Genomic DNA, 72,089 nt, shown 5'->3' with positions numbered 1-72,089 from the left:
CGGAAGTAAATATGATTAGGAAAACCACTTGAAAATTTATTTCATCATCTTTTTATCTCTTTAATTCCATTTTTTAAAAGCATCTATGTTGGGGGGGCTAGAATTAGAGGAATTACCTTATGTCAACGATCCCCACAGTACAGCTACAATGGAAATCATAGGGTGTATATACAGGGAATTATCAACATCCAGGACAATCAGGCCAAAAAAATCAGTATTGAAGGCAATCAAGTTTGGTGAATGGGATGTTGCTTTCTGGGTTCTGGCAATAGTACCTGAATCAGGCTGGTGGCTGTATCTTGGTTCCAGGTGGTTCATTTATATAAAGTAGGACCCTAGCCAACAGCTATAGATTGGGAGTCAGGATTTAGCCTCCCAGGTCATGGCTAGGTCAGGGCTAACATTCAGAATGAATTTTAGTCCTAGTGGGGAAAAGGAGGGGTACAGGTTAGAAAACCATACTGTCCAATATGCATCTCCAATTTATGACTTCCAAAACAAAATTTGTAACATTCTCTCCTAATCTGTTCTTTTTGCAGTCATTCACACCTCAATAAATGGCAATCTATTCTTCCAATTGCTCTATCCAAAACTCTTGGTAGCAATTCCTGACTCCTTTCTCTTACACCCCACATCCAGTTTATTAGCAGTCCTCTTGGCTTTACCCTCAAAACATCCTGAATTTGACACTTTTTAGCAAATCCGCTACTACCACCCTGATCCAAGCCACTGTTTATTACTCCCACCTAGATAATTGCAATGACTTCCAAACTTATTGCCCACTTATGCCCTTTTCCTCCTTCAGGATATTAAAATATAAGCTAAAACTTCCATCAACTTCCTGTCTTACTCAAAGAAAAGTCAAAGTTCTTGCCCTAACCTAAAAGGCCCCAACTGATCTTCTATCTCCTTCTCTCACTCTTACTGGTCTGACTTCTGCTATTATTCTTCCCCTTGTATACTCCATACTGACCACACTGGCTTCATTACTGTTTTTCAAACAAGCCGTACACATACCTGCCTCTCCTGCCTGGAATGCTTACTCCAGATAATCATATGACTTGTTCTCAATACCATGTAGGATGTGTTTATGGCTTTCCTTCTGAGAAAAATAAGTCTTCTGTTTTGACAACTGAGGGGTAGTTCATCACAAAGTTAAGTGTTTTTTTTTTTGTTTTTTGTTTTTGTGTGTGTGTTGGAGTCTCACTCTGTCGCCCAGACTGGAGTGCAGTGGCATGCTCCCGGCCACCGCAGCCTCGATCTCTTGGGCTCAGGCGATCCTTCCGCCTCAGCTTTCCAAGTAGCTGGAACTACAGGCGCGTGCTACCACACCCGGCTAATATTTGATTTATTGTAGAGGCGAGGTCTTGCCAAGTTCCCCGGATGGGTCTTGAACCCATGGGCTCAGGCAATCCACTTGCCTCGGCCTTCCAAAGTGCTGGGATTACAGGCTGAGCCACTGAACCCGGCCAAGATTTTTAAAATATAATATGACTTGGTGGACAGATGTTACAGACTTTATACATGGTTGTTAGAACTAGCTTTTATTGCTAAAATTGGACCTAAATTCCATAGTTATACTTTATTATGTTCAGCTAATGAGACTAGAAAGAAAATAGGTAGAATAGTGGCAGGATTTTACTGTTAGGACAAGATCATCTCAGTTCTTTCTTTCTATGATGTCTGCCTCTATAACGAATGACCATTGGGTCCATAGAGATCCCGATTTATGTCTAAGTCCTATGAGTGTTAAGTGTAGGGGATTCATCTAAGACATGAAGGTAAGCATTGTAGGCCTAGGTAGGTAGGCAGCATCGAGGACATCAGAGATGTGTGGCACAATACACACTTAACTCCCATGCCAGGCTAGACGTGGTTTGAAAGAAGCAAGGGCAGAAACACTAGCAAAACTTACTTTTGGATGTAGAGCGAGATAATGGATTAGGTCTCAGTGTCTGACTTCCACAAGACCTTTTTTTCCCCCTCACCATCACTTTTTCCCTTGTTCTTACAACAGTAATAATGAATATTTAGTGAGGACATTGTGCCAGGAATTGATCTGGGAACCAGGGATAAACTGAGAAAACCTGGTCACATTCAAATTGGGACCTCAAACTCTTGCATTAGGAAGAAAATACTGAGAGAAAGGAAGACAGTAAAGACATTATATGAAGGAGAATGATGTGGGAGAGCCTTCCACATATAACTTAAATTGTTTGAATTGTGATAATTACTATCTGAATGAGTGATTGAAATTTAAAAATGCATTTAATTCTACTTCTCTCAAGTTTTCTGTTCAGCATTTTGTTGAAATAATGTGTGGGCCGGGCTTAATGGCTCAGCCTGTAATCCCAGCACTTTGGGAGGCCGAGGCGAGTGGATTGCCAGAGCCCTTGGGTTCGAGACCAGCCTGGGCAATTTGGCGAGACCTCATCTCTACAATAAATCTAAAATCAGTCGGGTGTGGTAGCGCGCACCTGTAGTTCTGGCTACTTGGAAGGCTGAGGGGGAAGGGTCACCGGAGACCAGCAGGTGGACGCTGGGGTGGCGGTGAGTGTGCCACTGCACTCCAGCCTGGGCAAGGGAGTGAGACTCCAACTCAAAACAAACAAACAAAAATAATGTGTGTTAGATATCATGTAGCACATTGACACAAACTTGTGGCACAACAAGAAACATGTGTATGACTTGTTCACCTAATTACTTAATTAGGTATAAGTTATTATTCTTGAGACTTACTACATAATTCAAGCGTCAACAGAGATATGCTTTCCATGATCATCTTCTCTGGAAGCTCATCAAATCATTAGATTTTAGTTATAGCTCATTAATAGAACATTAGAGAATATCAGTAACTTCCGAGAGTTTTTTTTTAATTTTCAGAGAAGTTTTTTGAGCTTTCTTTTAAGGTTATGCCTGCAGCACTGAGAGATTTCTCTAACGAGATCTGGAGATTAAATATCAGCCAGTCTCATGTGTAGGAGGTGAGTTCTTAGAATGATTTGAGTTCTGGAGGAGGAGTAAAGATTCACTTCCCTCAAGGTTGTTTTTATCAATAGAGTGAAAAACAATTGCTTGAAATAGTCTAAGTTTTTCTCATTTGTAATTGCGTATTTGACTCTCTGCCACACTAATGCTATTAAAATACTTTAGAACATTCTTTACCGTATTTAATTTGTGTTTTTATATTAGAAAACAAGCTTAGAGGTTTTTGTTGTTGTTGGAAAAAAGCATAGATTTTGCTGCTCTGACTGATTAACTCATTAACATTTTAATTCTTGTTACATACTAGGGAAGGTTATTTTGGTGGGCATTTTTACTTTGTCATATATCTCTGATTTATGAATGGAATACTCTCTGGCATCGTGAAGAGACGAGGCAACATTCCATGGGCAGATATATTGATATGTATTCATACTTTTAACTTATTCACAAGTAGAGTATATCAGGTGTCCCCAAGACCAGCTCCCCAATTTGATGATCTATTAGGAGTCAGAGGACTCAGCAAAATTTACCATAGTAAATGGATACAATGTAAAATTGGTAAAGGGAAAAGGCACACAAGATGAAGTCTGGAGGAAAACAGGCACAAACTTCTAAGAATGCTTTCCCAATGAAGCCACTTAATTCTGGATGTACTTAATTCTGGATGTGATTAATTCTGACAGCAATGGGTCGTAACAACACGTGAAATATTGTCTACTGGGATAGCTCACCTTAGCCTAGGAGTCTAGGGTTTTCACTGAGGACTGATTATGTAGGCACTTAGTGCCTGTGTGACTGACCACAGGCACTGAAATTCTAGATTCTGAACATGAAGGCAGGTGATTAGTATAAACCACATTGTTTCTTTTTATTTATTTATTTTTTTGAGTTGGAGTCTCACTCTGTCACCCAGACTGGAGTGCAGTGGCCTCTCCCAGCCACCGCAGCCTCGACCTGCTGGGCTCCGGCGATCCTTCCGCCTCAGCCTTCTGAGTAGCTGGAACTATAGGCGCGCGCTACCATGCCCAGCTAATTTTTTAATTTATTGTAGAGATGAGGTCTCGCCAAGTTGCCCAGGCAAGTCTCGAACCTGCGGGCTCAGGCAATCCACTCACCTCAGCCTCCCAAAGGCGCGAGATTACAGGCTGAGCCACCCAGCCTGGCTAACCACATTGTTTCTACAAGCAGTTTGGATACAGTGAGCCATTGCTCATTCAGGGAAAGTTGTCTATCTGTGTCGGGAACTGTTTACCAGTCAAGTTCTCAAATGTTAGCTTAGGGCCAAGCTCATAAAAAAGATTTCCGAAGGATAGTACAGGCCTGCTATGTTAACTCTTTTCTGCATAGTTTAAAATGTAAAAATGTTTAAAAAGAGACATTTCTCATCCGCAATTGTTGTGAGTGTGTATTCAAAGTGTGACAATTAAGTTCACAAACTTGCCACCATGTGTTTACATTGGCAGCACTGTTCAAACAACTCAGAGGTTTTATAATCGTGGTCTATCAGTGTTTCACAACTGTGTTTGTGTCGATGTGTGGCAGCATCTTGCTGAGTGGTATTTATTATTGTTGTATGTTTTTGTGTGCTGTCATAAGAATGTCAGAGCTTGAATTAGAGCCACAAACATTGCATTTCTTGTTAAACTTGGCAAGAGTGGAAATGAAATCAGGGACATGTTAGTCCAAGTTCAAGAAGATAATGCCATGGAGAAAACGGCAGTGTACAAATGGGCTAAACATTTTTCTGAGGAGAGAGAAAGCATCACTGATGAAGAGAGGTCATGACAGCCAGTAACAAGCAGAACTGACAAAAACATTGCAAAAATTTGTTGAATTGTGCATCAAAATCATTGGCTGACTGTGAGAAGCATAGCAGACCAAATAAACATCGATAGAGAAACAGGAAAATCTTAACAGAAAATCTTGGTATAGGAATGGTGTGTTCAAAAATGGTCCTGAAGGAGCTCTTGCATCACGACAATGCACCAGCTCACACAGCACAGTCTTTGAGGAAGTTTTTAGCCAGTAAACAAATAACTGTACAGGTACCCTCCCTACTCACTTGATATGGTCCCCAGTGGCTTTTTTCTTTATTTAAATATAAAGGAAATATTGAATTGACATCTTGATGACATTCAGGACATCAAGGATAATACAATGACAGCTTTGATGGCCATTCCAGAAAATGAGTTCCAAAATTGCTTTGACGGGTGGACTAGGCACTGGCATTAGTTCATAGCTTCCTAAGGGGAGTACTTCAAAGGTGACTGTAGTGACATTCAGTAATGAAGTATGTAACACCTTTTCTAGGATGAGTTCACAATCTTAATTCCCAGACCTCGTAGGAAAGATGTATTCCAGAACCTGCCCTAAATATAAGTGATTTCTCTGAGGTTTTTAAGAAAAGTTGGACTGACCTGCTGTTGTCATTTTAGTATAACATGGCAAAATTGAAATCCTTTAAGTTGGAAAGGTATTCAAGCTGCTGCCTCAGCTACCTGTAGTAAGGGTGAGAGACCCAAGAGATTCAAAAAAACTCAAAGAGAACTATTACTATATGAATTCCTACCCCACGTTCACTGTATTTGTTTGCAGTGTTTGTACTTAGAACTTTGTTAAGTTTAATTTTTGTTTGTCCCATAAAATAACCAATTGCTTCTGCAACTGCTGCTAGCAGTGTGTGAATGTTAAGCAATAGGCCCCTCCTGGACATTCCTTTGCTTAGATAATGGTACACTGGTGGCGCCAGCCACCCCCCTGGTGGGTTCTGCCTTGTTTCAAACCTCCTGCCTGCTTGCTAAACATAGCTTATCTGGCATTACATTCTGCCCGTTTGGCAGTTACTTGTCCATCACAAGTAACTAAGCCTGAGCCCATGCAAATCGAACTTGAATCAACCAAAGTCTTTGTAACTGTGTCATATAGTCTTTATCCAATCCTGTGTGCACAAGTTTGTAAAGCCACCCCACCCCTTCAGAATTATGTATAAAAGTTGCGTGTTAGCCTGGGTCGGGGCTCTCGTCCCTGAAGCTGCTGCTTCGGCTTCAAATGTGAGCCCAGACTCAAACCTGAATAAAGACCCTCATGTATTTGCATCGGAGCTGGCTCCTTGGTGGTCTCTTGGATTTTGAATTTTGGGTTTAACAAGGGATGCGGCCTCTAGAGAGCAGTGCAATAAACTGCTGGTTGAACTGATAGGAACAGAAGTTCCTAAATTGACTGAATGAGCCCTGGGCTACTTAGCTGGTTTTGAGTGCAGCAGTGTCCTTGAACAATCCCTCCAACCTCTTTACCCAACCTTTTCTGGGGGCTGGACAATCACTACAAAATATTTTTTGTGACACTCTCAAGAAAAGAATAATGGTTGGTGTAGAGGTACTAGGTGGCTGGCTACCTGAGAAAAATAGGCAGGATCATGGTGGGCACATGAGTGGTTGAACCCAGAATGCAATGCCAGATGGTCTTCAAACTGTGATGTACTCCTCTACTGCCTAGATTAATAAAAGCACTAGCCTAGACTTTCACCCTTTTCTCCAAGTATCTGTTATTTATCAAGGTAACTGATTTTACCCTAATTATATGATCTCACAAATTCACATTATGAATCCACAAACACTATAAGGAAAAGTTAAAAAAAAAAAATCATTCTAGAAGTAATCAGAATGAATGGACCTGGTGGACAAAGAATTTAAAATAAAAACTGAAAACATCCTCAGATATAAGGGAATATATGGCAAACATGAAACAGTTCAACATATTGGGTATAAAATGTATTATTGTTGAAGTAAAGATCTCAATGGATGGGTTTACAGTTGACTAGGAAAATGGATTCAGCCAAAGAACAAAATAGTGTGCTGAATTATTAAGTTGGAGAATATACTAAGAAAAAAATAGGAGTAAAAAAGATAGAAGTGGAAAAAAAAAAGAAATTTGAATATCATTATTATAGGAGTCCCTTTGCAATAAATGGAAAGAAGAAAATATTTTAAAAAATAATTGCTATAAAATTTCCAGCATTAAAGATGCTTGGGTTTAGAAGCAGAGCACCACTTCTTGGAGGTTAAATTGCTTTAACATATTTATGCAAGTAAAAATAGAAACACTAAATCAAAAAAAAAAATCTTATCTACTTCCTTTTCTTGATACAGAACATTTAACATCTAAACATTTTCAACAGTTTCCTATTTCTTACTTTTTCCAAGGTGATATAATCATAACAGTATTCTTTAGGAAATTCCCCTAGATACATTTTAAAATCATATTAAACGACTTCAAATTATTGGTAGCATATTAAATAAGTAAAAATAATTAAAGCATACAAGAAAGATCACTAGTAGGGAAATAGTCACACAATGTTAATGCAGCATAAGTTATTTTAAGAAAAAAATCTCAATGTAGGACTTCAGACTTTTAAAATTCTTAAATTTCATGTATGGAGTATCTGAGCTTTTATGTTTGAGTAACATAATCAGTGCTACACATGACCAAAATAAACAACGATTTTGATAAAACACATTGAAGAAAGTTGTGATAAAAGGGAGCAGGTATCAAACACAAGGATTCCTCAGCTTTTGGTATTTGTTGATCTTTTTACTGCTGCCCATAAGTTAAATGACACCCGTGGTTTGTTTTTAAAAACCATGCTTTTGAATTCATACCTTCACCTCCTTTTTTCCTAATACAATACAGTGGAGATTATGTTAAATGGTTAAATTCAGGAAACGTTTTATTTTTAGCTGAATCAAGAAAATCAGATATTCTGATGAGAGACATGCATAATTCATTGTAACCCCAAAAGTAGAATTAAATTATCACAGGCTATTTTAACACAAATTTCAATATAGTTGTATTCGTTTCCTAGAGCTGCCATAGCAAAGAACCACAAACTGGGTAGCTTAAGAGAGCAGAAGTTTCTTGTCTTACAGTTCTGAAGGCTAGAAGTTCAAAGTCAAGGTGTGAGCAGGGCCATGCTCTCTCTGGAACCTGTAGGAGACTCCTACCTTGCATCTTCCTGGCTTCTAGTGGTTTGCTGCCCATGCTTGGCATTCCTTGACTTGCACTTGCACCACCTCAATTCTGACTCCATAGTCATATGGCATTCTCCTCTCATGCATCCTTCTCTTCTACTTTTCTTATAAGGATATCAGTCATATTGGATGACTCCATCCAAATTGGAGTACAACCTCATCTTAACTTAATTACTTATGGAAAGACCCTATTTATAACTAAGATCACATTCCCAGGATCTAGAAGTTACAAGATCAACATGTCTTTTGAGGGAACAGAGTTCAACCAATATTAACAGTATAATGTAATCATGTCTGCCAAGTGGTAATGAGTCTTCATTATAAATGCCTACCACACAGTGGTAAACCTAAGATGCAGGTATTAGTCCTACTCTATTCCAAGTTAATAAATGAGGAACATTGTGATGGTGATAACAATTAAGATTATTATTGGTAATGCTGCTATTTCTCTCATTTCTATTGATGTGTGGATAATGGGAGTCTACAACAATAGGAAAAACCAATTCCCCTTACCTGGCAGAAATATCCAGTGATAGATCTTCTTTTATAGACATAAGCTCAGGAAACATTTTATTTATTTATTTTTTGATTTTTTTTTTTTTTTTTGAGTCAGAGTGTCACACTGTTGCCCAGGCTGGAGTGCAGTGGCATGCTCATGGCCACTGCAGCCTTGACCTGCTGGACTCAGGCAATCCTTCACCTCAGTCTTCCAAGTAGCTGGAACTACAGATGCGCAGCACCACATCTGGCTAACTTTTTGATTTATTGTAGAGATGAGGTCTCGTCAAGTTGCCCAGGCTGGTTTCAAACCCGTGGGCACAGGCAATTCTCTCACCTTGGCCTCCCAAAGTGCTGGGACTATATGTGTGAGCCACCACATCCAGCCAGGAAACATTTTAAAGGAGAAACCAAAAAGACTTACTGATGGATAATGTGAGATGACGAAAGGTAAAGAATCAAGGGATGAGACTAATACGTCAGACTATGAAATTTAGTCTGATGGCAGACTAAGAAATTTAGACCTGTCATCTCACTGAAGGCAAGTAGAAAATTTAAACATAATAATAATTGGATTACTTGGTCAAGATTCAGGAAAAAAAAGAAATGAAGATTGATGAGACTGGCACATGGAACTACTTTTTTTTTGAGTTGGAGTCTCATTCTGTCGCCCAGACTGGAGTGCAGTGGCCGCTCCTGGCCACCGCAGCCTTGACCTGCTGGGCTCCGGCGATTCTTCTACCTCAGCCTTCCGAATAGCTGGAACTACAGGCACATGCTACCATGCCCGGCTGTTTTTTTTAATTTATTGTAGAGACGAGGTCTCACTGCCCAGGCGGGTCTCGAACCGCGGGCTCAGGCAATCCACTCACTTCAGCCTCCCAAAGGCGCGGATTACAGGCTGAACCACCCTGAGGTTGTTTGTGATTGATATGGAAGAGCTATTTGAAAAATTAGCAGTGCTTTTGATAACCTCATGGAATTGGGAAGAATGGGATGAGATGGGATGGAATGGACAATAAAATCACCCTTCACGTAGCATCTTAGTCTGTTTTGTGTTACTATAATGGAATGCCACCGACTGGGTAATTTAAAAAGAGACAACATTTATTTCTTATAGTTCTAGAGGCTGGGAAATCTAAGATCGAGGGGCTGGCGTCTGCTGAGGGCCTTCTTGCTGTATCATACCATGGTGAAAGGCTTCATGTGGTCAGTGAGCAAGAGTGTGCATGTCGGCTCAGAATTCTTTTCCTCTTATAAAACCACCAATCCCACCTATCACTGGGGTCCCACCCTGATCTTATCTAATCCTACTTACCTCCTAAATGCACTACCTCCAATGACTTTGGGGATTCAGTTTCCAACACATGAAATATTCAAACCATAGGCTGCAACCTACATTTGAGTCACCTCATTACACAGAAAATCCACCCTTAAAACTGTATTATGGTGATTCTAGATTCCTAATGTTTACAGATTCCTGGACAAAGGAAATGAAAATCCTCTCCAGAGGAAGAAAAAATCATATAGGACCTCAAATTATTTCTAAATGTTCTACAATTTGAGAAACAAAACACAAAATCTGGCCTATGAGGAGACCAGACTTCACAGAGAGAATCAACAGAAATTTAACCACAGCCACTTCAAATATTATCAGACAGAGACTCTAAAAACTTTTTTTGTAAGTTCCAGGAGTTAGAAGACAAAAAAGTTATGGCGGAGAACTGGAAAATATGAAAATGACAGATTTGAAAAAAGAATCAAATAGACATTCTAGGATAGAAAAAAAAATACAATAACCCCAAACTAAGAGACAGAACCTAAGTTTGAACCCAGGAAGTTCAACTTTAGGGGCCATAGTCTTAACAGCAACTCTCAAAGCTAGGAAAAAATATAGTGACATTCTTAAATTTCATATTTAAATAGAGTTCAGTCAACTTAAGTTATTTTCACTATTTTCAGTTGTTCACTAAAAACATTGCATCATCTTATAAAAGATAGCATGGTCAAATATGTAATTTGGGTACAAAATTTTTCAAGCCACAGTTCTAATAAAACCATGATGGATCAACATAACATTTGTCATTTCCCTGAGAAAAGCCCAATGAAATTTGGATGAAATTTCAGGCAAATATCAGCTTCAATGTCATGATTTTTATGTTTCTTTTCGTCTTACTATAAATTTGTAAAGAACCCATTTATTTATTTAATTAATAGTGTCTGAGATACTTAAGGCAGTCTCACCCCGATCAGTCTGAAATATTCCTTTTAAAAATGTTCTGCTCTTTGTGACTTTAGTAATTAGGGTATTTCGGAGATAAGATGATACTTGTCCTTGTTTAGAATGCTTTTCTTGATGCTAAGATATATGACTGAGCTTTTCCTCTTTTTAAATTATTTTTGTATTCTTCTGGACTTCCCAGTTGCCACTCATAGGTGAAAATTACACTGCCTTAAGTAGGAAACCTCAACGCAGAACTTCTTCAAGATTATATTTTCTTTTTGTTTTGGGGTTTTTTTTTTTTTTTGAGTTGGAGTCTCACTCCCTCGCCCAAACTGGAGTGCAGTGGCATGCTTCCGGCCACCGCAGCCTCTACCCGCTAGGCTCCAGCGATCTTTCCTCCTCAGCATTCCAAGTAGCCGGAACTACAGGGGCGTGCTACCACACCCGGCTAATTTTTTATTTTTTTATTTTTATTGTAGAGACGAGGGCTCGCCAAGTTGCCCGGGCGGGTCTCGAACCCGCGGGCTCAGGCAATCCACTCGCCTCGGCCTCCCAAAGTGCTGGGATTACAGGATGAGCCACCGAACCCGGCCTCAAGATTATATTTTCAACAAATTTCCCATTAATTTCGCATCTTGCTAGTGGAAGACCATTGATCGAATGGAATATCACTGTAGTTGGGAGCAGAATTAGAGTAGATTATTTTCCAGCATGTACCCACGTGGCAGACAGACACTGTAAGGTACCATCTAATCCCCTTCAGCAAGGGTTTTTTTTTTTTTTGTTCCAGTGTTAATGATGCTGTCCATAGTTCAGAGATCAGCCCCTTTATGGATTGGCTCACCCAAGATCTCAGTCCTTCACACAGCTACATCCAATGACTGATAGATGCAGCAGTATAAAGACCTGGTCATTTCAGGCCAACAAAGGACAACTCTAATGGGCAGTTTAAGCTCCAGAGCTCCCCTCAGAGTTAGCTGAGTCTAGTGTGGGCCTGCCTTGTAGTTTGACTTCTCCCTCCACCCACACCAGTTTCTTTATTTCCCAAAGTGATGACCTGAAGTTACTCCTTAATAACCAACTGTCACGCTAAACTCCATTCTAGAGTTTGCATCCCAAGGTACCCAGTGGTAACAATCTTCTTCAGATTTCCCTGCACTGATGTATGGACTCCATCTTCCCTCCACTCATTCATCCACCTTTTTTACACTACTGTTTTTATTAAACCATCCTGGCAACTGAAAAGATTCATTATTGTTCTTTTCAACATTTCTTCAGGTTATAACATCATACTATTCATCAAGAGGTCATTTGTTATGTTTAACTTATTTCCAAAAGATGTAAATTAAATGTGTAATGTTTAGGTATGTTAGCATACTTTGTGGTAAAAAAAACAAAAAAAAAACCCCAAAGTGCTGCTATTATTGAATTTGCTAAATAAGTTTACAGAAACATTAGTATTGGTTTCACCAAGTTGTCTCTAGGGGGCAGCAGAGAGTAACATGAATTCAAGTAGACAATTGAAAGTGGAACACAGGATTTGTCTATGTATTCAAACAATACAGTCCAGTTCTGAAGTTGTAAGGGTTTCTAGCTGGAAGAAAGAGTAAGTGAATAGATGAATTGATTAAGGAGGGGTTACACATGTGGGAGATGTATTGAAGACAAAGCAGTCTAAAGACCTACTGAGACTAGCCACTGGCTAAGAAATAGATGTTCGAGTGAGATTTCTTGACTTGAATCCTGTCTCCATCACTTATCAGCTGTGTGACTTTGTACAATTTACTTAACCTCTCTGGCTTCAGTTTCCTTATCTGTAAAATGGGGAATAATAATGGCATTTTCTATATAGGGTTGTTGAGAGAATTAAATGAGACAATATTTATAAACTGCTTAGAATAGGACCAGAGTGTTAAGCTTAGAGCTTGACAAATGTCATTTACTATGGATTTTTAGTGAGATTTAGAAGTGATACTTAGCTAAATATAAAATGTGGTTACTAACTTCTCTGTTTTGGTTTCATTTGTTTATTTGATATCACACACATTTTATTTTCAAGCATTTATTTCTGAATTTTTCCTTTTGCATAATCTGTAAAATTATACTGCAAGTCCCCTACATAACGAAACTTCAAGCTGCAAAGTTTCAAAGAGGCGAATGTGCATTCACATGTCCAATCATGTAAGTTAGTTCACATGTCTGGCATGCTTTTCAAGGTACTGTACTGTAAGATAAAAAAAGTTTTCTTTATTTCTTGTGTTTTTTAAAAAATGTATTATTTGTGCAAAAAGTATTATAAACCTATTACAGTACAGTACTATATAGCCACTTGTTTTAGTTGGGGACTTAAGCTAAGTTTGTTGGACTTACGAACAAATTGGACTTAATGTGCTCTTGGAATGGAATTCATTTGTATGCAGGGGACACTGTAATGAAAAATAATATTCAACTCTTATATTTAACTTTTTAAGAATAATATTTATGGAGGTGACATAGATAAACTATATATTAGAGTGAAAAATTTCAAGATAAATGAACATAATGGTAGGTATAAAAATAGAAATGTGCATTTTTGTGAGACTCTTTTAAGTTACTTGTCAGTACATTTAATGATTGTGCATGGCGAAAATCCAGGACAAACCTTGAGAGCTTGGGTCAGTGAAAACTGCAGAGAGGTGAACTGGAAGATAGAAAATGAAATATGGCCAGGAGAGACCATTTTTCATTTACAGAATCCATTTATATTCCATCTATGGAATCATACATTGAATTATAGAACTTTTGTGGTAATTGGTTAGATTCAAATCTCTAATCATTGTGCCATGGCATGGGAGCAGGGAAGAAGTACAGTGAAAAGTGCAGTGTTGTATAGCTTTGAGTTCTTTTAAATTCTTCATACTATTAGGCATTGTTCTTTTACCTCTGTGAAATTGGTACACTAGTACTTTGGTAGCAGTAGGACAGGGGAGATTGAGGGAATTGGGACTGTGTTTAGCCAGCATATTTGCAGGAATGCACACGTGCGCACACATGTATCTATGAAAGGGTAAGTCAGGCCAGATGTCTAAGCCAGAGAGCTCACCAAAAGTAAAGATGACAAGGTAAGTAGGTGTTGGCCCATTTTTGCAAGGCTATGTATCCAGAAAATTCAGCTGTAGTAGGAAGGGCAGGCAGGTGCTGGAGTTCTAGGCAATCAAGACTCAAATCTAGGAGGTGACTGAGCAGGCAATGGTACTGGGGAACAAGGGATCCAGGGAACAAGGGGTCAGGAATAAAAAGCCATAGAGTCTGTGCAGTAAGTATTCAAAGGGCATGCAAGGCTTCTATTTAATGGGGAGGGATCCCAAGGGCAGGACTGCAACATCTTCATCTTCAATGGTTTTAGCTCTGGCTGAGTCTGAATCTGACATTAGAGGCAAAGAAATACATCTGATTGAAAGAAGTTTACTTCAATAGCATTTATAGGCAGATAAGTCACATTTTGATTGATCAAAATTGATAATTGAGTAAGCCAACAGTGCAAGCTTGGGGGCATTTTGGCTTAAAGTAGCTCTAACTTACTAAAGCTCATGTGTCTTTTTGTTTTGGCTGCCATATTACTCAGCAGAACATTGTTCTGTTTGTTTCTTGTATGTCCTCATTCTTTTTTTAAAATCTTTTTTTATTTTAAAGATGTGGGGTACGATTCAGGGTTAGATCTACAAATGTTCATTATGCAAGTACCCTTGTTGATGAGGTGTGCCCTGTCCTCATTCTTAATTGGTATTACTGAAGGAGAATTGGAAGACCAGTGGAGTAAAAGGTTTAGATTTCTGGGTTGAACACCACCTGTTTCTCTGATCCTTTCTCACTCTTCTGCTCTACTTTCTGGGTCACTGTGCCCAAGGGGCATAGCCAAGGAGAATTTGAAAACTTTAGTTTTTTTTTAGAGAAGTGAATTTATCAGACACTTATTTTTCTCTTATACTGACTTTAATCACATATCTTTGTTGGATACTTATGCCAACAAACTCTTGCTCCCTTTCACAAAAAGTTTTAAAAATGCAGGTTTGTATTTCTTTTTATTGTCACTGGAAATATCTAAGGTTTTCTTTCAACTTCCTTCAAAGGCAATTTTGCAATCCCCTTTTTTAGTAAATGAAAAAAGAGTGTGGGGTTAGACTCGGCAGGTTGTGCTGCAAACTGAAGAATGGAAGGAATCATCTGTTGTTTTAAACACTTGCTCTCCATAAGAGATATAAGGTAGGAGTTGAGAGATTGGGGGAGTGGGGTTTTGGCGTGGAGAGGATAAGGGTGTGAGGTGAGAACCTCTCATCCTGCCAAAGTTATTTTGTGAATTCTATGGTTTTTCATACCACTCACTTGACTCTCATACTGCTGACTGCAGATTGTGGTCTGAACTCAGGCGAGTACATGGGAGTGTATCTATGAAAGTTGTTGCCTGCAATTTCAAACCATAAAAGTTAGGTGAAAAGAACACAGGCCTAGCAAACATTGCTTCCACCGTGCCACCATATCACTTGAGACCTTCACAGGCAGGCCATTTAGCCCTTCTGTGCTCCAGTTTTGGCTGTATCACTGGGCAGATGTTAAAATAAGCCGGGTTTGGTGGCTCAGCCTGTAATCCTGCGCTTTGGGAGGCTGAGGTGAGTGGATTGCCTGAGCCTGCGGGTTTGCGACCCGCCTGAGCAACTTGGCCAGACCTCATCTCTACAATAAAAATCAAATAAATAAATAAATGATCACCAAGAATTTTTGATTACATAAGAAAAAGTTCATGTCAATATAATATTAAGTGGAAAAAACAGGTTACAGATGTGATTAAGAAACTTGCCCAGTATCATTGGACTATTCATTGCATGTGAAAGACTAAACTCTATGTCAGTCTGTTACCAAAACCCCTAGTCTTAACCACTATATACTTTAACCTCTATGTGTAAAAAACAGAGCACTATACTGTATTTTAAACAATGTTTCCTCACTAATTTTTCTGACACCTGGTTAAACATTCAACAGAAGAGATGTTTTGCTCCGTCTACCCATTGTCATCTTTCATAGCTTCAAGTATTCCATGCCCTCAGGGATCCGACTTCACTGTCTTGATCAAGTTGATTCACTGAAATAAAAAGCTTGAGAAGGGGGAGGGGAAATGTTTGGCAAGAAGGAAGATAGAGTTGCTAGCTTAGGAAAAAAAATGCATGTTGTTTAATCTTTTTCCTGTTGGCAGTGTTTTCTTCCCCTTCCTGGAGAGTTTTGTCTTAGGGTAGAAAATTCTTAGCACGTAGAGGGTTCCCCTGCAATATAATTTGAATGCATATTAATTAGTAACATTAAGGAAGAGTTTTTGGGAAAGCCAGAATTTCAGATGTGTGGCAACTAAAAGGTGGGTATTTATTTGTAATCTGGTTAAAATGATCTAACTCTTCAAAGGTGAAGGTGAATGGCAGTGTCATATTAAGTGGAAAAAACAGGTTACAGGCATGATTAAGAAAGTTGCCCAACACACAAACACACACTGGGCACCAGGTCCACTAACAGGGAGAGAGGGCTTGCTAGAAGCCCAAACTTCATCTGCACACAATTTATTTATGTAGTAAATCCTCACATGTACCCCACAACTCTAAAATTAAAAAAAACCCCAAAACTTGCCCAGTGTCATTGGATTACTAATTGCACAGCAAAGACTTAACCTGACATCTATCTGTTATCAAAACTGAATAGTGATAGACAGAATAGTGCCTTCCCACACCAAGGTAGGTATCCATGATGTAATTCTTGAAACCTGTGAGTATGTTACTTTATATAACAACAAAAAAAAAGCTTTGCAGATGTGATTGAATTATGGATCTTGAGAGGGGAGATTCTTCTGGATTATTTGGGTAGGCCCAATATCATCACAAGGGGCCTTATAAAAGGGGCACAGAAGGGTCACATCAGAGAAAGAGATGTCTCAGTGGAACTGAGGTCAGAATGATGAAGCCATAAGCCAAGGAATGCAGGCATCCTCTGGTAGCTGGAAAAAGCAAGGAACCAGTTCTTCTCATGAGCCTCAGAAGGAATGTAGCCCTGCTGACACCTTGATTTTAGTCCTATAAAACCCATTTCAGGCTTCTGATCTCCAGAACTGTAAGATAATAGATGTATGTTGCTTTAAGCCACTAAATTTGTGGTCATATGTTATATTAGCAATAAAAAACTAATACTCTTATGATGCTCCTAGAGTTGTGTGTCACCATTATAGAGAGTAATTTCTTTTTTTTTTTTTTGAGTTAGAGTCTCACTCTGTCGGCCAGACTGGAGTGCAGTGGCTGCTCCCGGCCCCCGCAGCCTCGACCTGCTGGGCTCCGGCGATCCTTCCACCTTAGCCTTCCAAGTAACTGGAACTACAGGCGTGCGCTCCCACACCTGGCTAATTTTTGATTTATTGTAGAGATGAGGTCTCACCAAGTCGTCCAGGCGGGTCTCGAACCCGCGGGCTCAGGCAATCCACTCACCTCAGCCTCCCAAGGCGCAGGATTACAGGCTGAGCCACCGAGCCCGGCTGAGAGTAATTTCACACAAGAATTTTCAAGAGAAAATGTGTTTTATTCTGGAATTGAATACTAAGATTGTAGAAAGCTTCTAAAAGTTATCATGATTGGGAAATTTCCAGGGGTGGGCCAAAACTAGGTAAATATTCTATTTTGCTTTCTAATGTGAGTTTAAACAAATCTGTTTATCTTGGGCATGCTCGATGCCTTACTGTAACGTTTATCTGTGTACAGCAGAAATGAGAGGAGAACCAATGAGCTGAGAGATAATCATTCTGCTTCCTCCCTCTTTGCTTCTGTGCCTCGCACAGGAAATCTCTTGCTGTGTCAAGTTCCAGAGAAGAGTTTCTTCTCGTCCAAGCTACTAATCAGGCTAAACCACATACAGTTGAAGGAAGGAGTGAGGAGGAAGGGAGTGCCCCACGGCCGATGGGCTAAGAGAATCTAGCACGAAGAAGTCCACCAGAGGGATCCTCATCATGCTCACAGCTCCTTCTACATCTGTGTGGAGAAAAAGTACTGAGTGAAGGGCAGAAAAAAAGAAAACAGAAATGCTCTGCCCTTGGAGAACTGCTGACCTAGGGCTACTATTGATTTTGACTGCCTTCTTAGTGGGTGGTAAGTTGAAATCCTCAACTTGGTCTCAGTTCTTCTGAGCCTTCTTTGCCTTTCTTCTGGGCAATGCAAGTCAACTTGCAATCACAGATATAGAGGGTGTCTTCCAGGCTTAGCTTACATTATCATCCTATTTTCCTCTGTCTTATTTCTTTTCATTTGTATCCTACTACAATATGCATCTCTATAATTTGCCTTAATGCCCACTTCCTTTTTTCCCCTTCTTTTTGAACAGGCAGAATAAACACATACTAGTAGAAATCAAAGTCATCTACGTTGTCTTCTTTCCCCTTTTAAAATAATATTTAAATAACAATCCTAACTCATTTTGGTCCATTTTGCTAATCTAATAGTATGAATTAGGAAACTTTATTCTTTCTATCACTCTGTGACCAGCTACTTTAAAAATACAATATACTTACAGTTATGCTGGTATGTACTTATCTTTAAGATGTGTGGATAGGAAGACACTGTGGGTTAGAGAACACACTCTTCAATGTCTAGGTTCCTGTAGAAGTTGTAGAGAACTTGGTCTCCTGTGGGGGTGTCCTAGTTTTACTGTAGAGGTAGGGGTTGATGTGGGAGGGAGTTCTCAGGTTTCATTTTAAGTAGTTGGAGCTGCTGCAAGAGAAGAGTGTAGTTGAATTCACATCTTATAATTGGATAACCGGAGGAAAAAAAGGTATTTTTTTCCTCATTTCTGAATGACTTTAAAATATTGTTTATCTTCCAGCACAAAATCTCTTTCCCACATGCTAATCTTGCTGGTGAGCACGTGCAAAATAACTATTATGTACCATTCTATCAATAATTTTCACATACTTTTACTCCTTTGATCTGCACAGCAACCCAGTGAAGTAGGCACGAAAGACATTTCTCCATTTTACCAAGGTAGAAACTGAGACTCAGAGAGGTAAAATGATTTGTACAAGATTAGATACTATTAGTAAGAGGCAGAATCACAATCAGTAATTATGTATGTCAGTAAGCATCACTAAACAAAATTTGAGTGGGCAATTTTCCTTCATATTTACCATTATGCTTTTCACTAAAGAGCACCTCTATTCATAACACTAGAGAAAAAAAGTAAGCAACACTTAGTTATAAACTTAATGGACTATTACTCACCTAAAAACATCAAGTAATCTGAATTTTCAGTGATTGAGATCTTACTGTAGAAAGCTTTTACAGAAATCTCTGTAGGAGCCTATTTGGTAGAGGAAGCTAGATAGGCAAGAAGCTGTTTATGAAATTGAACTATTCTGAGAAAAAGGAGAATAAATTAAATCATAACTTAAAATTTTGAATATTAAAGGTTGAAAAGTTTAAATATTAAACTTTCTGAATACAACCGGGAGATACTACTTATATCAAATCTCGGAAGTCTATATTATTATAAAGTTACCAAAATGTTTAAGATCAAGATATAAAGAAGCAAATACCTTATGTGCAATGATTTGGTGTGAGAAATTTACCGTGAAATGATTTAGGGAAGCATATCATTTGGGGCAATGACTTTATGTCTCTATTATTTTATTATTATTATTATTTTGAGTTGGAGTCTCACTCCATCGCCCAGGCTGGAGTGCAGTGGCAGGCTCACGGCCATCCCAGCGTCAACCTGCTGGGCTCTGGCGATCCTTCTGCCTCAGCTTTCCAAGTAGCCGGAACTACAGGCATGCACTACCACACTCAGCTACTTTTTTATTTTATTGTGAAGACGAGGTCTCACCAAGCTGCCTGGGCTGGTCTCGAAACCACAGGCTCAGGCAATCCACTCGTCTCAGCTTTCCAAAGTGCTGGGATTACAGGCTGAGCCACCGAGCCTGGCCTATGTCTCTATTATTAATACTGCACTGTTATTGTTACTGCCAAAAAGAAACAACTTACTTTGTACAAGATAAATTTATAAAGGAGCAAGAGAGCTAATGACTCAAGTGTATAAAACATAGTACTCATTTGGATTCCTCATTCACATTTTAGTTTACTTATTTACTTATAACTTCAAACAACATGGAAGTTAGTAGACAAGATTTATCCAGAAGATAGCTGGTGTGGGGAAGACAACCTAAATGGTCTACCTCACAGCAAAGTTCCCAACATTGTGTCTGGTCCCCTTCCCTGGAACTACCTATACCCCATGCCTCTTCTTCCTCATTCTTTTAACTTGAATGGCTTCTAGAATTTTTTTCCTGTGTTCAAACTATATTTTGATGTACCAATTAAAATTATTTCATCTTTTATAAAAGAACTGATTTTGAGATTATGAATTACTAAAAGGGAACCCTCCACTTTTAAAATTCTTTGGACTAATTTTATTAATTTATCATTATCATCCACTAGAAGGCAGACAGTAACAAGAAAGGAGATAAAAATCAAGGTAGGGCTCTATGGTAACTTCCGCTGATATACAGAAGATAGAAAAAGAGATTAAAAGCAATTGTGAAAAAGAAGAGCATTGTTCCCGTTGATTTTAGTCCTATCTTCCTTTTCTAGTTTTTGATAGTTGCAGATTTATATATTCTAATAATTTGTAGGTATGTTTTCTTCTAAGTGATTATGCTTAAGCAATTAATAAATTAATCAAAATTCTTATTAAGACTACCAGTGTGTGAGGAGAGAGAGAGAGAGAGAGAGAGAGAGAGAGAGAGAGAGAGAGAGAGACAGAGAGTGTGTGAGTAGAGAGAGAGAGAGAGAGTGTGTGAGTGTATGTGTGTGTAGAACAGTGCCACAAAATTACTGGGAATCTAAATTAGAAAGACAAAGCTAAGATGAAAAAATTGGTGAACATTTAAAGTCAATAAATCTTAAAATTGTCTATGACACTAGTAAAAACCTAAAGAAGGGAGAAATTACAGTGAGTTGGAGTTGTTGAAGGCTTTATGGAGGAAATGGACTTGGGCTGAGCCTTGAATGACAGGTTTGAATAAATGGAGAAAGGCAGAGAAGGGAATTGGAAGGAGATGACATTTAGCATGAACCAGTGCAAGGTGGTTCAGGAAGAGAAAGAATTCTAGCTTGATGGAACAGAGATTGTGTGTTATACAATAGTAGAAATTGAGACTGGATTTCAGGAGTCCTTGACAGTTAAGCAGAAGAACCTGGGTATTGGGCAGTACATAATAAGGAACCATCTGTTGTTTTATGAACGGGAAAATAATATAATAAAATAGTATTTTTTGGAGAATAATGTGGCCACAGTGTCCCACTGAGGGACAATGTGCTAGGTAAGTAATTAATTTTGAAGCAGGCATCAAGAACTTCTACCCTGGGATTTTCATTTGAGAAAGTTCCATAATGGCACTGACAGAAATTGATGGCTGAGAAGAGAGTTGTTTTTTTTTGCAAAGGAGGATGTTAAATTCAGTATAGGGAGGAAAATTTTGGTCAATACTTGGAATTGCAGCCCTTCCTATTGCATTTGTGGGCTCAACCAACCATGGATTGAAAATATTCGGGAAAAATAGCATTGTTCATGCAGTAGCACTAAGGAAATAATTTCAAAGTTATCCTAGCTATAGTTTATCTGACATGTATGTCCAAATATCTAGACCCCATTCTAAGAACAAAATTCCATTTGTGTTTAAGGAAAACAATGTAGAAAAGTTCCAGACAGGATTGAAACAAAACTGGAAGTTTTTTCATTTCTAAATAAATAATTTTTTAAAAATCTGTGCTACTTTGAATTATTGATACAGTTATAGGTCCCCTTGAATCAGACTCTGTTTGTGTACAGAGTGTTTATGAGCAGAGGGTGAAGTCTACCTGCAGTCTCAATCGACACCCTCATATGATCCCATGGGAGCTCTGGATTTAGAGCTTTAATAGAGGTCCTACAGTGAATAAAAATAGCTAGGTCTTTATATTTCCCTCTTAATCAGTCATTAGATGTGGGCTGCTCTGGGAAGGGTAAAGTAACTAAAGTTACCCCTGGAGATGCTGAAAACTGGGCCAAGTAACTAAAGTTACCCCTGGAGAGGCTGAAAACTGAAGGCGTCCGCCCACAGTGAATCTAGTAACAGGAGCAGAGTCATTCATTGAGAGGAATTCTGGGTGGCACACACTATGTTGTCATCTCTAATACTCTTTACTCCTTCTTAGATTTCTAAGTTTCCCTTTGAATTATTTATTCTATCACCTCCAGTAGAGTACGTGTGCTGGTGAGGAGTTCTTTTAGTTCTTAGTTTAATATGTGTATATTTTTCCATTTTTTTTTTTTTTGGTCTCTTTGTTCTTTAGATTCAGTAATTTCTTTTTTTTAACTTTTAATTTTTTTATTTTAAAGATGTGGGGTGCAATAAGGGTTAGGTATATAAATGTTCATTATGCAGGTACCCTTGTTGATGAGGTATGCCCACCCCGCCCCGCAGATTCCACTACTGCCAATCCTGCCTCCCCTCCCCATCCCCAGCAGTTTCCTGCTACTGCCAATCCCTTTCTTATAGTATTATGATAATTGTTAATTGGTCAAGGCCCGCTTATGAGTGAGAACATATGATACTCAGTTCTTTATTTCTGTGATACATCACTATCATAGATTCTAAGTCCATCCAGGTTGCTACAAAGTTCATGATTTTATCCTTCTTTATTGCTGTGTAATATTCCATCGTGCATATGTACTACATTTTAAGAAATCCAGTCCTCTTTTGATGGGCAGCATGGTTGGTTCCATGTTCTTGTTATTATGAACAATGCTATAATAAACATACGTGTGTCAGTATCTTTTTCACAGAGTCATTTGAGTTCTTATGGGTATATTCCCAGTAGGGGGATTGTGGGATCATATGGAAGGTTGATTTTTAGATCTTTTAGGAATCGACACACTGTTTTCCACAGAGGGTGTACTAGTTTACACTCCCACCAACAGTGTAGAAGTGTTCCCTTTTCTCCACATCCTCTCCAGCATCTGTTGTTTTTTGAGTTATTGATGATGGCCATCCTGACTGGAGTTAGGTGGTATCTCAGTGTAGTTTTAATTTGCATTTCTTTCATGACTAGTGAGGCTGAGCATTTTTTTCATGTATCTATTGGCTGCTAATATGTGTTCTTTTGAAAAGTGTCTATTCATATCTCTTGCCCACTTTGTAATGGAGCTGTTTGTTTTTTTCTTTTCGGCATATTTGAGTTCCTTGGAGATCCTAGATGTTAGGCCTTTGTCAGATACACAGTTGGCAAATATTTTTCCCCAGTCTGTGGGCTGTCTCCCTGCTCTCTTGATGGTTTCTTTGACTTTGCAGAAGATTGTCAGTTTGATGAGGCCCCACTTGTCTATCTTATCTCGTATGGCATGGGCAGTTGGGGTTTTGATCAGGAATTGGTTGCCAATTCCAATTTCCATAGAGCGTCTCCTGCACTTTCTAAGGTTCTTATAGTTTGAGATTTTATGCTTAGGTCTTTGATTTATTTAGAGTTGATTTTTGTGTATGGTAATAGGTAAAGGCCTTGTTTTAGATTCAGTAATTTCTATTGATATATATTTTCATGTGTACTGATACTTTCCTTTCTCCTCTCTTCTGTTAAGCCTATCTAGTGAATATATTATTTCAGATGTTATATTTTTCAATTTTAGGATTTTCATTTATTTTTTTAAAGTTTATTTTTCTCTGATGAGATTCTCCTGCTTCCCATTCTTTGTAAGTATATGTTCCTTTACATCATTAAGCATGGTTTAATATCTACTTATGACCCTTGTCAAACAATTCCAGTACCTGGATCAGCTTGAGCTTGGTCTCCCTTAATGTCTTTTCTTCTAAGAATAGGCCACATATTCGTGGTTCTTTGTAGGTTGAGTAATTTTATTTGGATTGTTCATGTTTGATGGATTCTGTATATGGCCATGCTGATAATATATGGTATTTAACTTGTTTGGGCTCAACTACAAACTTTGTGTCTTGGCCAGCATCTTAAATCTTATCTCTCTTACTGTTAGCTAGTCTTCTTCGAGTGTGACTTGCCATGTGTGGTTTTGAGGTAGCCAGAGATGTGAGCATTTATAAGCAGAATTTGGAACTTTCTGTGACTTTTCAGAGACAAAGGCTCCCTGAAATCTACTGTCTGGTTCTTCAGAAAACTATGGATTTTCTATCAGAGTTTTAGCTGCCTAATATGGTGCCAACTGCAGCTCTTCCTAGTCATCAGTAAAACTGGAAACCTGCTTGAGCCATTTTCTTTTTCCAAGGATTGGTACTCTTCAATAATTTTTTTGCTTCTTTCACTCTCTAGTGGCTTCATGTAGTTGTTTTTATATTTTGTCCACAATTTAAAGTTCTTATCTGTGAAAGTTTACTGATCATAAGGAAGTGGAACTTTCTTCAAATCCACATCTTTTTAATATTATTTTACCAACTAATGTTGACTTGGTGGTTATATTGTCTTGGACATTGAGATTAAATGCATACATCATTAAATGCCTTTTGCTTTCTGGATTTCACCCATCATTAAATATTTTAGTGCATTTCACTTTTCTTAATAAAATCTCACTCCCCTTACTTCCAGTTTCTAGATACTAATACATCTCGGTGTTGGATGTAAACGTCTGCCATATAATTCTTACCACTAGCTGTTTCATTTTTAAGAAATCGCTTAACCTCTTTTGACAGTATTTTCCTCATTTGTGAAATGAAGGAGATGTATGACACTATTAAGAAGCATGGAGCTTTCAGACAAGAAGGACTTCAGAAATCATCAAATTAAATTCTCTTATTTTATACATGGGCAAAAAAAAGCCAAGATGTGTTCAAGGAGTTGCTAACAATACCACACAACTTTGTAATCTCAATATCTAAGACAATGTTAGTTGGTAAAGACACAATGACTTTAAAAATAGGTGGATTTGAAGAAAGTTTCACTTCTTTATGGCCAGTAAACTTCCACAGACAAGAACATTAAATTGTGGGTAAAATATAAAAACAACTACCTGAAGCCAATAGAGGAGAAAGGGATGTGGTAAATGTTTGTGGGGAAATCTATGTTTTTCTAGGTGCAATACACTTGAAATGACAGCAGGCATTCAAGTGGAGAGAAATTACAGCTACAGGTTCGAGAGTCTTGTTTAGGAAAATTAAGTCAAAGCCAAAGTGGGTTGGTCATTTGGGCAGCCGATAAATAAGACAGTGTATGTATGACTGTGCTTCATGCTGTGAATTCTTGACCCAGAAAGATATAGATCCTGCTCTCTTGGAGCTTGCATCTGGTACGAAAGAGAAATATTAAATAAATTATTGCAAGGAATTAAGTAATATAAAGTACATAAGGAGAAATATGGGATGACACAGAAATGCCTAATTGTTAAGTCCAATCAGGTCTGCGGGTCAGGGAAGGCTTTTCCTGAAGAAGTGATGTTTAAGATGAAGGCCAGCAGAACCAACTAGGTAAGAATTGAGGGATGAACATTCCAAGCAGGTCAAACAGACTGTATGGACAGAGGGAGCTAAACTATGACAGGAGTGGTGAAAACAAGGAGAAATCACGTGTGTAGCGATCTAGTTGAAATTCTGGGGGATGGGGAAGGGAGAAAAAGTAGAGAAAATGTAAAGAGAAGGAAGAGCAGCTGACTTTGGGGAATGCTGACGTGAAGGTGCCTCAGGAGAAAAGTGGCTTGCAAAGAGGACATGGGAAGAAGCAGTGACGATAGGAAAGGAGACAAAGAGGGCAGCACATAGGTGTAGCTGTGGAAACAAAGAAGGGGGCTTTAGAAGGAGAAGAAAGTGGTGAGCGGTATCATAATCTCCCAATCAACCCAGGAGCAGCTGCACTGAACAGGGGCCAAAAGCTTGACTATAAAAGGGTTGGTGACCTTCAAAATTGCAGTTTGAGTAGAAGGGCGTGGGAGCAGCAAGACTGCTGGTATTGAGAAGGGAGTGGGTGGGAAGGAGATTGAAGCTGTGGGCACAGACCACTCATTCTAGAAGTTAGGCAGCAAAGAAAGGAGAAGGGATCCTAGTTAGAAGGGGAAGCTACATCTAATACATTTTTTTTTAAAACCAACATAGGGGAAACCCGGGTGTGTTGGAAAATTATTATTTGAGAAAATTCAGTGATTTGGTAAAAGTATTTTCCCAAGATGTTTGTGTTTATGTAGTTTTAAGGTGCTTAGTAATTTCTTTTCTTTTTCTCTGCCATTTTGTTACTTTACCATGAAATGCTATCTTTTCCCAAAGGTTTATCCATTTAGTTCATATGGGAATATCAGGTTGTATGCATTTTGGGGTAATGACAATTTTTAAAAAAGTCCACGTGGTAAATATTGGTAGAGTCCAAATAATGAAATCTAGTTATTTTTATTCTCCCACAAATTTCTATCAATCCTTAACTGACTCTTCCTTAAATATTCATCAGGGTAATTTTAAGATAGTTGCTAGACAGAATTGTCTGTAGGGACTAAAATATTAAAGATGCTGTGGTGCCAGCTCAAGCCTTTTAAATCTGACTTTTCTAGGATATAGGCATCTGGGCTCCCACAAATCTTTGCAGGGGATTCTGATGGGAGCCAAGGTTCAGAGCACTGTCCTAGGTCTTACTTTCTTCATCCCCCAAACTATCCTTGTTGCCCTTCACACTCAGCAGGCAGCTGCTCACCTCCTGATTTGCTCATCATCCAATGTGGACTTCTTTAACATTTCCGGATAGTAAAGTTTTCTGAGGCAGGATCCTTGTCTCATTCACGCCACCATTCCCAGAGCTCTGCACAGCTACTTGATGCTAAGAAGGTGCTAACAGATGTTTGTTAACCTGAACTTTCTCAAAATGTGTCTTGTGTCTGTAGCTGTTCTTATCCTTTTTATTCCTTTCTCAGAGATGAAATATCCATCTTTTCAAATGCAAACCTCCACGTTGCTTCTTTTCTCATTCATTCCACTACTTGTGGGATCCTGTTTTACCAGTGCGTCTCCTTCATTCTTGTAACTTCTAGCTCTCTTTGTATCTACAAACACGCTATGTTCTCCCCATTCTTAAATACCATCTCTGTCCTCATAGCGCCTGATACTGCCCCATTTCTCTTTCAAGTTTGACATGAAAGGACAATGGCACTGTCTCATTTCTTCCATTCTTTTAAGGTCAGAATTCTTGAAAGATGAAGTCTACATTTGTTGACTCAGTTACCTCTACTCAGCCCTTTTCAATCGGGTATTTGCTCATAGTTTTCTTTGGTAAAACTACTTTCTTACAGATCTTAAGGTCACCATTGACATTCTCGTTACCAAATCACAAAGCTTCTTAATTCTTACTTTGCCTTCTCTGCGCATGATTTGATCTTGATTCTTACTGTTTTGAGATCTCCTCTTTCTTTTGCTTTATGGCACTGCATTTACTTTCTGCTTCACAGTTTTTGCTAACTGCACTGCCTCCAACAGATCCCTAATTATAAAAGTTTTCAAGACTCTAGTTTTGGCCTCTTTGCAGCAGAGAATGCAATCGGTAGCCTCTGGGCTAGATCTGGCTTGCAAACACATTCAGTTGGCTCATGTAATATTTCTAAATATTTGAATTAGCTGCCAATTAATAATAACATTGGAGATATTACCTAATATCCCTGATCTAATGCCTGAGAGATGTTGTGAAGATAAGTCAAATGATACCTAAGAAGTACTTAGTACTGTGTCTGCATTTATAAACATTTACAAAATGGTAATTTAATTATCATTTTGCAGTTTCAAAGCGCCTTCATAACATTATTTCATAACATTTAATCAGCCCCCTGTAGATTGAATTTTTGGTTGTTTTCAGTTTTTTTGGAAAATAATGCTAGAATTAATATTCCAGTACATATATCTTTGTATAAATGAATATATGTATTCAACATCTAAATATCCATTGAACACATTGTCCTTTGTGATCACTGATACACATTTGTACAACATCTGCCTTAAGTCAGGGAAGTTTGTTTCTATTAACTAGTTTTGGACTATGTGACAGTAAATGTCTCAAAAAAATAAATAAATAAAAAAGAAGGCCAGCAAGAAAGCTTTTATTAGCACTATGCCCATTTTAACCAGCTGATATAGACTTTATGATTATATTGTCTTAAAAAGTTAGGATCAAATTTATTATTTGCCATAATTCTTTTTTGCTTTCTAAATTTTACCCATCCATTGAATTCATTATTGAATTCCTGTGTTTCAAAACTTGTTACTTTTTAAAAACACTTCTCATCTTTTCTTATATAAACTGTGTATTTTATTTTTATCTCTATGTTGTACCTAACAAATAGGTTTATGGTTACTGGTGTTGTCCCCTTCAACATATTACTTAATCTTCTGTGAGCCTGTTCATATCTTTACTCATTTTTTTCAGTTAAGTTATCCATCTCTTTTTTGTGTGTGTATTTGTGTAGTTGTTTAATTAGTCTTTTAAAAAATTGGTTCGTAAGTTTTCTGTATATTTCTTTCAAAGAAAATTAGCCTTTGTTATAAATGTTGCAGACATTCCCCAGGTTTTTGCTTGGTAAGATTATTTTATGTATTTTTCTTTTTTTGTCTTTTTTTGGTCATACAGAAGTTTAGACTTCTTTCTACAGTCGAATTTCTCAATATTTTTTTTTATGGTTTCCATGTTTTGTATCAGGGTTAAAAAGGCTTCTTCACTTAAGGTGAGCAATTTTTTATCTGATTTTAGCACTGCGTGTCTTGAGTTCCAGGAAACCCCACAGTTCTGGCAAACCAAGATGTTAGTCCCTCTATCTCTTTTAAGATTAAAAAAAAAAAAAACAACCTATGTTTTCTCCAAGTACTTTTATTTTTATCTCTCTCTCTCTTTTTTTTTTTTTTTGAGTTATTGTCTCACTCAGTCACCCAGACTGGAGCGCAGGGGCAAGCTATTGGCCACCGCAGCCTCCACCTGCTGGGCTCCGGCGATCCTTCCGCCTCAGCCTTCCAAGTAGCTGGAACTACAGGCGTGCGCTACCACGCCCGACTAATTATTATTATTACTTTTGATTTACTGTAGAAACTAGGTCTTGCCAAGTTGCCCTGGGCGGGTCTCGAACTCGCGGGCTCAGGCAATTCACTCACCTTGGCCTCCCAAAGCGTGGGATTACAGGCTGAGCCACCAAGTCCTGCTATCGTTTCTTATTTTGACCTCTGATTCATCTTATTTTATTTTGGTATAAGAAGTGAGATAGGGAGTCAATTTTGTTTTCCCACATGTCTATCTAATTCTCATAATTCCATTTATCAATGATATAATCATCTTTCTTTTTAGGAATTTGATTGACCTCTGGTATCAGATACTAAATTCTCATATGTGCAGATGAAGCAACTGAGATTCAGAGAGTACTGCAAGATTACAGGAACAATAAATGGAAAAGCCAAAATAGTCAATTTTCTTACTCTAATTTTGGTGTTTTTTCTAATTTTGTGTCTGCTAGAACTTTGGGTTTCCACCCAAAATTCTGTTTATTGCACACCTAGTTAGCTGTTGTCTGCTACTAAATTGATGTCTTTAAAAATGAAAATCAGGCCAGGCTCGGTGGCTCAGCCTGTAATCCCGTGCTTTGGGAGGCTGAAGTGAGTGAATTGCTTGAGCCTGCGGGTTCGAGACCCACCTGGGCAACTTGGAGAGACCTCATCTCTACAATAAATCAAAAAAATTAGCCGGGAGTGCTAGCGTGCGCCTGTAATTCCAGCTACTTGGAAGGCTGAGGTGGAAGGATTGCTGGAGCCCAGCAGGTTGAGGCTGCAGTGGCGGAGAGCGGCCACTGCACTCCAGTCTGGGGGACAGAGTGAGACTCCAACTCAAAAAAAAAAAAAAAAAGAAAATCAGTTTCATAAAGTGGAACCTGAAACACATGTGCCATGGTCAATGGTGCAAATTATGTTTAAAACATTAAAAATTGTAAAAGTATTAATTTGTACTTATTGTATTTCTTTGTACTTATTTAAATTTTACATTACCATATATATTGCCAAAGATACAATATACTAAATTCTAAAGAATAATTAGGCCAAGTGTGGTGGCTGACACCTGTAATCCCAGCGCTTCGAGAGGCCAACGTGGGAGAATTGCTTGAGCACAGGAGTTTGATACCAGTATAGCAAGACCTTGTCCCTACAAACAATTTTAAAAATTACTAAGACACGGTAGTGCACACCTGTAGTACCAGGTGACAGAGTAAGACCCTCGACTCAATAAATAAATAAACAAAATAAACAAATATACAGTGAATGTCCATGTAAGTTAAGAACAAATTATTGATACAATTACCAGTTCTTCCCCATTATATCTTTAACATCTGCTCTAAATACAGCCATTATCCTTTGGGATAATTATTCCCTTTGGGGTATAGGCATTTCCTGCTTTCCTTTACCTTTTATCATGTATGTATGCGGCCTCAAACAATAAAACTTATTTTACCTTTTGCTTTTGTGCATAAATGGAACAATACTGTGCATGTTCTTTTACAACTTCTTTCATTTACTCAGGCTTATGTTTGAGACTTATCCATGTTTAAGTTTGTAATTGGATTCAATAATATAAATAATTTTTATTCCAAAATTTCAAATGTTTTCAAAATAGTTTTTTCCCTCTAGAAAAATGCTGGTGTGGAAATAACAAACATGGTTTTAAAAAAGAAATCTCATATTTAGTATCTCCATTCTTTCCTTTTTAGAATCAAGGACAATTGAAATATTAAGCCATGAGACATACAAAGGAGAATGTTTGAATTTGAAAATCATGTTGCATTTCATTTTGTTAAAATGGCAAACATTTATTTTTCCTTTCTGTTCTCTTTCCATAGGAAAATACATTTGTCTCAGGAAACAAAATCCTGAAATCATTATGTGAGACTAGTTAACAGTGAATGCTGACACACTCTGTTAAGTGTTGGTCTTCAGATCCTAGAATTCCCTATAGTTTCTCTAGCCATATGTCCTTTGCACATATTACTTTACTTTGTAATACTCCTTTCTCTCTCTCCCTCTTTTTTTTGCCTCTCATCTGCTTCTCATACACTGAATCTTCTATTAGTTACCTATTGCTACATAACAAGTTTCCTCTCAACAAATATTTATTGTCTCTTAGTGATCTGAGTGAGAAAGAGCACAAGGACACACGAGGACAGGAACCTTAATCTTTTTATAGCCTCATCTCATCGGCACTTCTGCTGTATTCTACTTGTCGGAAGTGAGTTGGTAGGCCAAGAGGAAGGGATTTTACAAAGGCATAAATATCAAGTGGGAAATATTGGGAGGCTTCCGAGAGACTATCCAACCACAGATCTCAATAGTGGAATAAGTAGCTCAAGGTATACTTTTCATACTTTTCCTTTATTGCTCTTATAATGTCACATAATTGTGTAGTTGTTTAATTAGTCTGTTGCCCCCATTAAATTGAATGCTCCCTGATAAATGGATATTTATTGAGTGTCTACCTATAATAATTGCTTAAATGAATATTAGTGTAGCCCCAAGCCTCCCTCCATCAGTCCAAAAGCTTTGATAGATGGTGGTAACTCAGGTGCCATATGAATGAAAACTACTAGTGAGAAACTGATCATTATCTTAGAATGCAGAAAAGAAAATATCGTTTACATTAAAATTTGTCATAAAAATTAATGCATTAGCCTTCAGGTTGCTTTAGTAGAGAAAAAGAACACACAAGTTTCCTATTCCAATCATTTCCATTTGCTTTGTAAAAATAAGAGGCTGGGCTCGGTGGCTCAGCCTGTAGTAATCCCAGCACTTTAGGAGGCTGAGGCGAGTGGATTGCCAGACCCTGCAAGGTTCGAGACCAGCCTGGGCAAATTGGCGAGTCCTCGTCTCTACAATAAATAAAAAATTAGCTGGGCGTGGTAGGGCGTGCCTGTAGTTCTGGTTACTTGGAAGGCTGAGGTGGAAGGATTGCCAGAGCCCAGCGGGTTGACACTGGGGTGGCCATGCATGTGCCACTGCACTCCAGCCTGGGCAATGGACTGAGACTCCAACTCAAAATAAACAAATAAATAAAAATAACAGTATACGGGGCCGGGAAATTGATGATGTTTCTAATCATATCAGCAGGGTGATAACTGCTTTTTGCTTATATTTTCCCTCACATCCTTGGAAGGAAAGTTTTAAATTATATATTAGAAATAAAATTGTAATTCAGGCTTTCTCCCCCAAGAGTTGTAAACTATCATGAACTTTCTGGCTAGCTACTATGGACTTCTACTAGTCTCCAGATGACACTGTGAAAACCATTGTACTAGAGGCAGAAATATACTTAACCCATTTGACAATTAATTTTATTTTGAGGACCTTCTGAAAAACGAGGCAATTTAATTCCACGACTTCTTACTTGAATCAATTCCTAACTCTAAAAACTCATGAGAAATAATGCTTTTCTGTCTAACCCACATCTATAATGTGTAATTTATAAAACACAGTAAAAACATTCACTAAATAAAATATCGAGGTTGATATTTTATGCTATCCTGAGCCAAGAGATCCAGAGTAAAAGTTTCTTTGTTGTATTGACTTTACCATACTGGTGATTAGAAAAAAAAAATCATGTGCTTAGTCTCACTAATTAACGGTTGCTCTGGCAGTGTAATTTTAATTTCCAGGTCTTTGCGTGAGTAAGCTCTCAGTCACAATGTTGCAGTCATTTAAAGTGAAACCATTAATCTTTAGCAGAAATGTACAGCTTAATTACAACAGGTTTAATGCTTCAGTTTGTAATGAGTTTTGAATTCCTTTTATGAGTTAATTAAATAAGAATGATAATTCATGTTTTGCAGAGGGGGAAAATCAAAGCATATAAATTCATTTAATTATCTAAAAACTTCAGAAAAGAAGAAACGAAGTAAAAGTCATATCCTTCATATTTTATAGCCACTAGAAATGGCTTAATGCTTAATCCATAGTGGTTCAGCACTATATATGTTATAATAACTTCAAAAAGTTATTAAGTTTGAAAGAAGCTTTGAAACTTTGCAAGAGTTATTGAAGTTTGAAAGCTTGAACCACCAAATGAAGAGTGAAATAATTTTCTTTGTTTTTCCTCAAGTAAAATACCAGGATATTTTCACAGATTTCCATGTGTATTTATTTTGTGTTCTTTTTTTTTTTTTGAGTCGGAGTCTCACTCCATCTCCCAGGCTGGAGTGCAGTGGCATGCTCACGTCCACCCCAGCATCAACCTGCTGGGCTCTGGCAATCCTTCCGCCTCAGCCTTCCGAGTAGCCGGAATTACAGACGCATGCTGCCACGCCCGGTTATTTTTAATTTTATTGTAGAGACAAGATCTCGCCAAGTTGCCCGGGCTGGTCTTGAACCCGCGGGCTCAGGCAATCCACTCGCCTCAGCCTCCCAAAGTGTTGGGATTATAGGCTGAGCCACCGAGCCCGGCCTTTATGATCTTTTTAAAAGAAGTATTGTAATAAATTCATTAAAATTTAAATAACAACACAGATAACAAGTTGTAAGTTTCATAATAAGCAATAAGAATGAATTATACTTAGTTCAGTATCAGCAAAGAGGCAACGAGTCTTGTAAAGACATGTCAATAGAAATGTCAAAATAAAACCATTCAACACAGTTCCGGCTCTATGGTTATCTTATTAGATCATAGCCACATTATTTTGTCTGTAGTTCTACCCCAAGTTAAGAGTTTTAGTTTGAAGTTCACTTATCAATTTATCAGACTGCTAATGATAGATTAGATTAGGCAGGTTAGACTAGGAAAACATTGGGGCTGTAGGAATTTTCCAAACCTATTGATGTCTGAAGCAGCTGGTGCATCCCATGTATGCAAGCAAGACAGTCTAGCTATAGGAAACGTCACACCTACCTTGTTAGACTCACATAACAGATATACCTGTATCCCTGTAGGCCGTTTTTCCAGGATGCCGACTGCCAAGGCAGAAACTGACTTAGAGGCATCCTGGAGCATGCGCATCAATAGTCAAGGTTAATCTAAGATAATAATAACCTACTTTCCCTCTCATTATAATATTATTAGCATAAAATTACCCTAGGGGAACCTCCCGCTCCTGACACCACGATGGTACCCGTATGACCCTAATAACTCCTAAAACTCCTCTGCCGGACGTGAGGGAGGAGTAACAGCAACCCAGCCCTAAGACCACTTATTTCTAGAATAAGACCACTCCAAAACTCACCACTCTTCACTCCTAAGAATGAAATTATAGCTCAAACATAGTTGAGTGCACTAGCAGCAGCTGTTTCTGTCTGCCCTCCTCTCTTGAGAGTGTACTACTCTTTGCTTGTTTTGCTTTGTGTGCCTGTTTGCGAATTCTCTCCAAACGTGAACACAAGAAACTGGTCGTCCACCCGTCCCACAGCGGAGGAGCACCCCTTCACCCAGTCACACTAACTTCTTTGTATTCTTCCAAAAGACCTGCAAATGAATGAAGAGGTAGAAAATCTTACCTTGTTTCCCATTCCCAAACATTAGAAATGATAAATGTATGTTAGAAACAATGTTAACTATTAACTATGGCATCATCCATGCTCTCTTTTGGGTAATAACAATTACTGAATTAGGAATTTTTAACGGGAATGATGACGTTTCAGAAATGCCTGACTCCAAGTTTTTCAGAGAGTAGAGCACTGCTCTTTGCAATACTTAAAAACGGTTTAACATCACAAGAAAGTCATGTGCTGTTTCTGAGAGCCTTTTTTTCCTCACCGGAGGAAGCCTCTGTGGAGTATGGGTTTGCATAGTCATGCCTATTGCGTGGGTGGTATATGTTTGCTCAAGCATATGACGATGGTGATTTGGGAAAGGAAACTTCTGGTGCTCGAAGTGAGTAATAGGTTTCACTAGTAGTAAAATCATAAAATACTGTTTCTTTTCTGCTGATGATTTAACTTAGATGGAAAAGGCTTTTTTTTTTTTTTTTTTTTAACATTTTCAGTGTCAAGAGTTTTTGTATTTGTTTTGTGTCTATTTGTGTGGATGTGTGTTCTAAATTTATGTGTATTAAGACCTAAAGTTTCCGATACCATTTTTATTGATCCCCTTTGAACTGTAATGAGAAATAATTTACGTACAATTAGTTACATCCATTTAAAATATAAAATTTTCATACTTACCTGGAAGGGGAGATACCATGATCATGAAGGTGGTTTTCCCAGGGCGAGGCTTACTCACCCTTTGCATTCTGAATGTACTGACCCCTATGATTTCCCCAAATGCGGGAAGCTCGACTGCATAATTTGTGGTAGTGGGGCACTGCGTTTGCTCTCTCCCCTTTAACAAGGACAGATTGAACGGATTTTTTTCTTCTTTTTCAAGCTGTTTATACTTGCTCTTTTTTATAAAGTTATTCGCTCAAAAAACATATAAAACTTAATGTTTTGACCGTTGTATATGCCTGTGAATCGTCACCACAAACAAGATACAAAACATTTTCATCATTTCCAAAATATTTATCATGTATTTTAGTAATCCATCCTTGCCTCACTCCCATCTGCAGGCAACCACTGATAAGTTACCTAGCATTTTATATTAGCACTATTTTGAATAGCATGTTTGCTGATGTTGTTTCACTCAACAAAATAATTCTGAGATTTGTCAGTGTTGGACTTTCCTTTTTGTTGAGTTGGATTCCATTATATGGATAATTTATTCGTTTAACTATTGATTGACATTTGGGTTATTTCCAATTTTTGGAAATTTTGAATAAATAGTTGTAAATAAAGCCACTATGAACATTCATGCACAAGTGTCATGTGAACATATGTTTTAATTTATCTTAGGTAAATACTATTGAAATGGCCATGTTATATGGTGGGTACATTTGAATTTTGAAAAAAACTGCCAGAAATTTTCCCCCATAATTATATCATTTTACATTCTCACTAGTATTGTATGAGAATTCTAATTGCTCCATGTTCTTTCCAGTACTTATTATCAGTCTTCTTAATTTTAATCTTGCTTATAGGTATGTAATCTCACTGTTTTTAATCTGCATTTTCTTTATGGTTACTAATATTGAACAACCTTTTGTGTGTCTCTTGGCCACTCGAATATCTTTTTTTTTTTTTTTTTTGGCAAAGTGTAAACTCAATGGAAGAAAATGTACTCAAACTATTAAGGGACACCTGAGAAAATGCTTCAGCTAATTTCATACTTCTTAAATGGTGCAAGATTTTATTTGTTAATATCTTGTAAAAAATTTGTGTCATATTTGTGTTACTGGTCATCATTTTTGCCATTTGTAATGTGTTTATCTGGTTTGACATAAGGTTAATTCTCCCTATACAAAATGTTCCCTCCTTGTTGATTTTCTGAGTTTGTGTGTAAAATTAGTATTACTTCTTCCTTAAATGTTTGCTTAAATTTGTCAGTGTAGTCAATTTGATGGAACGATTTTTATCAACAAATTCAATTTTTTAAAAACTATAAGGCTCTTCAGATTATCTATTTATTCTCAAATAAGCTGTGAAAACTGTGTCTTTTAAATAATTTGTTTCATCTAAGTTATTGAATTTGATTAGCATAATATTTTGTCATTCCTTTTGTGAATGTAGATTTATATTAATGGTTCTTTTATTCCTAGTATTAGAGATTTGTGCTGTCTTAATTTTTTTCTTGATCAGTCATTATAAATGTTGGTGTTTTCTTTCTTTTTTTTTTTTTTTTTTTTGAGTTGGCATCTCGCTCTGTCGCCCAGACTGGAGTGCAGTGGACGCTCCCGGCCACCGCAGCCTTGACCTGCTGGGCTTCGGCGATCCTTCTGCCTCAGTCTTCCGAGTAGCCGGAATTACAGGCGTGTGCTACCACATCCGGCTAATTTTTTAATTATTATAGAGATGAGGTCTCGCCTGCCCAGGCGAGTCTCGAACCTGCGGGCTCAGGCAGTCCACTCACCTCAGCCTCCCAAAGGCACAGGATTACAGGCTGAGCGACTGAGCCCGGCAAATGTTGGTGTTTTCAAAGAACCAGTGCTTGATTTCCTTAATTTTTCACATTGCTTGTTTTCTATTTTATTTTATTTTATATTTTTAACTTTTAATTTTTTATTTTAAAAATGTGGGGTACAATTTATTACTGTTCATTATGCAGGTACCCTTTGTGTTCTATTTTATTGATTACTGCTCTTAGATTTATTGATGACCTCTTTTCTCTTTGTTGTTAGCTTCTTTAAGCAAATTTGAGACTTGTCTTCTTTTTAAATTAGGATTAAAATTATTAATTTATCTGTAAGAACCGTGTTAGTTGCTTATTACAAATTTTTGTATGTTGTATTTTTATTATTATCCAGTCAAAATATTATCTAAATTCCTTATGGATTTCCTAATTGAGCAAAGAATTGCTTAGAAATGTGTTTGATTTCTAAATATTTGATATTTTCTTAAATATCTCATTGTAGTTGATTTCCATTTTAATTCTGTTTTGGTTGGAGGACATCTTTTGTATGATTTTAGTTTTTTAAAAGTTTTTGAGATGCTTTTTGTGGCCTAGAATGTGGTCAAACTCAGTGAATATACTATGTGCACTTGAGAAGAATGTGTATTCTGTAGATGCTGGGTTAGTGTCTAAAAATATGAATTAGGTCAGTGTGGTTGATAGCTACATTAGTTGCTTATTGCTATGCGATAAATTACTCCAAAACTTAGCAAAAGATAGAAAATATGTTTTTTTGTTTGTCTGTTTGTTTTTGAGTTGAAGTCTCACTCTGTCGCCCAGACTGGAGTGCAGTGGCAGCTCCCGGCCACTGCACCCTCGACCTGCTGGGCTCCGGCGATCTTTCTGCTCAGCCTTCCAAGTGGCTGGAACTAAAGGCGCGCTACCACGCCCGGCTAATTTTTTTGATTTATTGTAGAGATGAGGTCTCGCCAAATTGCCCAGGCAGGTCTTGAACCTGCGGGCTCAGGCAACCCACTCACCTCAGCCTCCCAAAGCGGGGGATTACAGGCTGAGCCACCGAGCCCAGCCTGAAAATTTGCATTTTGAAAGGTAAAACATATCATGAGTTGATAATGATACTTTTGATTCAAATTTAGGATTCACGGTTTTTACTTAAACCTATTCATTTAACACCTGTATCTCCTTTCCTCCTCACTGGAAAAATTTAATGATACAAACATACAGGCATGCCTATCTCGTTACAGCCTCGCCAACGGTGTATGTTGACAATCTTTTGGATTGTACCAGTCTTACAGGTAAGAAATTATATTTCCAAATAGTTTTCATTTGTACTTCTCTTACCACTAATGATATTGAATATCTTTCCATTTGTACTTCTTTTCCTATAAATTATCTGTTTATATCTTAAGTCCAGTTTAGCTATAGTATTATTTTGACCTTTACTTATAACCCAGCTTGAGACACTCATGTACCAAGGAGCTGTGTAAAACCACTATTCTATGAACTGAGGATGTAGCATGAACAACATAGACGTCCCTACTCTCGTGGAGCTTACAATCTAGTGAGGGAACAATGAGTTTGGCTCTTAAATGCTGAGAGTTGTTTCAGATTCTCCTCTCTAACCTAACCATTCCCATTCAGTACTAGAATTCATAATGCTTGTGTCCAAGGGCTTTGCAATCCTGATTTCACTTGGTCAGCTCTTTCAGAAATTTGTTTTTTAGTGTTTCTGCAGTAACATGCTTAGATACATTTCATCAACACTTTCAATTTGGATTAATTTGGTTAGTGTACTTATCTTAATATATTTCTTAGCATCTATCTCTTGATTTCTACTCACTGCAGTAAGGCTTACTTGCACAAAGAATCATAACTGGGTGACAGAAGCAGCTTACTAGCTAAGTGTTCTTGGTCAAATTGCTTAATCATTTAATCTACATTTCTTTATCTGTAAAATGAGAAAGTTTATGCTAGTTATAGAGAGATGAAAATACATAACATAGACAAATTACTCCAAATCAGTTCCTACTATAGGTGTTGAATAAATTATTATTAACAAAAGAAGACTGTAAAAGAAAATGGCAGCTAAGAGGTGCACTGTATATTCAAAATTTCTTTAGAGAAACCCTGAGCATTAAATTTTACTCTAAAATGTTTCTATTTGCTAGTCGGATACACCCACTATAGATTAACTGGAGTATATCTTTTTCCTGTGAACATTTTTTAGGAGCTTTGAGTCCTGCACAATTAAAGCATACTAATATCCATTTGTATTTGTGCCTTCTTTAAATGTCATTATTTTTGTTTGCAACTCTCTTTTCCTCTGCCTTCCTGGAAAAATTCATGTACTAAGATCTAGCTCAAATATCACCTGTTATAGGAAAGTTTTCCTAATCTCTCACCTCTGTTCTCTTGGAATTAAATACCTGTTCTTTTAAACTCCCGGAAATGACAATGTACAACTTCTGTCACTGCACTGAAAACTTGACATATAATTGTTTACATAGCTGCTTCCTATCCTGGATCCAAAGCTCTCAGAAAGAAGGTACTGTGTATTATGATGTCTCTGTGTTTAGCAGAGTACCTTGTCAGTAACTGCTGTTCAAAAGATGTGTACTGGCAGTTCCCACTAAGACCTCGCCTTACAAAATATGAGCTTAATAGGCCGTTGTCTATATGATGTGATTCAATAAATCTTAGGAAAGTCCTTTTGTTTCAAACCAGCGTCCAATCTTACATTGCCACTAAACTCTTTCTGCCTACTCACTGGTACTTAAAAAGTTTGTAACTGATAGTAAAATATTCTCTTCCACACTCAGAGATAGACTAAACACATATAAACCTGTGAGAAGAAGTACTTTGACTTGACTATAAAGGAGAAGGATGGTAACAAGCACTTTGGGCTTAAAGCAGGGATATAGCAAAGAGGCAGGAAGAGTAGGTCAAAACTTCATACTGAAAATTTTGCTGACATTTTTGCTTGGCTGCCATAATTTATGTATTCATTGTCAACTGCATTACAAACATAGTTCAAAGAACATGAAAAAATGTGATTTTTAACTAGGAGTCAGACCTACTAATGCACATTTCTCTGTCTCCTGTGTCTTTTCAGAATGCGTAGGTTCAGAAGTTGAAGGTCCTACTCAACCAAACAATTCGTCAATGCAGCAAACGAGCAAGGATAATGACACATTAGGTAATGCTCATCTTTTAGTCGTAATTCTAACAGAAGAGTACCCGATATTCATACAGCTTTTTTATTTTAGGATATTGACTTGTCCTATATATATTTATAGCTTTATTGTCTCAACATTTTATTTAAGGGTTTAGGTAAAATTTTCATTTAAATGAATTTCTGTGATTATTACCTGTTTCAAGTATATGATCATTAAACAAACCCATGGCATATCAAACATTTGTCATTCAAATTTTGAAACCTAGATTATTACCTCAAAGCACTTCAAAAGTAAATCTTAACAGGTTTAGCAATTTATTTTCTATATCTCCCTCCCAATCCTACTGTCTCTAAAATTTTTGTTTGACATAATTAACTTTGAAATAAAGCAATTCAAATATACTTTATTTTTAAGAGAAATTGTAGGTTCATGGCATAATTGAGCGGAAGGTACAAAAGTTTCCTTACGACCTCTATTCTCACACATGCCAAGCCTTCTCCATTATCAACATATTCCACTAGAGTGGTACATTTGTTTCCCCTCCCCCCCAATCGAGTGGTACATTTGTTACAGTTAATGAACCTACATCGACACCACATCATCATCATCACTCAAAGTCCATCGTTTGCACAGGGTTCACTCTTGGTGTTGTATATTCATGCTCTTGGACAAATGTATGAGATATAGCTACCATTAATAGTATAATATAATTTCACTACCCTAAAAATCTTCTAAGCTTCATCTATTCATCATTCCCTCCCTGAAGGGGACCAGCCCCTTGCCGGGTCGTGAGATTTCCTGAAGGAGAGAAGGATAGGCAAAAGACGAAGATAATATACCCGGACACCTGCTTCTTGAACAGATGACAATTTAATGTTAGTTAACACAGAGCTTTTATACCATTCGTGAAGGGGCAAGACAAAGAAAATTCCTTCACGTACATATCCTCTACAAGTTACCACCATCTAGTGGTCTTAGCAATAAACAAGCCAAGAACCCTGTAAACATTCAGATAATGAGTCATAAGGCCAAAGATGATAGTTTTAGTCCAAAGTCCCAAATTACAGTCCTTGAACTGTCTCCAGAAAGTTTAGCAGTAGTCTTCCTTCTGGGGCTTTATGGCCTTCAGAGTTCTGTAATCGCCTTTCTTGTCCAGGTATCTTTGTTACTTTTCTCTTATCCTGCAGTGCTTGTTTCTAAAGAAAACTTAAAAGAAGCTTTTAGTAATGTTTCCCAGGCCCCCAAGGTTGCTTTCTGTCTCTAGCTAAGTTATCATAAAAGTGTCTGATTAGTATATTATGAGTTCAGTGAAAACCCACTCTATAAATGTTAACTTGGAGTTTTAACTATTGAATTAAGTAAAAACCTTAACGATTAATCTTTATCCTAAGTCAGTGAAAACAGTGTTATAAATCACCCACATAACTCCTATATAAGTGTTAGAACTTATAATGAATTCATAATGAACTTACTATAAACTTGTGCTTCTAAAAACCTTATATCTAAACACTAAACTACATAATTCTAAATCAAATAAGGAGTGAATATACTTATATCATTTATTACTTAAGCAGTATCTAGTAACTTATAACCAAGTGAAAGAAAGCATTCTTGATGTGCTTCAGAGTTTAACCCTTGCATATATTAGAAAAGGCCAAGCGGCATAGTGGGAAAATGGAAAAATGAACCATGACATTCTCAGGTTAGCTGTGAGTACTTCGCATAAACATGCCATTTTCTTCTTCCACGACTGCACAGAATTTCTTCAGCCGTACCAACAGCAAGGATGGAAGATAGAAGGGCCTCAGCTGCCCAGACTTGCTTTGCGGCCGGGGGTCCTCGGCGCACCTGGACTTTGTCAATCAGGCGGGCCTCCAAGGCTGGCTCCCAACACCTCCCCTCCTCTCTATCCCCAGGAAACTCTGATCTTTTACTGTCTTCATAGTTTTGCCTTTTCCAGAATGTTGTATATTTCTTAAATGATACAATACGTAGTTTTTTCAGATTGAATTCTTTCACTTAATAATATGTATTGAAGTTTCCCCTCATTTTAAATGACTTGATGGTAAATTTTTCTTTAGTGCTGAATAACATTCGATTGCTGAATATATTACAGTTTATTTATTTATTCACCTGCTATAGGACATCTTGGCTGTTTTCAGTTGTTGACAATTATGAATAAAGCTGCTGTTGACATCTGTGCACAGGTTTTTGTGTGGGCATAAATTTTCATATCTTTTGGGTAAATAAAAAAATGATTGTTGGATTGTATGGTAAGAGTATGCTTAGTTTTGTAAAACACTGCCAAACTGTCTTTCAAAGTAGATGTACCATCTTGCATTTCTACCAGCATGAATGAGAGTTTCAGTTGCTCCATGCCCTCAACAGCATTTAGTGTATAGTGGAATCTCGTTATTGTTTTTAATTTGCATTTGCGATGACATATGACGTAGAGCATCTTTTCATATGCTTGCTTACTGTCTGTATATCTCCTTTGGTGAGGTGTCTGTTAAGGTTTTTGACCTGTTTTTTAATCTGGTTGTTTGTTTTTTTTAATCATTCAGTTTTAAGCTTTCTTTGTATGTTTTGAATAACAGTTTTTTATCAGCTATGTCTTTTACAAATACAGTCAGCACTTCATATCTGTGGGTTCTGTATCTGCAGATTCAACCTACAGTTTGAAAATATTTGAAAAAAATTCCACAAAGTTCCAAAAAGCAAAATTTACATTTTGTTAAGCACCAAGTATTACATTGAATCCATGTGAATGGAGAGCTGTGTAGGCATTGTATCAGATATTATAAGTAATCTAGATATTGTTTGAAATATATGGGAGGATGAATATAGGATATATGCAAATGCTAGTAAGTTTATATGCGGATCTGTGGATTTTGGTATCCATGAGGGGTTGGAATCAATTCTCCATGGATGCCAAGGGACAACTGTATTTTCTCCTAGTATGAGGCTTGTCTTTTTAATTCTTTTGAGTTTTACAGACTAAATATTTTAAATTTTACTAAAGACCAGCTTACCAACTCTTTATTTTGTGGATTGTATTTTTACTGTTGTAGCTAAAAATTCATTGCTAAATTGAAAGTTATTTTGATTTTTCTTCTGTTAGTATCTAGGAGTCTTCTAGTTCTGTGTTTTATGATTAGGTCAATGATCCATTTGGAGTTAATTTTTGCGAAAGGTGTAAGGTCTGTGTCTAGATTTCCGTGTTTTTGGGTTTTTTTTGGCAAATGGATGTCCAATTGTTCCAACACCATTTCTTCAAAAACCTATCATTCAAAAGACCCCACTGTATTACTTTTGTTTATTAGCCAAAGATGAATTGACTGTATTTATGTGAGTCGATTTCTGGGCTATTCTGTTCCATTTATTTGTTTGTCTGTTCTTTCACCAGTAGCATATTGTCTTGATTACAACAGCTTTATAGTAAATCTTAAAGCTGTTGGTGTCAGTCCTCCAACTTGATTCTTCTCCATCAGATAATGTGTTGATTATTCTGGGTCTTTTGACTCTATATAAACCTAAAAGTCACACTGTTGATATCCATAAAGTAACTTGATGGGATTTTTATTGAGATTACATAGAATCCAAAGATCAAGTTAGGAAAAACTGACATTTTGATAGTATTGAATCATCCTATCAGTGAACATGGAATATCTCTCCACTTACTTAGTTTTTCTCTGATTTCTTTCATCAAAATTCCTTATACAGATCTTATACATATAGATTTATATCTACATATTTCATTTTTAGGGGTTCTACTATCACTTATTATTTCCAGGAGTTTTTTGTCAATCTATCAGATTTTCTACATAAGCAATTATGTCAACTTTGAACAAAAAACTTCTGTTTCCTCATTCCCAATCTTGATCCCTTTTACTTACTTTTTTCCTGTCTTATTGCTTTAGTTAGAAATTTCAGCTGAAAAGCAGTGGTGAGAGGGATCTTCTTTACCTTGTGTCTGATCTTAGTGAGAAGGCTTTGGTTTTTCACCATTAATTATAATGTAAGCTGCAGGGTTTTTGTAGTATTCTCTATTAAGTTGAAAAAGTTTCTTTACTGAGAGTTTTTTTTTAAATTCATAAATACGTGTCAGATTTTGTCAAATGTTTTTGTCTATCTGTTGATATTATCATATTACTTTTTTCTGTTGATGTGATGGATTATATTAATTGACTTTTGAATGTTGAACCAGCCTTTCATGCCAGGATAAATCCTATTTGGTTATGGAGTATAATTCTTATTTATTTATTTTTATTTTAAAGATGTGGGGCACAATTCAGGGTTGGGTATACAAATATTTATTATGCAGGTATCCTTGTTGATGAAGTATTTCCCCCCTCCCCTGGCAGTTTTCTGCTACTGCCAAGGAATATAATTCTTTTTATACATTTCTTGGATTTGATTTGCTAATATTTCCTTGATGATTTTTATTGTATGTTTATGGAAAATATTGTTGTGTAGTTTTCTTGATTAGTGATGACTTTGTCTGGTTTTGGTATTAGGATGCTGCCAACCTTATACAATGCGTTTGGAAGTATTCCCTCTGCTTCTATCTTCTGAAAGAGATGATAAAGAATTGGTACAATTTCTTTTTTAAATGTTTGACAGAAGTTACCAGTGAATCCATCTGAACCTCGTGCTATCTGTTTTGGCAAATTATTGACTCCATTTATTTAATAGATATTAACCTATTCAAATTGTTTATTTCTTCTTGTGTGAGTTTTGGCAGATTGTGTCTTTTAAGGAATTGTTCTATTTCATTTATGTTACCAAATTTGTGAGCATAAGGTTTTAAAAACAGCAGTCCCTTATTATCATTTCAATGTAAATGTGATGTGTAGTAATGTCCCCTCTTTCAAATCAGATATTAGTAACTTGTATCCTTTCTTTTTTTTCTTAATTAGTCTGACCAGTAACTTATAAATTTTGTTGATTTTTTCAAAGAACCACCTTTTTGTTTTGTTGATTTTCTCTGTTGAGTTCCTATTTTCAATGTCATTGATTTTTACTTTAATTTTTTATTATTTTTTTCTTCTGTTTACTTTGGATTTAATTTGCTTTTCTTTTTCTAGTTTCCTAAAGTTGTAGTTTGAATGATTGATTTTTAAATCTTTCTTCTTTTCTAATGTATGCATTCAGTGCTATTTTCTTCTAAGCACTAATCTTGCTATATTCCATAAATTTTGATAACTCATGTTTTCATTTTTATTTAGTCAAAATATTTTAAAATTTCTTTAGATTTCTTCTTCCACCATGCATTATTTAGAAGTGTGTGCTATAATCTCCAAATACTTTGAGCTTTTCCAGCTACCTTTTTTGTCACTGATTTACTGTTTAATTCTATTATGTTCTGAAGGCAGATATGATATGATTTCTATTCTTTTGCATTTGTTAAGGTCTGTTTTATGGCTCAGAATGTGGTCTATCTTGGTATACATTTCATCTGGGTTTAAAAAGAATAGATATTTTGCTGTTACTAGAAAAAGCAGTCTATAGATGTCAATTATACCCAGTTAGTTGATGTTGCTGTTTAGTTAGTTCAGCTATGTCCTTATTGAATTTCTGTCTGCTGGATCTGTCCATTTCTGATAGAGTGGTGTGAATTCTCCAGCTATAATAGTGAATTCATCTATTTCTCATTGCTGTTGTATCAGTTTTTGCCTCACATATTTTGATGCTCTATGTTAGGTGCATATATGTTAAGGATTATTATATCTTCTTGGATAATTAACCCATATATAATTATGGAATAATAACATATCATTACATAATGATACTTTTTTTGCTCTGATGCTTTCTCTGTTTTAAATGAATATAGCTACTCCTGCTTTCTTTTGATTAGTGTTAGCATGGAATATCTTTATTCATTCTTTACTTTAAAACTATATATATTTTTATATTTAAAGTGTGTTTTTATGAAGACAGCATATATTTGGATCTTGCTTTCGGAGCCACTCTAAAAATGTCTTTTAATTGGTGCATTTAGATCATTGATGTTCAAAGTGATTATTGATATTGTTAGATTAATACTGCCATAGTTGTTATTTTTTTGGTGCCCTTGTTCTTTGCCTCCTACTCTTTCCCTGCCTTTTTGAATTTTTAATTGAGCATTTCATGTGACTCTATTTTCTCCTCTTTCTTGGCATATTAGTTATACCTCTATTTTGACCTTTTTTTGTGGTTGCCCTAGAGTTTGCAATATACATCTACAACTAATCCAAGTTCATTTTCAAATAATAGTACACTGCTTCCTAGGTAATGTAAAACTCTAAAATAATCAAATAATTCCTTTTTCCTGTTCTTTTTAACATTGCTTTCATTCATACATTATACATACATGATCAAACACATTGCTGTTACCATTATTTTGAACAAACTATTATCTGTTATATTCATTAAGAATAAGAAAAATGAAAGTTTTATTTTACCTTCACTTTTTTCTTCTTCCATTCTCTTTCTTTCTTTATTTGAATCTGAGCTTCTCACTGACATTATTTTCCTTCTCCCTAAGGAACTACTCTTAACACATCTTACAAGGCAGGTCTATTGGCAACAAATTTCTTCAACTTTTGTTTGTTTGAGAAAGTATTTCTCCTTAAACTTTAGAGAATAGTTTTGCAAGGTATGAAATCCAGGTTGGTGATTTTTTTTTCTTTTAACACTTTAAACATTTTACTCCCTTTTCTTCTTCTTCTTGGTGTCTGAAGAAAATCTGAGTATAATTCTTTTCCTTATTCCTCTGTAGATAAGGTTCCTCCCCCCACCCCCGGCTTCTTTCAGAATTTATCTTTATATTTGATTATCTATAGTTTGAAAATAATACATCTAGGTGTAGAATTTTTGAGTCATTTATCCTTCTTGGTGTTTCTGAGCTTCCTAGATCTATGGTTTGGTGTGCAATGTTAATTTAGGGGAAAGTCTCAGTCATTAAATGCTCAGTCATTTAAAGCATTTCTTACCTTTCTTTTCTTAAGAAACGCAATACAATTTTTAAAAAAACTAATTTTGAACTATGTGAAAACTGTGATTGTAAGCAACTCTGTAGAACCCAAGGGAAGGAATGCATGAGGGTTTCAAAAAGAATGAAATTAGAAAGTTGAACCAGGTGAGGACTCTCATCTCTTTTTCTCTCTCTGCTTCTGCTTTATTAAGTAATCAATTTGTTTATTTTTAATTGACAAATAATAATTATAATATTTATGGGATACAAAGTGATATTTTTGATACATACAATGTATAGTGATCATGATAGCATATCTATTATTTCAAATATTTATTATTTTTTGTGTCAGGCACATTCAATATTTTCTTCTAGGTCTTTGATATGTAATATTTTAATATATTATTGTTGACTATTGTCATTTTGCAGTGCTATGAAACTCTAGAATTTGTTTTTCCTATCTAGCTATTATTTTGTACCCTTTAACAAATGTTTTTCTATTCTCTCCTTTCCCCTACCCTTCTAGTCTCCAGTAATTTCTGTTCTGCTTTTTAGTTCTATAAAATTAATATATTTTTTTTAGCTTCTGCATATTAGTGGGAATGACATGTGGCAGGATTTTACACAGAGAGTTGGGACACCGATGCCGGGAAGCAGTTTTATTTGTGCCAGCACTGGCTCGGTGGATTTACATCCAAAGGCTGAGCCCCAAGCACAGGGGGCCATTGCCTTTTATACAATTTTAGCTTTTGTGTCCCCCCAATAAGGCTTATATATTACTAACATACAGACTAATTGGGTATTTCACATCTCAAGGTTACAGCAGAGTTACACATGTGTATTACAGATTCGGGCTACATTCCTTTCTAACATGAGTCTTCCAAGAAAGTTCTTATGGTGCTAGAAGAACTCTTTCATTATTCTGGGAAGGCTTTTATCTTACTGTACTAAGGGGGGCCCTACTCTGTCCTGGGAAGGCCTTCATCTTATTAGGCTTAGGGGAAGGGCTCCCTGCCTCAATATGGTGTTTAACTTTCTGTTCTTGGCTTATTTCACTTAAAATAATGTCCTTCAGTTCCATCCTTGTTGTTGTGAATAACAAGATTTCTTTTTTTTTTTTAATGGCTGAATCATATTTCATTGTGTATATATACCACACTGTCTTTATTCATTCATCTGTTGTTGAATACATGGGTTCATTCCATGTCTTGGCTATAGTTAATACTGCGGCAATACACATAGATATTCAGATATCTCTATGACATATTTATTTCCTTTTTTTTTTGAGTAAATGTCAAGTTGTGAGATTACTGGATCATATGGCATTTCTATTTCTAGTTTTTTAAAGGAAGCTCCACTCTATTCTCCATGGAGTATGTATTAGTTTGCATTCCTACCAACAGTGCATAAGTTCTCTTTTCTTCATATCTTCACCAGTATTTATTATGTTTTGTCTTTTTGATAATAGTTTGGGATGAATTTTATTTCCTTGTGGTTTCAACTTGTATTTATGTGATGATTACTGATTTTGAGCACTTTGTTGTTGTTGTTTTTTTTTTGAGTTGGAGTCTCACTCCGTCACCCAGACTGGAGTGCAGTGGCCACTCCCGGCCACCGCAGCCTCGACCTGCTGGGCTCTGGCGATCCTTCCGCCTCAGCCTTCCGAGTAGCCGGAATTATAGGCATGCGCTACCACGCCCGGTTGATGTTTGATTTATTGTAGAGATGAGGTCTCGCCAAGTTGCCCATGTGGGTCTCGAACTGGCGGGCTCAGGCAATTCACTCACCTCAGCCTCCCAAAGGCACGGGATTACAGGCTGAGCCACCGAGCCCGGCTGAGCACTTTTAAAAATATATTTCTTGACCATTTGTATGTCTTCTCGGAAATGTCTGTTCGGGTCATTTACTCATTTTAAATTAGATTTTTTTTTTTTTGCTATTGCAATGCTTAAGTTCCTTGCATAGTCTGAATATTACTCTCCTGTTGAATGAATATTTTACAAAGATTTTTCTCCCATTCTGCACATTGTGAACTGTGAATTCAGTTTGTTAGTATTTTATGAGGAATTTTATATCTATGTTTATTAAGGACATTCGATTGCGGTTTTCTGTTTTGGTGTCCTTATTTGGTTTTTGTATTGGGATCGAGCTGGCCTCATTGAATAAGTTTGGAAAAAATTTCTTCCCTTTAGTTTTTTGTGATAATTTGAGAAGAATTTATGTTAGTTCTCCTTTAAAAGTTTGGTAGAATTGAACTGTAAAACCTTTCAGTAGTGGGCTTTTCTTTGTTGGGATTTTGCATACTGATTCAATCTCATTTCTATTTCCATTTCTTGTTAGTTTAATCAAGATAGGTTATATATATCCAGGAATTTATTCATTCCCTCTAGGCTTTTGAATTTATTGGTGTTTAGTTGCTCATAATAATTTATAATAATCCTGTCTATTTCTGTAGTCCCAATTATTATATCTCCTCTTTCATTTCTGATTTTATTTATTTGGGTCTTGTCTATATTTTTCTTAGTTCATCTAGCTAATGGCTTGTCAATTTTGTTAATCTTTAAGAAGAAACAATCTTTTGTATTTCTTTTTAGGCTGAATTTTGTTATGTTCTGATATATTTCTGTTCTTCACCCTTTCCAACTGTATAGTGTAGGCTTCACAGTACAAAACTTATTATACCATATGCATGGTTCTTGGAGTGTTGATTGAGTGGATTGTATTGGCTTTGACTCTAGGTGGATGCAGTAGCATAGTCTCCATGCAGTTTCTTCACTTATAAACCGTGGTTGCGATGTTTGCAAGTGTCTCAGTGGCCTAAGTGACTAGAGTTTGTGGCAACAGTGGCATGGCTTTGCCAGAGACTGCCTCACTGAGTTGTTTTTCAGTTGTGTACATGTGGTGGGTTATCCAACTTGGTGGTGTTTTCTGGAATTGGGGCCATGTGGTTTTTATTCTGGCCAGGGGCACAGGTGCATGGCTCCTTGGCTAGCTTCAGCATGTGTCTGCCAGGGCAGGTCCTGCTGCACTGTTTTTTGTTTTTTTGTTTTTTGGCCCTGGAGTTTGGTTTACAGCCACTCAGCCAGTCTGGACACATGTCTTCTGGGAGTGGCCCCAACAGGTTCTTTCTCAGGCCCTGGATGCAGGCACATTTCTGTTCAACTGGCCTGCAGGTGTGTTCACCTGCTATTTCTCAGGTCCTGAGTGTGAATGTGTGATTGCTCAGTCAGTCTGGGGTTGTGTCCAGGATAGGCAGGCTGTTTTCAACCCCAGGACATGGGCATGTGGCCATTTGGCTGGTCTGGGCAAGTCACCAATGGGGATAGGTCCGCTGAATTGTTTCTCAGGCCTTGGGCTTGGTCACAGAGCCACTTGCCAGGCCTGTTGTGTCTGCTAGGGGTGAGCTTTTGGGGCTTTCACAGGCCCTGGGCATGGTTGTGTGACTGCTGGACTGCCCTGGGGGCACAGCCACTGGCAGTAGATCTACCTTGTTGTTTTTTATTCCTGCTTGTGAGTGTGGGTCGCAATGTAGGTCTGGAAGCATGTCCTGAGGGAGTGATGCTCCCTTCCCCGCCACTTTTTCTCAGGTCCTTGAGTGTGAGATTGCAGGACAGGCATAGGATCTGGTGTGTGAGAGAGGGGCACAGATCTGTTTACCAGGCCCTGGGGGAGAATGCATGTCTGCTCAGCTGGCCTGGGGGCATGTCAGCTGCTTGGCAGCACAGAGTCCTTCCCCAATCATTGCAGTGCATGCAGTAGTTTGCTGGGCTGAACGGCAGGTTGCCCCAGAGAGAACTGCCAGTCTGTTTCTCTGTTCAAAAGTTTGGGCAAAAGGGGTGAGTTTGCTACTTTGCAGGACCAGAGTCACAGTCAGTCCTAGGCCCAGGATCCATGCAGTGGAGCCAAGGTTATGGAAGTTTGGTGAGCTGAGAGGTGCAGGGCCTACTGGCCCCCAGAACAGGGTGCACATAAGAAGTTGCTCTGGTCTCATGATGGCACTGTGCTGCAGCAACTTGACTCACAGAAGGTGGGTAGAAGGTAGTGAGTTCATACATTGTGCCCCTCATCTGGAGCAATGCAATCTCATGAATTCCCAGTAGTACTCCAAACTGGGCTCCTGACTTGCGAGAACTGTGGGATTCTCCTGTATCAGGTGTTTGTGGTGGCAGTAGGGACTGGAGGGATCTTTCTGCTTATGTTTTTCCTGTGAGGGGACATCCCTCCTGAGTCCGGCCCAGTCCAGGTGGAGGGTGTGTGAGGATGAGGCTCCAGAGACAGGATGCTTTTATGCTGCCCTCCTGGGTTCTGATGACCATGGGTACCTCTCCACTTCATTGCTGCATTCCAGTGCTCTCCCTTCAATACTCCAGTTAAATATCAGCTACTTAGTCATTACTTTCGTCCTTTTTTTGCGGAGGGGGTGAGCTCCAGGCACCTATAGTCAGTTATCTTACTGATGTCTGCTTATGCTATATTTTTCTCTTTTTACTCCTGTAAGTAGGAAAAATGAGAAAGGAAGAAAGATGAGGATTTCTTCTAGTTTTGCTCTAAAATTTGTGACAAAGGGCACTGTTTTGTCCACCCAGGTGAAGTGTCCAACATGGGGTCAAATAACTTTTTTTTTTTTTTTTGAGTTGGAGTCTCACTCTGTCGCCCAGACTGGAGTGCAGTGGTCGCTCCCAGCCACCGCAGCCTTGAACTGCTGGGCTCCAGCGATCCTTCTGCCTCAGGCTTCCAAGTAGTCGGAATTACAGGCATGTGCTACCGCGCCTGGCTTATTTTTTGATTTATTGTAGAGATGAGGTCTCGCTGCCCAGGCGGGGTCTTGAACCCGCGGGCTCAGGTAATCCACTCACCTCAGCCTCCCAAAGTGCAGGATTACAGGCTGAGCCACTGAAACAACTTTTATTAAGAAATGGCATCTGTCCAACTACTTAGAAGGCTGAGGTGGAAGGATTTCCTGAGCCCAGCCAGTGGAGGCTGTAGTGGCCATGAGTGTGCCACTGCATTCCAGCCTGGGCAACAGAGTGAGACTACAACTCAAAAAAAAAAAAATGTAGTGGATGAAGAAAGAAGTATCATTGGACATCTCACCTGAGGGCCCACAATGGGTCAATCCCATGGTTGGGTAATTAGAAAGAGGTGGAGGCAGGGTTACCTTGTAAAAAAGAGTTGATGACATTAGGTATCTTGTGTCTCAGTGTTGTCAGTATTTTGGTGTTATTTTAGTTATGATTGTCTGTCATGTTCAATCAGACTTTATGAAGAAACAGTGGCTTCCACTATGAGTGCAATTGATGTATTTTATTTCTTCTCTAAATATTTTCTAGCTTCAAGTATTTCATTGACGGATGGAAAACAGACGGCACTGAACAATTCATCACCTCCCACAGAAGGTAATATGCTTCTTTATCTATTGGCCAGCAGTGCAGGAGTGGAGAATTGAACTTTGTTAGAAACATTAGCTGATGGTCTGACTGAAGGTCAGCCTTGTGTCTTCTTGAAGATCATGGTGATCTGACTGTTGTGGTACAAGAGACCCTGAATGACCCAACCACTAGTTGTTCTCCAGACATTTGCCAACTTGGAGTAGTGGAAGGAGCGCATGGATTTAACAGGTCTATGTTAAGGTCCTCCCTCATTCTTCATCTAGTTATTTGGTCATTATTTGATGATGATATTTAAGGGCTTGAATATCACAAAAGAGACAGGTGGCACCAAAGCAGGAGAGGTGAGATCTTAAATGCAGGATTTAGAATAAACAAGGTTTATTCACTATAGCTCATTCTGCTTATGCTATGGGATGGCATCACTGACATCTTGTAATAGGTGAGTAGTGACAGACACTGTGATCCTCTGCTTACCTTTAAGTAAACCTCTGTCAGTCATGGACATAATCTGTCAGTTTATGGGAAACATAAAATTCTATGCTAGAACATGCTTGCGGGTTGTGGGGCTTAATTTTTCCTTAAAAAGATGAACAAAGAGGATCAACCTCTATTATTAATCCCGATAATTGGATTGAATACCCAGAAATAAAATCTATGCGCAAAGTTTACAGCTGAAATGCTTGGGGATACATGTGAGACTATGTAGGAAGAAAATAAAACTCATCCAAAGGCTGCATTTGACAGTGTCACAAATTTGCAGTAAAATTTTTTTTTGTTTGGTAAATGTCCATACAAAAACAAATTGTTTTTCTATTATTTACCATATTACTTTTTAAATTAGAAATAAATATTTCTTTTTTTGTTTGTTTATTTTAAAGATATGGGGTACAATTCAGAATTAGGAATACAAGTGGTCATTGTACAGGTGAAGTTTGGGGCTCCCTTTGGTTCCCACTTTGCCTGGTTTGAGATCAGTACCCTTATGTATGTTGTGTCCCTCCAACCCCATCCATCCACCCTGGCAGTGTCCCTCTACTGCCAATCCCTTTCTTATAGTGTTGTGGCAAATGTTCAGGGTTCGCTTATGAGTGAGAACATATGGTACTCTGTTCTTTGTTTCTATGATAGATCGCTGAGTATGATAGATTCTAAATCCATCAAAGTTGCTGCAAAGTCCATACATTTGTTCTTCTTTGTGGCTGTGTAATATTCTATTGTGTATATGTACCACATTTTAAAAATCTAGTCCAGTTTTGATGGGCAGCACAATTGGTTCCATGTTTTTGCTCTTGTGAACAGTGCTGTAATAAACATGCATGTGCAGGTATCTTTTTATAGAATGATTTGCGATCCTCTGGGCATGTTCCCAGTAGGGGGATTGCTGGGTAATATGGAAGGTCAATGTCTAGTTCTTTTAGAAATCGCCACAATGTTTTCCAAAGAGGTTGCACCAGTTTTCATTCCCACCAGCAGTATAGAAGCATTCCTTTTTCTTTGAATCCTCACCAGCATCTGTTGTTGTTTGTTTTATTAATGATGGCCATTCTTACTGGGGTTAAGTGGTATCTCAATGTGAGTTTTTTTTTTTTTTTTTGAGTTGGAGTCTCACTCTGTCACCCAGACTGGAGTGCAGTGGCTGCTCCCGGCCACCGCAGCCTCGACTTGCTGGGCTCTGGCGATCCTTCTGCCTCAGGCTTCCAAGTAGCTGGAACTACAGGCGTGCGCTACCACGCCTGGTTAATTTTTGATTTATTGTAGAGATGAGGTCTCACCAAGTTGCCTGGATGGGTCTCGAACCCGCGGGCTCAAGCAATCCACTCACCTCAGCCTCCCAAAGCTCGGGATTGCAGGCTGAGCCACCGAGCCCGGCTCCTCAATGTGGTTTTGATTTGCATTTCTCAAATGATTAGTGAGGCTGAGCACTTTTTCATGTGTCTGTTGGCTACCCGTATATCTTCTTTTGAAAAGTGTCTATTCATGTCTTTTGCCCACTCTTTAATGGGGCTGTTTGTGTTTTTCCTTTCGGCATGTTTGAGTTCCTTGTATATCCTGGATGTTAGGCCTTTGTCAGATATACAGTTGGCAAATATTTTTTCCCATTCTATGGCCTGTCTCCCCACTCTCTTGATGATTTCTTTGGCTTTGCAGAAGCTTTTCAGTTTGATGAGTTGCCTCTTGTCTATCTTATCTCTTATGGCATGGGCACTTGGGGTTTTGAGTAGGAATTGGTTGCCAGTTCCAATTTCCATAAGGGTGTCTCCTGCATTTTCTAAGGTTCTTATACTTTGAGGTTTTACGTTTGGGTCTTTGATCCATTTAGAGTTGATTTTTGTGTATGGTGATAGGTAGGGGTCTGTTTCATTCTTCTGCATGTCGTCAGCCAGTTTCCCCAGCACCATTTACTGAATAGGTTCTCCTCTCCCCAGTGGTTGTTGGTGGAGGTTTTGTGGAAGATGAGTTGGTTGAGAAATTGAGGTTTTGCTTCCGGATTCTCTATCCTGTTCCATTGGTCCATATGCCTACTCTTGTACCAATTCCAGGTTGTTTTGATTATTGTAGCCTTATAGTAAAGTTTAAAGTCTGGATGTGGGATACCTCCTGCTTTGCTTCTTTTGCTGAGGATTGTTTTGGCTATTTGTGGAGGTTTTTGTTTCCATATGAATTTCTGTATTGTCATTTCCAAGTCTGAGAAGAATGATGTTGGTAATTTTGGGTGTTGCATTGAATCTGTAGGTTGCCTTGGATTGATTCAAAGTTATTTATCTAAATGTACCAAGGTAGCTTCTTTTGATTGTTGTAACTTTTCATCCCCCGCTTAAGGAATTAAGTCTCAGGTGGGTAAAGGATTCTTAGGAGATCTTGAGTCACGCCCTTGTTAATTTAGCCTTGGGAGTAGGTGAGGGGCTATAAAATATAAATTCTGAGTAAGTACCTTGGAGTGGGTTTTTGATAATGATGCCGCCCATCTCCCTGTAATCTGGTTGCAGGAATAACTCCCATTGCTCCTAGTTCCTGGGTCTCGTCTTCAATTGACCACGAGGGAAGCAGCTGGACTAGTTTATCCAGGAACATTATAAAACTCTATCTCACTCCAAAGCCCATATTTTGAAGATGCCTTGGCCTTGGTGATGAGGTGCGTGGCCCGCTTGACCACCGTGAAGTTGCCCTTGTTGATGGTGCAGTCTCACAGCCGGCTTCGGTCTGCGGGAGGCCGCAGCAATGGGGGAGGCCAAGGGTCCTGGGGGCAGCAGAGGCAGCAGGTGGCCTGTCGCCAGGCTTCCCCGCTTCCTGGCCCCGGTAGCCCTGCCAGCTCCACTTGCTGCCATCTTGTTGTGCAGTGAAACCTCTGGGTCCTTGGGGAGCCGCCAGGGCTGGGGGAGGGTGGGGGGGGTTAGGGGAAGGAGATATTTCTAAGACTCTTTTATCACTAGGCATCATCATTTTTCATTTTTATGGGATGGTTTTAACTGGCGAAATTACAGTTTTTTTTTTTTAGATCTGTGAATTTCACTGACTTTGCTACTCTGTAAATAAAAAATAAACTTTAAAAAGCCCAATTAGCTCAATCTGAGTGCTACATTAGTTACTTTTAAAGAGAGAACCATATACTTTCCACATTTATATTTGTCTGAAATAACAACCTTAGAGACAGACATTTACAGATGTTAGACCTTTTTTGTGCTCACAAAAACTTAGGAGACAACCGCATCACTACTTATTCCATTTTCTTTCCTGAAGCACATGAATTGTGTGATAACCATAATAATCTCTACCACCTGAAGATGAGAATTAGACCATTGCCTTTGTTGTTTACTTTACAATTTTGTTTTATTGTTTGTTTCTAGGCATTAAAACTCTTGAATTAATTTCAAAATAGTTAATAATATATATTATTTTTCTAATAATGCATAACATATGGGAGAAAATTTGTTAATTACTGGGGTGGGTTCAATACATTATTTATACTTTGTAGATGTTAATTTTGAATGAAAATCTAATATTTCTGTAATTAAGACCACCAGCTAAATTATGTTATAGTATAATAGCTTCATACAATATGCTGTGGATTAACTTAACACATGAAGTTCTTTATCAAGTTTTTCTTTTACCATTTTCCTGTTGTGAGTCCAGTTAACTCTTCATGTCCTGTATCAATCAATAAAAAGGCTGTGCTCAGTTGCCCTCCTATCCAACCGACAACATTGATAATAACGTGGGAAATAAACCTTAGAGACAAGCCTTCCTGCAAAAAATCCTACAAAAGTGAAACAAATGAGTCCTTGGACACCAATTGTACTGATGAGAGAATAACCTGGGCCTCCAGACCTGATCAGAATCCCGACCTTCAGATTGATCCAGTGGCCATCAATCATGATGGGTATTACAAGTGTGAGATGGCAACAATCCATGGGAATTTCCAACATGGATATCACCTCCAAGTGTTAGGTAAGAGGCATCATATATTGTGGTATTTCACTTCACTCGATTTTTTTTCTTTTTCTTTTTGAAGTCAAAATCTCACTGTCACTCAGACTGGAGTGTAGTGGCATGGTAACGACTAACTGTAGCCTTGCTCTCCTGGGCTCAGACGATTCTTCTGCTTCAGCTTTCTGAGTAGCTGAGACTATGGGCACACACCAACACACACACCCAGCTAATTTTTCTGTGTTTTTTTTTGTAGAGACATTGTATCACTATGTTGCCTAGGCTGGTCTGGAATTCCTGAACTCAAAAGATTCTCCTTCTTTGGCCTCCCAAGGAGTTGCTTGGATTACATGTGTGAACCACTGCACCCAGCCAACATGATTTTTGTCTGAAATAAATGTCTCTCTAGGCCAGGCTCGGTGGCTCAGCCTGTAATCCCAGCACTTTGGGAGGCCGAGGTGAGTGGATTGCCTGAGCCCGCAGGTTCGAGACCTGCCTGGGCAACTTGGCGAGACCTCATCTCTACAATAAATAAAAAATTAGCCGGGAGTGGTAGCACGTGCCTGTAGTTCCAGCTACTTGGAAGGCTGAGCGGAAGGATCGCCGGAGCCCAGCAGGTCGAGGCTGCGGTGGCCGGGAGCGGCCATTGCACTCCAGTCTGGGCGACGGGGTGAGACTCCAACTCAAAAAAAAAAAAATGTCTCCCTAAATCCATAACCCTTATGTGAAGACTAAAGTTTTTTGTTTTTCAGTTTCCCCCGAAGCGACCCTGTTTCTAAGTGAGAACAGAAGTGTGGTGTGCAAGGCAGTTGCTGGGAAGCCAGCTGCACAGATCTCCTGGACCCCAGAGGGAGACTGTGTCACTCAGCAAGAAGGTTGGGGCAATGGCACGGTGACTGTTGAGAGTACATGCCACTGGGAAGGCCACAGTGTGTCTACTGTGACCTGCTCTGTCTCCCATTTGACTGGCAACAAGAGTCTGTCCATAGAGCTGAACCCTGGTCAGTAATTCTTGTTTTGTGTTTGATTTTTTTCATTCTTTCTGAGAAGTTATGTTAAGAGGAACCAAAGTGTGCAGAGAAACTGTGTTAAAGGATAGTCTCTCCTATTTTCATTTTATCTTCTCCCTCCCCATAATAAAGAGATATGTTTAGAGTAATAATGCAGGCATTTGTTTATTCTACTTTTAGTGTTCACTTCTATAGTAGTAGTTAATTGGCGTAAGGAGTATTTTTTAAATGAATACTTACAGTTAATTGAAAGATAAAGTATACTTTGAAACTAACACTTAGGTTTTATTAGGAGGATAAAGTCATTCATTAATTGCCTTTATGAATTTTTAGTCTGATAGAATATTCTTCTCCAGGCTCTTCCTGGTAGAATTTCTTAAATATCTTATAATAACATCTCTAATTCAGTTGATCACTGTTTAGTTTCTTTACTCTCTGCTCTCATCCTACTGCTGTTTCTTGTTATGTTTAAAATATTTAATATTATTTAATCAACATACACAATGTTCTATAAAAACATATGGACAAAAAGCTGCCAAACCTTTGCTATTCTAACCCTACTGTTCCATTCTCACTTAACTCTCAAGAGGAAAGTACTTTTGAATTTTTAAGTGTTTCTTCCAGCTATTACTGCCATTTTCTAAACAACACGCTTATACTGCTCGTCTTACTCCTAAGTGATTTTTTGAAATTGGGGATTTGTTATGTGTCTGAAGGTCATTTATCTGAGGCTGTTCAGGCTCTGCAGAATATAACTCTCCAGTCTCTTGTACTGGAGAGATAAGCCCAGACTATCAGTTTTCTGGAAGGGAAAGGGGAGTGCTTGTGTATATGTGTGAGTGTGTACATGAGTATCCCTCTCTTGAGAACTCAGACTTTTCTTTAATGCCTCTTTTCGGTCCAGTATTTCATCCCCACCCTCCATGATGCCTGGATTCTTGACTCTGGAGCTCTAGTTCACCTTCTCTAGACCAATCTCTCTTTCTTCTGCTGGTTGGGTAAGGTGTGCTGTACACAGTAGGGCAGGACTCAGAGAGATCTTCCTGTTCTCAATAGAGTCTTTCCAAGGGGCTCTCAAATTTTAGCTTCACACTTCTCTGTCACCACCCTACATACACCTGTTTTTTTTTGTTTTTTTGAGTCGGAGTCTCACTCTGTCGCCCAGACTGGAGTGCAGTGGCCGCTCCCGGCTACCGCAGCCTCGACCTGCTGGGCTCCGGCGATCCTTCCGCCTCAGCCTTCCGAGTAGCTGGAATTACAGGCATGCGCTACCACTCCCGGCTGATTTTTTGATTTATTGTAGAGATGAGGTCTTGCTGCCCAGGAGGGTCTCGAACCTGTGGGCTCAGGCAATCTACTCACCTCAGCCTCCCAAAGGCGCGGGATTACAGGCTAAGCCACCGAGCCTGGCTTCATACACCTGTTTTTATGTTTGATGCTTCTTGCTTGAGAGTCTTTCTGGATTTTTGTGGGCACTAATATTTCTATTTCTTCCATTTTGTAAATCATTATTCAATCTTGTCTTCATTTTTCACTTAAAAACAGGTTGGAATCTTTTATCTATTCTTGTCTCCATCCCTGTTTTCTTTGTCTTCACAGCTCTCCACTTTAAAATGTTTCTCTACTAACGTTTTAGTGAGTTTTGAGATAGGAGAAGAAAAAACTCCATGTATTGAAACCACCATTTTCCAACAGCCATGATTTAAGTGATATGTGCTTTGTTTTATTTTGAAAGAGATTAGTAGTACTTCCTGAGAAGGGTTATTGTACCTTGGTTATATATAAAATCCCACCCTCCAATATTACAATATAATGGCATGTTCCTAGCATCTCAGGAAAGATGGGACTTTCTGGTCCAAACTCCCATGTGGTGTAGGGGTCTCCTCTGTGTTCCTTGCTTGGTGGATCTTCTGCCTCTGCTAGTACAAGTCCAACGAGAGGGCACTCATTAGTTTGAAAGGGAGTTTAAAGAATGGTGTGATTTTAAACAGATCACACTCATATTTTTCAGATAAAATACTGGAAATTCAATACTTAAAAACATCAACTATGGTCTGGATGCCAGCCTTCTTAGCCTCCACTTCAGCTTCTTCTGTTGCCCCTGAGCTGCATTCATGCCAGGAGCAAAGTTTTAAATTATTGCCTGCTAGAACTGGCAATTCCTTTGTTGACTTGCACGCTTGTCTGGTAGAGCTTTATACTGCTGCCAGCAGCTAATAAATAAAGTTGCTGCCATACATGCATTTTAGTTTCAATGCCCTGGCAGAAAGGTAACTTCACGATTAGGGTTCCTTTTCCAACTAACTTTTGCACAATTACCCATTTATTTACGAGTGCTAGAGGTGAGAAACACTCTACTCCTACTGTAACAGAGATCTCAATTTCATCTCTCTCTCACAAGAACTCACTATTTGTGAATCCTTAAAGCAACAAAATCCTGACATGTGGTGATGTCTTGTTGGGAACTCTGGAGTCTGAATTGATGAAGTAATTTTATTTCAACAACTCTTTAGCAATGGGTCAGCAGTGTTTAAAATTACAAAAATGAGTTTCATGTACTGTGAGACATCCTTATATATATAGCCATATATATATTTTAAATATATTTTATTCTGTCAGAACACATTAGGGTTCAGAGCAAAAATGAGTGGAAAGCGCAGAGAGTTATCATATAATCCCTGCTTCCATCCACACACAACCTCCCTACTACCACTGTAGATATCCTGTACCACAGTGTTATATTTATTAGAATTGATTAATGTACATTGACACAACATTACCACCCAAAGTCCATAGTTTATGTTAGGGTTCACTTTAGTGTTATCCATTCTATGAATTTGGATAAATGCCTAATGATATGAATCAACCATTATTGTGTCATACAGAATCATCATACTGCCCTAATAGTCCTCTGTGCTCGGCTTAGTTATCCCTCCCTCCCCCTAAACCTCTCACAGCTGGTGATTTTTTTTTACTATCTTCCTAGTTTTGCCTTGTTTGGATGTCATATAGTTGGAATCATACAATCTGTCGCCTTTTCAGTTTGGCGCTTTTCACTTAGCCGTATGCCTTTGTGATTCTTCCATGTCTTTTCACAGCTTTGATAGGTCATTTCTTTTTTTGTGCTAAATAATGTTTCATTGTTGGAATACACTACATTTGAATCATATACTTTTATGTCTATAGTTACAGGTACCAAAATATCAGCAAAATTATATATTTATATCATCCTTCCTATTATTATTTTGATCATCGTGGGATCCATTTGTTTTTTGAAAATCAGTGACTGCAGGTATTGACTGATGAATGCTTTTTCTCTTCAGCTTTGTTGGACTCGAAAAGAGTTAGAAATATGGAACTGACTGATTGACTACATGAGGCTGTTAACATCAAATGTACCATAATCATGAAGAGTATCTTGAAGATGTTAAACTTGGCCTACTTTGAATGCTGAGAGGGATTTTGCTAAGGTGCTTTGGCATGCAAGCATGGGGAATTAGGCCATTTAGGGCAGGATCTTGGGAGAGTCACTGCATGCTAAAGTTTTTATGCTAAGGTGAAAATAATTAAAATTTTTTTTGTATGGATCAAAGAGGAGGTTGTCACATATATTCAATTGCACCCTTTTGTATAATTTCACTTTTCCAAAATCCAGACTTTTCCTATTTGGGGGTATTAAACACAAGCAGTGTTCTTCACTCATTTATAATAGTTTCTTTCTGATTTATTATGACTTCTATAAGTATGAACCACAATTGTTAATAGCATACTGCTTTTTCAAAATTATTAATCTGAACAATGATGTTTTCTTCATTTACTCCAGCTTTTTTTATTTTCATAGAAAATGTAAATTGCAAAAGACAGAACCTACTGCAGCTGCTGAGGAGGTAAGATGAAAGATAAGATAAATAAGAATATTTGCAAACTTTTAAGCCATGTAGTCTGAAAATTCAGCAACATAATTTGTTATTTGTATCAATATTAGTGTTTCACTTGTAAAACTAAAACATTCTGGCTTACAATGCTAATATTGTAATTATTTTGTTAATTATCTATCAAGTACTATTTATATGCCACCCAGATGCACATTTTCACATCATGAACTGCATTCTAATACACATGATGTTTGTCTCCTTTGCACTGGAATCTTTGGAGAAACTGAATCGATTTCTCCTCCCACATGAAATCATGTCTAATTGTGACCTCCCTTTTTCAATACAATCATCGTTTCTTTCTTACCCAGATTTGAAACATAGCCTGCTCCTTGATCTCTTATAACCAGTAGCTTTATAAGTCTTCGACTTTCTCCTTTGAAATCCTTCTCATATTACTTCATTCATCTCCATTCCTATTTTCTCACAACTGTTATCTCAGAGACTTAAGTAATCAGTAAATATTTTCTGACAAAATATTAGAAAAAGCCATGTTCCTATGTTTGTATCAGCCCAGAGACACTAATACAAGCATTCTTGTTAGATACTAAAGCTGTGGGCACAGGTAATTTCTATAATGATTTCTTGAACTGATTTTAACTTTGAGTTCTTTCTTAGGATGAAATGCAGCCCTATGCTAGCTACACTGAAAGGAACAATCCACTGTATGATACTACAAACAAGGTGAAGACATCTCAGGTGTTACAAAGTGAAGTTGATGGCACAGGTTTCCAAATTTTATAAGTTATTGGAATCTAGGACCAAAAAATATGAATCAAAGATACTTTACAATTATTGTTTTGATTTTCTTACACTTATAAAATGAAAGATTTGTGTTAAAATTCTTTTTTTTTTTTTTTTTTTTTTTGAGTTAGAGTCTCAATCCATTGCGCAGACTGGTGTGCAGTGGCATGCTCACAGCCACCCCAGCATCCACCTGCTGAACTCAGGTGATCCTTCCGCCTCAGCCTTCCAGCTACCTACCACGCCTGGCTAATTTTTTTTTTTTTTTAATTTAATGTAGAGATGAGGTTTTGTCAAGTTGCCCATGCTGTTCTTGAACCCTGGACTCAGGCAATCTGCTCACCTCGGCCTCCCAAAGTACTGGGATGTTTTTCAAAGGTTCTTAGATGACAAAGACATTCTAATAGATTTTCATTTATATCCTTGTATAACTGGAATTTTAGATTCTTAGCTGCTACTAGCTAATTCTCTGAAGAACTGATGTTATCATTACATAGAAAGCACACACTCAAGATCAAATATCCAAACTGTGCCATGTAGTGAAAAAGAAAACCAAGTTTCTTCAAGAAATAACTCTACAGAAGGAACAATGAACAGTTTATGTATCCTCCTGTAAAATCTGTACATGTGATATATCTATATGCCTATGGTATATACAGATGTGTGTGCATATATTTGTCTATTTGCATATGCCTTCACATATCTTTGTCAAGACACCAGTGGGAACATACTGTAATGCTGTTCTGAACTGTAAAAATCTTAGAATATAAGACTTGGATATATTTTTATATTAACACAATCAGAGCTACCTCATTCTTTTTAACGTCTACATAAAAACGATATCATTATATAATAATTTAATTAAACAATCTCGGTGATAGATTTAGATTGCTTTAAGTTTTATTTGTTGCATAAACCATACCACAAAGAATGTTTCTTGTGGATATATATCTTTGTATTTGTTTGAGTATATCTGTAAGATAATTTTTTGAGTGAAAATGTCAGGTCAAAGGGTTTGTGCATTTGTATTATGGATATGTCAGATTGTACCAATTTATATTACTCCCAACAGTGTTTGACTGTGTCTTTCTCTAAATTTGCATTTTAGTATCTACATGACTCCCTCTTCCCCAGTTTCAATTTTCTCTTCAATGTCTGTTTCTCAACTGGTTAACTAATATAATATGAGAGTATAATAAGAATTATACTATTTAATAAAAATGGAGTTTTATTTTTTGTTATGTTTGTGAGACAGCAAATGAATATGTGAGGACATTAGCTTCTTCTGATCTCATAATATCCTTATAGATGTATTGATATTTAATACCTAATGGTTTTGCAGATGTGGCAATATTTAATACCTAAGGGTTTTGCAATAGGAATTGTGTATGTTTATGGTGTACAATTTATTGTGAAGTATTTATCAAATAGCAAATGTCTATAGGCTGTATAATCAGCAAAATAAGCACTGTGGAGAACTTGGAGGAATTTTTTTGAGTTGGAGTCTCACTTTGTCGCTCAGACTGGAGTACAGTGGCATGCTCCTGGCCACCACAGCCTTGCCCTGCTGGGCTCCAGCGATCCTTCCACCTCAGCCTTCCAATAGCTGGAATTACAGGTGCGTGTTACCATGCCCAGCTAATTTTTGATTTATTATAGAGACGAGGTCTCGCCAAGTTGTCCAGGTGTGTCTTGAACCTGTGGGCTCAGGCAATCCACTCACCTCGGCCTCCCAAAGTGCTGGGATTACAGACTAAGCCATTGATCTCGGCCTAAGGAATTTATAAAATATGATCAATGTGATAAGAGAATGACCCTGGGATGATGTGATCCTCCTCTTTCTGTGGAGTAAAATATTGAAAATGCGTAAATATTAATAATTTAAAAATATCATTAAATATACTTTAATTATGAAAATTATGAAAAAATAAGTTTGTTCCATTACAAGAAAAACATTACAAGTTTTTTCATCATGATAGAAATGAACACAAAATCCACTCTTTCTTGATTAGATCAACTGAGACATTTAAGACAGCGATTTTGTCTCATTAATATATTTTTCTCCCTCCAGACATTTTGGTTACTCTAGGCTTTATCCTTGCAGAGATTTTTTTGGTCTATTTAAGATGTAAGCTAATATGAAGACACTTGGCACATGATATGTTGAATAAACCATTTGACTTTGTCAAAAAATCCCAATCCATTAAGTTTCTGCATATAAATATTACCAAGCAGTATTCATAATAGACATCATAATACTGTCCTTGAAGTTTGTTAATTCTTTATCTCTGAGAGGAGACTCATAATTAGATGCAAAACTCTCTGTAAAATATTGCAGTAAACAAAATAAGACAAAACTGTGCTTACATCTTAACTTTATAATGTCAAAACAGGCACATCAGATGACACTATGGCAAAAACTACAAGATGGCTTATAAAGGTTAAATTATATTGTACAGAAAATGTATGAAAATTTTCACTTAGGGGGTGAAACGTACTTGAACACTGGAATCACACGAGAAAATAACAGTATATGTAATTTCCAAACACACTGTAGACCTGTTGAATCAGAAAACCTAAAGATTGGACCAGGCATGTTAGTTAGGTTGTCCAGGAAGCAGAGGCTGAGATGAGGTTAAAAGTGATAATTTACGTATTTGATCATATTTTTAAAATTTCATTTTATATGTCTCTTTACTATACTTTCTTCCTATCTTTTTAATTTTTCCTGTACTCCACTTTGCTTTGTTAGCCCTTTGCATTCCGATGTCTTCTCTGAAGGGACATCATAAATTTAGCAAACCACGTGGACATAAAGAAATTTCTGGTGATTATACTAAATTTATGTCAGCACAAATTTTTCAAAAATATATATTTCTTGAAGTTTTCCATTCAAATTGCATGAAAAAGCAAATAAAGAGATAGAATATATACTGTGATATACATTTAAAAAATCAGCTAGCATTATGTTGAAAGAGAATGTCCTTCCACATCGTCTTCAACAACAGACAGGACAATAAATTACATATTATTAATGTGGGAGGAAATAAATGAAATTCCATTGTTTGCCGGACTAAGAAAACTCCAGGTGGAAGATGTGAAACAAATTACTGTTGCACAGCATGCATCAATGAACCTGCAATGAATTTTGGTGACTGTTTCACACGCTACCACGTTAGAAAAATATCAGATATAAAATTTAAATTTTTGTCATAAATAAATTCCTTAATGTCCAAAATTTCACGAACAACCAAATTTATTACAAAAAAAATTGGTTTCAATGCTATTCTATTTAATATGAAGTTATTTATTTTTCACTACTTCTTAAAAAAGTGGTGGTTGAGTTCTGGTATTTTATCTGCAAGATGTCTCCGAGTGCAAAGAGCTAGATCGGTTAATTCTGTCTCTCTGTCTCTCTCCCTCTTTCAGCATCTTGGTAATTTGAAAGTTGTCTTTTGTACTACACATCTGTTAGTGATTATGCTTCTTTTATGACCATCTAAAACAGTTTTCCTGTGGTATACTTGATATATTTAAAGTGTACAATTTGTTAGATTTTGCACATTTTAAAAGGTACACATTGGTAAGTTTTGATATAATTTTGTACCAGCGAAGCAATCAGCATAGTCAAGATAATGAGCTTGTCCATTGCCCTCAAAATTTTCTAATGATTCTTTGTGATCCTGAACCCAAACTCTTCTTGCTCTCCCTCATCCTCCACTCCCCAGACAACCACTAATTTGCTATCTGTAACTATGTATTAGTTTGTATTTTAAAGAATTTTACATACATGGGATCATGCAATAGGCATTCTTTGTTTTTGTTTTTGTTTTTTTGGTCCTAACCTGCTCCTCGTAATTATTTTCAGATACAACCAGATGTCGATATTCCATTCTTTCAATTGCAAATAGTATTTAATTGTATAGATAAACCACTTTGTTTATCCATTGGCCTGCTAATGTACATTTGGGTTGTTCCAGGTGGGCACTATTAAGAATAAAGCTGCTAATAAGCATTCTTGTGCAAGTATTTTTTGACATAGGCTTTTATATTTTTTGGGAAAATACTATGAATGGTGGCTGGATCATATGGTAAGTGGATGTTAAACTTTTAAAGAAATTGCCGAAGTGTTTTTCATTGTTGTACTATTTTACATTCCCCACTGACACCAGTGTATGAATCTTCTAGTTCTTCCATATCTTTGTCAACACTTGGTATAGTCATTCTTTTTCATTTTAGACATTTTCATAGACATATATTGCTATCTCATTGTGATTTTAATGTGTATTTTCCTAAAGACTAGTAGTGTTGACCATTTTGTCATATACTTATTTACCATCCACATATTTTCTTTGGTAATTGCCCAAATATTTTTGCATTAAAAAATTGGGTCATTTGTTTCCTAATTGACTTGAGAATTCGTTGCACATTCTGAATAAAATTTCTTTTTATTTAAAATACAATGTGTTTTGAAGAGAAGTTTTTGATTTTGATGAAGAATAATCTATTGATTTTTTTCTTTTATGTATCGTATTGTTGTTATTGCATCTGAGAAATCTTTTCTTCCTAACTGCTTTTTTGACCTTCTCTTTGTCATTAATGTTTTGTAGTTTTGCTGTGTGCATCTAAGTATGGATTCAGTTTTACTTGTTTGGGATTTGTTTGCCATCTTGGATTAGAGGATTTAGTTTTTTTTCTTTAATTAATACTGGAAAAATTTTTTAGTTATTATGTGTCTTCATGTTAGGCTTCACCATTTTTAATCTCTTCTTTTCTTCTGGAAATACATTGAAATTTCATTCTATCTTCCTTAACTCAATAGCTTTTTTATGTTTTCTATTCTTTGTCTCTCTGTGTAACATTCTCTGTGATTTCTTTTGTCTCACTCTGTCACCCAGACTGGAGTGCAGTGGCCGCTCCCGGCCACCGCAGCCTCGGCCTGCTGGGTTCCAGCGATCCTTCCGCCTCAGCCTTCCGAGTAGCCGGAATTACAGGCATGCGCCACCACACCCGGCTGATTTTTTGATTTATTGTAGAGATGAGGTCTCGCTGCCCAGGCGGGTCTCGAACCCGCGGGTTTAAGCAATTCACTCACCTCAGCCTCCCAAAGGCGCGGGATTACAGGCTGAGCCACCGAGCCCGGCTTCTCTGTGATTTCTTAAGATCTCCTTAGAGATGACCAATATTTCTCCACCTGTGTCTGATCTACTGTATAATCTTTTATTAGGTTTAACAAAATAAATATTAAATTTGATTCTATAAGTTTTAGTTTCTTTAATTTTTTTATGTTGCAAAGTCATTTTGAATTTCTGTAAACAAGTTAAACATAATTATTCTGTAAACATGTTAATATATTTTCCCAAATTTGTTTGAAAGTTATAATACATAAACATTTTGATAGAACTGCTTCATTGATTTTAATGTCATCTCTCGCTAATGATATATGTCCTTAAAAAACAATTTGAATTGAGAGCTTCTGTTTGCTATGTGTATATGTGAGAATCATCTGGAATCCAGGATGAAGGAAAATTCCTGCAAAGGGAATTTGTTGTTTCTGTGAGTGCTACTGAGCTGAGACCATTATAATTTTATTTTTCAACTTAGAGTTTCTATATAAGTAATATAAATTTAACTCCCAAACCTGTGGAAAGGCAGTGTTGTGGTAACAAATTCATAGTGGACATGTGTTCCAGTTCCTTTTTGTCCACTGAAACAGGTAACTTTATCTCTTTTTATTCCCCAAAGTTTGGATTTATTTAAAGTTTACCCTGACTTTTTTGGGGAAAGAGGTACATACCTCAGTTTCAACTCCCTACATTATATAGGCTAAAGGCTCTTCTCCTGTCCCCTAAATGACTATAAAAATTAAAGTGTCTAGATTCCTAATAACACTCTCATGATCATCTTGGGTTACCTCCCCATTTCTAGCCCACAGCCTTGCCTACTTTCAGTTTGGAGTCCAGAGATTCTTTTAATTTATTCTTTTTTTTGAGTTGGGGTCTCTGTCGCCCAGACTGGAGTGCAGTGGCCGCTCCCAGCCACTGCAGCGTTGACCTGCTGGGCTCCGGCGATCCTTCCGCCTCAGCCTTCCAGTAGCTGGAACTACAGGCATGCGCTACCACGCCCGGCTAATTTTTTGATTTATTGTAGAGAGGTCTCGCCAAGTTGCCCAGGTGGGTCTCAAACCCGTGGGCTCAGGCAATCCACTCACCTCGGCCTCCCAAAGTGTGGAATTACAGGCTGAGCCACCAAGCCCGGCTTAATTTAATTCTTATTAATTCTTAACTTAATTCTTAGCATATTGAATTCATTTATTCTACCAGTTTGTGTGTGTGTGTGTGTGTGTGTGTGTGTGTGTGTGTGTGTGTGTAGTCTCTTGGGCTTTCTGTATGTATAATCACATCATCTGCAAACAGGGAAAACATTACTTCTTTCTTGCTGACTTGAATTTCTTTCTTTTTTTTTTTTTGAGTTGGATTCTCACTCCGTCACCCAGGCTCATGGCCACCCCAGCGTCAACCCACTGGGCTCGGGTGATCCTTCTGCCTCAGCTTTCCAAGTAGCTGGAACTACAGGTGCGCACTACCACGCCTGGCTAATTTTTTGACTTATTGTAGAGATGAGGTCTCGCCAAGTTGCCCAGGCTGTTCTCAAACCTATGGGCTCAGGAAATCCCCTCACCTTGGCCTCCCAAAGTGCTGAGATTACAGGCTTGAGCCACTGCACCTGGCCTTGAATTTCTTTTTTTCCTGTCTAATTACTTGGGTTAGGACTTCCAGTTCTATGTTGAGGAGAAATGGTGAGAGTGGGTACTCTTGTTTTGATTCTGATCCTAGTGGAAAAGCTTTCAGTTCATCAATGTTATGTATGATAATAGCTCTGGACTTTTATGATCTTTATTATATAGAGGTACATTTCTTGTATATCTAATTTGTTGAGAGTTTTTATAATAAAAGTATGTTGAATTTTATCAAATGATGTTTTGTCTCTATTGAGAGCATGTGATTTTTAGCCATCATGCTGTTAATTTCACATACTACATTAAATGATTTTTTTGAATGTTGAACCCTCTTTGCATCCCAGGAATAAATCTCAAATAGTCATAGTATATGATCCTTTACATGTGTTGTTGAATTTAGTTTGCTACTATTTTGATGAGAATTTTTGCATTTGTCTTCACCAGGGATATTGACCTGAAGTTTTCTTTCCTTGTGGTACCTTTGCCTGGTTTGGAGATCAGGGTAATGCTGGCTTCATAAAATGAATCTGAAGTGTTCTCTCCCATTCAGTATTGTGGAAGAGTTTGAGAAGGATTGGCATTAATTATTCTTTAAATTTTAAGTAGAATTTACCAGTGAAGTCATTAGATTCTGGGCTTTTCTCTTTTGGGGAGTTTTTTGATTACTGACTCAGTCTCATTATTAGTCATAGATTTCTCTTCCAACTTTATATTTATTCATGATTTAGTCTTGGTATGTTTCTAGGAACTTATCTTTTTTTTTTTTTTTAGTTTATCCATTTTGTTGTCATAAAATTGTTTGTAGTAGTCTTCTATGATATTTTTACTTCTGTGGCACCAGCTGGAATGTTTCCTCTTTCATTTCATGTTTTATTTATTTGGGCCTGCTTCTTTTTTTTTTTTTTTTTAAGTCTAGCTGAATGTTTGTCAACTTTGTTTATCTTTTCATAAAACCAAATACTAGTGTCACTGATTTTTTTTCTTGTTGCTATTCTATTCTCTATTTTGTTTATTTCTGCCCTAAATTTTATTATTTATTTTTTTAATTGACTTTGGGTTTAATTTGTTATTGTTTTCTAGTTCCTTGAGGTGGAGAGTTAGGATTTTTACTGAGATTTTTCTTCATTTTTAATGTAGGCACTTACTGCTATTAACTTCCCTCTAGGTATTGATTTTGCAGTGTCCTACTAGTTTTGGTTTGTTGTGGTTTCATTTTTTGTGTCCAGATTTTTTTTCTATATTCCCTCTTGATTTCTTCCTTTGGTCACTGGGTTTTCAAAAATATGTGTTTAATATTCATATGTTTATGCATTTTCAACAACATAAAAAGGTCATTGCATTTCTATACATTAATAATAAACTTAAGTCAGAAAAACAATACCATTTACAATAGCATCAAATAGAATAAAATACTCATGAATAAGTTTAAGCAAGTAAAATGCTTTTTCACTGAATTATAAAACACTGATGAAATAAATTCAAACACTGATGAAAGAATTAATGAAGATACAAACAAACAAATGGAAAGATATTCTGTGTTCATGGACTGGAAGACTTAATATTACAATGTCTACACTACCTGCTATGATTTTAATGTGTGTGTTCCTTCCACAATCCATGTTGAAACTTATCTTCAGTGCAACAGTATTAAGAGGAGGGGTTTTTAGGAGGTAATTAGGCAACAAAGGCTCCAGGTTCATGAATAAATTGGTGCCCTATAAAAGAGGTTGAGGGGACGAGTGTATCCCTTCAGCATCTTCTACCATGCTAGGACACAATGTACCTACCCTCTAGAGCAGGGGTCCTCAACCCCTGGGTCACAAACTGGTAGCAGTTCATGGCCTGCTTGGAACCCTGTTGCACAGCAGGAGGTAAATGGCAACAACTGAGTGAAGCTTCATCTGTATTTATAGCCATTCCCCATTGCCTGAGTTCCACCTCCTGTCTGACCCTCATAGAAGTGCAAGCCCAATTGTGGCATAAAATTGTGCATGTGAGGGAACTAGGTTGTGCGCTCCTTGTGAGAATGTCATGCTTGATTATCTGAGCTGGAGTTGAGGTGGTGATGTTAGTGCTGGGAGTGGCTGCAATACAGATTAATATGAGCATTGAGGTTTGCACAGAGACCATAATAAATCAGTTGCTTGCAGATTCATATCAAAATCATATTAGTGAGTGGCAAGTGAGTTGATGTACTCCAGTTGTACAACTGCATCTGGTGGCAGGCTTTAAGTCAGAATCTGAAACTTATTTTAGTCCGTGCGTGGCCTGCCCATTATTTTATTTACCACCTTCATCTGCACTTCTTTTATTATGGTGAGTTATATAATTATTTCATTATATATTACAATGTAATAATAATAGAAATAAAGTGCACACTAAATGTTATGTGTTTGAATCATTCCCAAACCTTCCCAAGCCCCAGCTCTAGAAAAATTGTCTTCCACGAGACCAGACCCCGCTGCCAAAAATTTTGGGGACTGCTGCTCTAGAGGATGCAGGAAGAAGGCGCCATCTTGGAAGCAAACAGTCCTCACTAGACACTGAATTCACTGATGCCTTGATGTTGAACTTTTCTGCACTCAGAACTTTGAGAAATAAATTTCTATTTTTGTTGTACATAATCCAGTCTATGGTATTCTGTTATAAAAGCACAAACTGACTAAGACATTACCCAAAGAGAGCTACAGACTCAATACAGATCTACTGATGCAATTCAATTGAATTGAATAGGAATTCAACTCAATCCTTAACAAAATCCTAGTGACTTATTTTACAGAAACAGAAAAAGATTCTAGAATTCATATGGAACCATAAAAGATCTTGAACAGCCTTAGAAGCAAGAATAAAATTAGAGGCATCACAATTCCTTATACCAAAACATATTGCAAAGCTACAGTAATTAAAACAATATGGTATTTGCATAAAGACGGATATGTCGCCCAGTGTAACAGAGTAGAGATTCCAGAGATATATGTACACATATATGATTAACTGAGCTTCAACAAGGGTTCCAAGAATAC

General features: G+C 37.5%; 1 protein-coding gene across 1 annotated transcript; it reads left to right on the top strand.

Annotated features, from left to right (window-relative positions):
• The first annotated feature begins 33,702 nt into the window (after nt 1–33,702).
• On the top strand, nt 33,703–62,327 carry LOC103273667 (cell surface glycoprotein CD200 receptor 1-like). The gene is made up of 9 exons (XM_008071103.2): nt 33,703–33,766; nt 39,808–39,891; nt 52,157–52,222; nt 55,328–55,513; nt 56,348–56,662; nt 57,394–57,642; nt 60,838–60,943; nt 61,493–61,538; nt 62,202–62,327. The coding sequence occupies exons 1-9, from the start codon at nt 33,703–33,705 to the stop codon at nt 62,325–62,327; spliced, it is 1,242 nt and encodes a 413-aa protein (XP_008069294.2).
• Nucleotides 62,328–72,089: the final 9,762 nt, after the last annotated feature.

Source organism: Carlito syrichta, unplaced genomic scaffold, assembly GCF_000164805.1.
Source record: "Carlito syrichta isolate Samal-C Ts95f unplaced genomic scaffold, Tarsius_syrichta-2.0.1 Scaffold314116, whole genome shotgun sequence".
Lineage (NCBI taxonomy): Eukaryota > Metazoa > Chordata > Mammalia > Primates > Tarsiidae > Carlito > Carlito syrichta.
This window is presented reverse-complemented; position numbering and strand designations above follow the sequence as displayed.

What these genes read in the sequence shown, in the direction of transcription:
- LOC103273667 (XM_008071103.2), top strand. Translation starts at nt 33,703, where the DNA reads ATGCCGACTGCCAAGGCAGAAACTGACTTAGAGGCATCCTGGAGCATG. An exon ending in CATGCGCATCAATAGTCAAG is followed by an intron (nt 33,767 to 39,807) that starts GTTAATCTAAGA and finishes GTGTCTTTTCAG; the next exon opens with AATGCGTAGGTTCAGAAGTT. An exon ending in TTGAAAATCAGTGACTGCAG is followed by an intron (nt 60,944 to 61,492) that starts GTATTGACTGAT and finishes TTATTTTCATAG; the next exon opens with AAAATGTAAATTGCAAAAGA.